Source organism: Coloeus monedula (assembly GCF_965178545.1).
Source record: "Coloeus monedula genome assembly, contig: HAP1_SCAFFOLD_108, whole genome shotgun sequence".
NCBI classification, from domain to species: domain Eukaryota; kingdom Metazoa; phylum Chordata; class Aves; order Passeriformes; family Corvidae; genus Coloeus; species Coloeus monedula.
Window position 1 is genome coordinate 543,291 of NW_028120796.1, and position 70,270 is coordinate 613,560.

Consider the following 70,270-nt stretch of genomic DNA (forward strand, 5'->3'; position numbering starts at 1 on the left):
TCCTCCTTGAGCCCTGGCCAGGCTTAGGAAGAACCCAAGGGGAGGATGAAAGCAGATGTTCCCACACTGGAGGTGCTGTCAGTTTGTTTCTCCAGCACTGTCAAAGCTGGGCCCTCTCCCAGCGGGGTTGGAGCCTCAGCTGTGGCTGGAGGCAGCTGCAGGAATTCCCAGTGTCAGGGAGTGGCTCTCCAGTTCTTGGCTGGAACAGCTTCCCCCAGCTGATGGGTGGCTCTGGGTGATGGTAAAGTCTGAGGGGAACTGGGGCTGGATCTTGGTTAATCACTGCAGGCAATCTTTGGCAGGGATGATTGGGGGCATTGCTGAGCTGCTCCTGCTGTGATACTTTGCTAATGATTATGTGCTTTGCTGAGCTTATGCTTTTATGACTTTTTGCAGATCTGCATTCTATAAATTACACAATCCCTTCAGTTGGTGTCTGTGTCTTTGGTGCTGACCCTGCCCCACCGGCAAAACAGGGCCCTGTCCTGCCTGAGTGTTACCTGGGAAGACAAAAACCCTCACTCCAAATGTCCCCCCTTCCTCCTTGTTCCCCCCACTTTATACACTGGCCATGATGTCCTGTGGTCTGGGATATCCCTGGGGTCAGTTGGGGTCAGCTGTCCTGGCTGTGACCCCTGCCAAGCTGCCCCGCACCCCCAGCCCCTCCCCAGCGTGGCCGGACGAGGGGCAGGAAAGGCCTTGGCTCTGTGCAAGCTCAGCAAGAACAAAACCATCTCAGTGTGAGCAACGCTGTGCTCAGCACAGAGCCAAACACAGCCCCAGAGAAAGGCCTGGCAAGGAAATTCCCTCTAGCCCAGCCCACAGCAGCACCCCATGGCCACCCACCATCACCACGGCTCCACGGGTTCCTTTCCATGCCCCCGGCCCTGGCCACGGGACCTTGGGCCGGTGGCCATGGCAGCCGCCTGTGGCCCAGGGCTCCATGCCCGTGTCCATGGCAGCAGTGCCCGGCCACGGGCCCTGAGTGCAGGTGACCGTGCCAATGCCCATGGCAGCGGGGCCAAGCGTTGGTGTCCGTGACACCAAAGTGAGGAACGGGTCCCTGTGGCCGCTGCCGTGGCACCTGAGGGCATCAGCGAGTGTCACTGCAATTGTAGCTGGCACCAGGCCGGCACTGCTCTGTCCTGAGGGCTGCCATGGCAGCCGAAGGCAGCCACAGCTCTGCGGGCAAGTGGCCACGGAGCCTGACTGCAGCAATGGGGCCTGGGGGGGTTTCCAAGGGAACTGGAACTGCTGAGGGTTGCCATGGCATCCAACCCCCTGTGATGTCACACAGCCATTCTGTGATGTCACAACCCATTCTGTGATATCTCCACCCATTCTATGATGTCACAACCCGTTCTGTGATGTCACAACCACTCAGTGATGCCATAGTCCACTCTGATGTCAGACTCTGCCCTGTGATATCACAGCCATATCTGCGATGTCACAGCTCACTCTGTGATGTCACATAGACACCCTGTGATGTCATAGCCATTCTGTGATGTCACAGCACCACTCTCTGATATCACAGCACCACTCTGTGATGCCATGGAGCTGTTCTGGGATGTCACCCGACCCCTCTGTGATGTCACACAAGCACGCTGTGATGTCAGAGCCCTATCTTTGATGTCACAACTCTGCACTGTGCTGTCACACCAGCACCCTGTGATGTCACAGCCTCCCGTGTGATGTCACAATTGCTCTGTGATGTCATAGTCTGCTAGATGATGTCTGACCTCAGACCTGTGATGTCAGAGCCCAAACTGATGTCACAGCACCACTCTCTGATGTCACAGCACCACTCTGTGATGTCACAAAGGTGCTCCATGATATCACAGTAGACTCTATGATGTCATACAGCCACCCTGTGATGTCACAACCCACTCTGTGATGTCACAGCCTGTTCTGGGATGGCCTAGCCCTCTCTGTGATGTCACACCAATACCCCGTGATGTCTCAACCCACTCTGTGATGTCACTGTGAGAAATGAGACAACTCTTAAAAAGATTAATTTATTGAAAACAGAAAAATTGAAAAATTACAGAAATTAGAAAAATATAAAAATTTGGGATCCTATGGCTCGGTAGATGGTATGCCCCAGGAGCGCAGGAATTTGAGATCTTCTGGCTGAGACAGCACTAGACCTCAGGTAGAGAAAAAGAACTTGCAGTGCTGAGCTGACTTTTAGCTGGTCCAAAAGTAAAAAATTACTAAAGGCCCCTTAAAAGGAGTAAGGCTTTTAATGCCCAGCACCAACGTCTACCACAGCTAGCCTGGAGAGAGAAAGAGAGACTGCCTTGCTGTCCCGTTGTTTTTATAGTGTCTTTGCTCCGCCCCAGTCTGCCCACAGCCCGCCCACAGCTCACCCACAGCCCGCCCCTTCGGTTTAAAGTGATTGGTGCTTTCCCTTTGATAGATCATCTCCATCCACCAATGGCTCATCGTTGTCAGAGGGGTAGTATTAACTGAGATAAGGGAGGTGAAATGCCTTCATTAAAATTCAGGTTGCCATGGAGCTTGCCTGCACAGTAATGGCTGTTGGGGCTAAAAATAGCTGCTGGCTGTTAGAACTGGGGGTTTTTGGCCTTGGAACCAAAGTGCAAGTAAAAACACCTAAAAAAAGTATTAAAATACATCCAACACATCTTAAAACACTTGTAAAAGTATACAGTAAACACAGGAAAGATAACTCTTATGGTGTATAGGTGGTTTGAAGTTTGAAAAGGGAGCAAGTTGGTGATTTTTAACTGGGGAAGTTTTAACTGGGAAGGGTGCAACTCTCTTAATAAACTACTTTGAACAATTGAAAACACTGATAATGGAACTTGATTTTTGTACCTGGGCTGATGAGTTAATTTTAAGATTCAATTAAAAAATATTTAACTCAAAATTAATTAATTAAAGCACTTATGCAAAGATCAAGCACAAATAGGGATTTCATGTATGACATCACACAGCCCCTTTCTGACATCACAGCTGCTCTGGGGTTCTGTGACACAGGCACAGAGGTGTTACCAAAACTTCAGTGAAACAAAACCTCCTCAGCACCAGCGCAGCACGAAGCAGCAGCATTCTTTATTGGGCCGGATGCACGAGGGGAGAGCCCCTCCCAAAGCCGTGTGTGCCGAGTTCAGGAATGTTCCTGTTTGCAGACTGTGCTTCACAGACACATTCCCAGATTGTCCCACCAGAAACACACACACACGATCATCATTGCCCCAAAATCATTGCAGATTTCCCCCACCCCTTTGCACATCCGTTCTTCTGCCCTGGGGGTCTCTCTGGGGGTCCCTGGTGGTCACTGACCCCAAAGCCAGCCCTGACTGCCCGGTGAACTGGTGAAAGTTGGCACACCTGGGCTGGTTGCTGCCTACAGAATCAGCCTTGTGCGGTTCCATGGCCAGTGGCTTTTGGAGAAGAAGCATTGTAGGAACTCACCAGGTGCAAACGGTTTTTCATCTGGCAAATTTCCCCCCCTTGGAGGGTTGGGAAGTTTCTCTTCCCTTCAAGCCTTCGTAAGCCTCACTCTGCTCCTTACATCCCACAAGTTCCTCAGCTGCTTTCACAACCATGTTCTTTACACAGCTCAAAGCAAGTGTCATAAGCACAAGTATTGCTGTGATCCCAGTTAGACTTTGCAAAAGTGAGGCCAACCATCGTTCAGGGAAAATCCAAGTCCTTTAAATATTTTATCCAAACAGTTACTGTCTAACCCTCCCCTTAATTCCCTGCTGGATGCAGCAGCCGATTTTATCCTCTCTACCCGATCATCCAACCCAGCATCACATTTGGAATGTGCACACAACAAGTGTTGCTGTTTCAGTTCAAGAATCCACACACTCCCTGTCCATGTAGCAGCAATAGGGCTAAAGCCAATCTGCTCTGGAAGGTCATTTTAGCTGGGGCTGGCAATTGTTCCTTTATTTCAGCAAACCCCAAAGGAGCTGCATTCCCTAAAGTTTCCATCTGCAGAGCCCAATGGTGTGTGGCTGCTCTGTTCCTAAAGGCAGATCTTTGCGGAGCAGAGATGGATTCTAAAATCCATCCCGCTGGAGTTCCCGCACTGGGATGTTTCCCAGTTCCATCCCCTTTAACCTTTCCCCACAGTCGGGTTCCCAGTGGTGACTCCTTGCACGAGGGAAGGAACGTTCATACCCCCAGTGTCCATGGTGCTCCTGATTCTCCCAGGGGCAAACGTGTGCTCCAAATTCCATCCCTTCCCACCCATCCTGGGGCTCCTAAGGATCTGACCGTGTCCTGCTGACACTCTGTGCCTCTCCAAGGCTCGCTGTTTCTTGGCTGAGCCCAGGTGTCCCTGAGAAAGGCAGAATCATTTCTACAAACACAGCCCAGCCTCAGAGCCTGGGCCACAGCCAGGAGCCACTGGACCTCAGCATTCCAAACAGCTCAAGTGTCTGTCCCAGGGCAATCCCACTTTTCCTTTGTCCTGGGATCCTTTGGCCTTGACCTTGTTAAATCAGGATATTTTATACCCACCTCTAAGGGGTCCTGTGGGAGGCCTGGGCTCCCTTCCCAGCCCAGAAACCCCTGAACTGGCTGGAAACATTCCCATTGTCCTGTCTGAGGGTGATTCCATACTGCTGGAATTTGACAGCCCCAGGGGGTATCAGTGCAATCTGTCAGCTGATCAATATTTCCTGAGGTAATTTCCAGATCCGGTTTGGAAATGTTACAATTCTCAGCAGTATTGTTCTGATGTGTCCATGGTAAGGAATATTCTCCTTCCATCCCTGTCCAGGTACCCTGGGTGCTATTTCCTTCCCACATGCGTTCCCAGATTTTTGTCAAATTGCTGACTGAAGCTCCCCACGGAACTGGATTTTCTGCAGAGGTTGGGGTTGGCAAACAAGCTGTTACAGGGGTTACATTCTGTCATCTGCCAACATCTTGCACTGACTTTGAAAACCACATTTCCCTTCCCAGAAGTCAGGAACATCGTTTCTATTTTTATTATAAATACACAATTATTGATCATCTTCATCCAGATCCAATAAATAGTATCCCCTTAGAAAATCATATTCAATACCCAAAACAATAGGATTTATGTAAAACTCCAAACTCCAAGGTGTCAGTCAGTCTTGCTTCTGCTGTGTTTAATGTGGGCTCGCTGGTTTCACCCACATGTGATGAACCCCGAGTTGGATTCCTTCTACCTTGAGTGCAGGGTAGGTTACCAGGAGGACTTGAGATGGTCCCTTCCACTTTGGCTGCATTGTTCCAAAATTCCAGGTTCTGATGCACACCGCATCTCCTGGTTGGAAAGGACGTACAGGCGAGTCCAGCCCCAATGATCTGTTGAGAACCATGCACATTTTAAGGCTTACAAGAGTTAGTCCCAGGGCTATTAAATATTCATTTCAGCAAAACTTCTGAGACTTCCCTTGTCTTGTTGGTGCCACATGGGAAAGCTTCTGGCCATCCAGAAAAAAGTATCCACCAATACCAAAATGTGCCAGTCCCCCTTCTGCCTGGGCAGTTCTGCAAAATCAGTTGGCCAAAATCCCCTGGTGATTCCCATTTAAGGAGCCCTGGAGGCAGCCTTCTTCCTTCAAAACCAATCCCATCTTTCTCAACAACTGATCTATCATTTTTTGCCATTTTTGTGCTTACTACATGCCTTTGTAAACTGGCCACCATATTCTCCACTTCCTCATGTGTTTCCTGATGTTTTAGTTCCGTTATACATTAATTGTGGAGCTACAATTACCTGCCCACACGGGGTTACCAACCACCTGCTGGGATTTTCCATAGCTGCTGCTGCTGCTGGGGCTGACTGCCTGTCCTGATCACTGGAATCTGGTTGTTGTTGCAGAACATTCCAGTTTTTGCTAGGTATTATTGCAAGGAGAGCTTTTTCAGCACCCTCTTGAGCTGTTTGGTCAGCCAATGGATTCCCTGGATTAACTGGGGAGTCTCCAAACCCATGGGCTTTACAAGGGCACCAGGGCCACTTCTTTTGGCTCTGGCACACTCTGCAGTAGGTGACTGATTTCTTTTTGTGCTCACTGGAGACCTCTGTGCCCTTTCCTTCCATGTGGCTCCCTGGGCGTGTATTATTCCAAACCCAGAGTTCAAATCAGTCCATATGTTCACCCTTTTTCCTTCAGTGATTTCTAGGCAAGGTCATTCATTCTGCTTTTTGTGCTGCTGTGTTCAAAGCTAAAGCCTGGCCTTCTATGACCTGGCTCGAGGTTCCCACTGCACACCCAGCTGCCTTCTTTCCCATCCGTACCACGCTGCTCCCACCAGGGTGCAGGGCCAGTGCTGGCTCCTGCATGGGATTGCTCTCGAGGTCCCAGAGTCTGCCAGAACACACTTGTTCCATGGATGCCAGGCAGTCATGGCACAAAGACTCCAAGCCTTCTCTTAGAAGGGACTCGAACACTTCCCTCTTCCAACCTTGGGGACCTTGAACCAAACCCTGCAAAGCTTTTGCTGCACCTTACAGGCAGGTCAACAGTTTACACCAGGAAAGGAAAAGGGAAAAGGGAAAAGGGAAAAGGGAAAAGGGAAAAGGGAAAAGGGAAAAGGGAAAAGGGAAAAGGGAAAAGGTGCCTTTATCTGACCAGGGCTCTTTCTCTGATTTCCTTTGGAGCAGGGATCAAAGGCTCTCCCCAGAATCCTTCCGTGCTGCCTGCAGGTGCTGCCATCCCTCAGATCTGTTGGAATTCCAGAGGATGAGGCAACGGGGTGTCCCAATGGTGCCTTGGTTCCATGGCCCCGCAGTGTAACCATGGTGTCCTTGGCTCTGCAGTGGCACAATGGACCCTTCATTCCATGAGGCCCCACAGTGTGTCAATGGTCCCTTGAGTCCAGGAGGCCCCACAAGGTCCCAATGGTCCCTTGGTTCCACGGCCCCGCACTCTCACAATGCTCTCCTTGGCTGCACAAGGTCCCGCAGTGGCACAAGGGTTTCATTTTCTCCTTGATTTCTTTTAGCTTTCTTTCTTTCTGCATTCTTTCATCTTTTTTCTTTCTTTTTCCTATTTTTTTGTTGCTTTCTTCTTTCTTTCTTCTTTTATTTTTTCTTGTGTCTTTCTTTTTTTCTTTTCTCTTTCTTTTTTGGTTCTTTCCTCTTTTTTTAAAAAGGTTTTTTGTTTCAAATTACTTAGTCTTTCTTCTCTTTTTCTTCACTTTTTAAATTTTCTTGATGATTTCTTTGTTTTCTTTCCTTCATTTTTTTACCTTTTTTCTTTTTCTTTTTTTTGTTGCTTTCTGTTTTTCATCTTTCTTTCTTTTTTTGCTTTCTTTGGTTTTCTTGTACTTTTTTTTTTTCTCGTGTCTTTCTCTCTGTCATTTTCTTTCTTCCTTGTTTTGTTCTTTCTTCTTTCTTTGACTTTTCTTAACATTTATTTTCTTGTTGGTTTCATGTTTTCAGTCTTCCTTTTTTCCTTCCTTTCCTTCTTTCATTTTTATTACCTTTTTTCTTTTTTTCTTAATTTTTGAATATTTTTCCTGGTTTTTTAATTGTTTCTTGCTGCTTTCCTCTTCATTTCTTTTTTTTTTCATTTTTCTTCTTGGTCTCACATTATTGAGTCTTTCCTTTATCTTTTATTTTCCTCTGCTTTTTAAATTTTTGTGTTGATTTCTTTTAGCTTGCTTTCTTCATTCTTCACTCTTATCTCTTTTTCTTTCTTTTAATTTTTTTTTTGCTGCTTTCTGTCTTCCTTCTTTCTCTTTTTGCTTTCTTTCTGTTCTTATTTGGCTTTTTCTTGTGTCTTTCTGTTCTTTTTTTCTTTCTGCCTTGCTTCTTTCTTTCTTATATTTTTTCTTTTTCTTTTATTTTCCTGTTGGTTTCATGTTATGCACTCTTGCTTGCTTTGTTTATTTCTTTGTTTCTTTCTTCTTTTCTTTTTTCTTCACTTTTTTTATTTTCGTGTTAATTTTTCTTTTCTTTCTTTCTTTCTCTCCTCTATTCTTTTTTTCCTTCATTTTTATTATCTTTTTGCTTGCTTGCTTCATTTTTTAATGATTTTTCTTTCTTTTTTAATATTTTTTTCTTGTTGGTTTCCTGTTATTTAGTCTTGCTTTCTGTGGGAGTGTGTTTTGCTTTGGTTCAGTCCGGGTCTCCCCTCGAGTTTTGTACCTTTGTATCTACCCAGTTTGTATCCTCCTAATTTTCTGCCAATTACCCCATTTCCCACCTTTGTCTCCTCCCTGGCCCTTGCCAATCGTGCTGGCACCCCTCCCAGGCTTCTAGAAAGTTCTGACAGGGGCGTCGTGTGGTTGGCTAAGGGAAAAGGATCCCTGCCTTCCTCTCCCATGGTTGGTTCCCTGAAACATCCTTCATTCTGTTCACCACACCCTTCCCTCCTTTGATTGGTCATCACTGTAATCCCTCCCGTGTTACCACCCACCCATAAAACCTCCCGCAGGTGCCTCTGGAGCTCGCTCCGAACTGGGCGTTCCTGGGAGGTGGGATCTCGCGTCTGAGGCTCAATAAACTTCCCAGATTTAACCCAGTTCTGAGTCTGCCTCCTCCCTCCACCACTTGCCTCATCCCGGCGGTCCTGTGGAAGGACTCACGAGCCAGACCTCTGGTCTCCCGGAGTCCGGGGGCTGGCCCCCACAGCCGACTGCGTCCTGAGCTGACCGGGCTGAGTGGGATCCACTCCAAGGGGACGCAGAGGCAGCTTGGGGCCCATCACGGGGCCCCCGCTCCATCGGACCCCACGGAACGGGCTGGTCGGCTCTCTGAGCCTGTCCTTGGGACGTCTAGCTACCCCAGTTGTAGCACGCTCCGTTTTAGGGAGCTGCGCTCGTGGGGGAGAGGACGGTAGCTCCGCCTGCGCCGGCAGAGTCATCCTTGGTGGAGGATTGGTCGTCTGGAGCCCGCCTGGACACTAAGGGGTAAGTATTTTCTCCCGGGGGGGGGAATCTACTTCAAAGCCGGTAAAGGCTTTTTGGGACTTACGGTCCCTGGCTCCTGAGGAGCCGCTAGGCTGCGCAGCCCCGGGGCGGGTGTGTCACTTGCCTCCGGTCGGGATTTAGTGTCCAGGGTTTTTTTTTTTTTTCCTCGGCTCCAGACGTTGTGCTGTGGATATGGGCGCTAAATTGTCCACAGCACAGAAGGGGGTATATATCCAAGTTGTGGGACTCCTAGAGGGTGGGGGGAAACGTTTTCCTAAGGGATGCTTAAAAAGGTTTGTTCGTTGGCTGTTCTTGCACTTCCCTCACTGCTCCCAAAATTCGGTTTTAAGCGTTCCCTTTTGGAACGCCGTGGGAGCAAAATTGGCAGAAAATTGGGATACAAACTGGGTAGATACAAAGGTACAAAACTCGAGGGGAGACGCGGACTGAACCAAAGCAAAACACACTCCCACAGCTTGCTTTCTTTTTCTTTTCTTTTTTCATCACTTTCATTTTCCTTTTTTATATCTGTCTTTTGATTTTCTTCCTTCTTTTCTTTAATTTTTATTATATTTTTATTGCTTCCTTTCATCATTTTTAATGTTTTTTTTCTTTTTTTCTTTTTTATTATTTCTTGTTGCTTGCTTTCTTTATTTTTTTTCTTTTTTCTATTTTACTTTCCTTCCTTCCTTTCCTTCCTTCCTTTCCTTCCTTCCCTCCCTCCCTCCCTCATAAGCCGCTTCTCACCCCATTAAAGAGGTGCAAAGCAGCAGGATCCCCTCCCAGTTGGGGTCCTCTCATCCTCCCAAAATGTGGGGACTTCACCTCAGGTGCCCAAATTGCAGGGGGGTTTACGGCACCTTCCCCAAATTTACTGCAACCTCCCAGAAGCCACTTAGAGGCCCCAAAACTGCGAAAAAGTAGCAGGAGCCTCCCCAAAAGCAGCTCCTGCTTTCCCTCCCTGAAATGCCCACTCCAAGTGCACAAACCACCCCATCCCTCCCAAACTTCATCCCACCCCCACGATGCAATCCCCATCCCATCCCACCCCATCCCATCCCATCCCACCCCATCCTGTCCCATCCCACCCCTCCTGGACACCAATTCCCCTTCTGTGCTTCCTGACTCCCCACAGCCGGGCCTTGGGGCTGCCATCGACCCATTGGGGCTGGGATTGGGTTCATTGGAGGCACCCGCTCAATCCGTCCATCCCAAATGGGAGCTTGGAACCTCTCCTGAGCCCTTGCTGTGCCCATGGGCTCACCTCAATTCCCAGAATGAGAGCCAGGGCCCCACAGCCCATTCAGAACCTCTCAACACTGCCAGAAACAGCAGCATCCTTCCCAAAATGGGCTCCCGGCTCCCTGACAATAGGTCCCCCTTCAAGAACCGGAGCCCTCCTCTCAGAACCCCTCCCGAAGCATTGGGGGGACCCCAAAACTGCCTCAGGAATGGGACATACCCTGAAATCCCTTCAGGAATGTGGGATACCCCAGAACCCACTGAGGAACGGGGTCTCCCCGGCCTCATCATGCGCAGCCTTCAGCTGTCTCAGGCAGAGCCCATCCCGCCCTCAGCAGCCCCAGCCCAGCCCAGCCCTCCTGGGCAGGAAGCCCCAAGGGCCGAGCCGGCCTGGGACACTTGCAGGGATGCGGGGGCAGCTGCAGCTTCTGGGGCCAGCCTGTGCCAGGCCCTGAGCGCCCTGCCAGGGAACCATTGCTGCCCCACATCCCATCTCAGCCTGCCCTCGGGCAGCGGGAAGCCGTTCCCTGGGGCCCGGCTCCGCAGGCCTTTGGCAAGAGTCTCTCTCAGCCAGCAATTGCTGCTCCTCCCTGCTGCGGGGCCCAAGCTGCAAGTTGATTTTCTGCCGCTGGCCCCGGCCCAGCCCCGAGCCAGGGCCAGGACCTTGCCCTGGAGCTCTGCAGGCACTGCGTTTGTGCGGCCGCAGCACAGCGGCCGCAGCTCGGAGCTGCCCTTTGTGTCCCCGCCGGCAGCTGCCAGAGCTGGCGGGGCCGGGCCAGGGCCGGGCCAGCCCCGGCCTTCCCGGCTCTGGGACACAGCGGCGGCAGCCCCAGCCTTCCAGCCCTGCACACGCTCCCACACAAGCCTCCAGAGCCGCGGCCACGCAACGCAACTGATCGGCCGCTGACCCCCCAGCCTGGCCTGATGGCCATTCCTCTGCCCACACCTCGGCCAAGCTCCCCTTGGCCACCTCCTGAGCCACAGTGCCACAGACAAGTGGCACATACAGGTACAGAGCTCTGCCCAGAGCTGGCAGGGAACGTTCATTCAACAGAAAAACCACCAAGAAAAAGAGAACTGCCCCCAGCAGAGCTGTTCCCTCCTGCAGTAGTTACATCTGCACACCCACAGCACCTGAGACTGCAAGCAATGAGCATTCCCTGGGCACATGTGCAGCCCAAGCAGCTCGAGGACAGCCTTGCAGCAGGACTGCTCTCAGCTGAGCCAAAAAGGCCCCTCTGGCAGCTGCAGGGCCATTGCAAAGGGCAAGGGCCAGAGCCTGGGCCCATGGGGGAGGAAAGGGCTCTGAATTCCCCTGCCCTGGCACCTAAACCCTGTTCCCAGGCTGCTTCCCACACAGGATTCCTCTGCAGGACTGCAGAAAGCTGAGAGGCAGCTCTGGCTTCTCCACTTCTCATGTGCTGAAGCTGCCTGGCAGAAGAAATGGAGGGACAGCTCTGGTAGCACAATCCCTCCCGGCCCAGGGCACAGCGCTGGGAAGGTCTTTCCGTGCCAAGGCTTTGCTGCGGCCAAGGAAAGCTCCTGGCTCAGGGTCACCTTTCCTGCTGGGCCAGAGCCCCCGAGTGGCCCAGCAGCAGCAGAGAATTCCAGCACAGCCCCGGCACGGGCAGGGCGGCCCTGGGCGGGCTGCGGGAGCCGGCAGCGCCTGAGCTCAGAGCAGCTGAGCCCGGGGGCTCTTGGCCAAGGCCGAGGCCCAGCGAGCATTTCTCAGCTCGCAGGGCAGCCTGGAAAGGTGCTGGGGGGGATCATTCACCCCCCAGGGCTGTCCCAGTGGCTCCCAGTATTTCCATGTCCGTGCTCCCAGCGCTGCTCCCAGCCCTGATCCGTGGGGATGGGAATGTCCCGCTCCCTTCCCGGGGCAGGCTCACACCTGAGCCAGGTGTGCAGGGCAGGACCTTGCCCTGAGCCCAAGCCCTGTCCCCCCTGCAGGATCTGCTTCCCATCGGCCTCTTCCTCCTGCGGCCTCAAGCCCAGCTCGGTGCTGAACGAAGGGTGCTGGGCCGGGGTCATCCCCCGGCGGGGGCTGCGCACCCCCTCTGCCCCCTCCCCAAATTCTCTCCCGGGGCAGCAGGGCCTGGCTCAGGAGCCCTGTGGGCAGGGAAAAGGGGGTGACACCGGGATGGGGGGGGGGGGTCACACACGGCCCCTGGGGACCCCCCCTCACCTTCTCCTCCAGTGCCAGGAGGATGAACCCCAACACGGAGTCCCCGATCCACGGCAGGATTTTGGGAGTGGGGTCTGGTGGTAGCTTTGGGGTCTTGGGGAGAGGTCAGAACTGCCCTAAAACCGCCTCCCAGCCCCACAGCCACTCCCAGACCCCTCAAACCACCCCACAGCTCCCCGCCAGGACTCCCCCAACCACTCCCTGCAATAGAAATGGCCCCAAGAGCCACCAAGCCCCCTCCCCATCTCCCCCAACACTCACCCAAATTCTCTCCAAGCCACACAGCCCTGCCAACACCCCAAAACTCCCTCACAGACTGCCCCAAAAGCCCCCCAAACCCCGTCCCAGCACTGTAAGTGGCTCCAAGGGACACAAAAGCCCCTCCCAGTCCCCCAAGGAGCTCACAGACCCCCTCCCACCCCCCATGGCACCAACCAGGACAAGCTGGGGGACAGGAACATCCACAGCCAGGAGCAGCTCCCAAAGGGGGAGACCCAGGCCAGGGACTGGGACAGACAACCAGAATTCCTGGAGAACAGATGGGCTCAGGTGGACGCGTTCTGCCAGCACAATTGTGAGATTATGGCCTCGGTCTGCCTGGCTTCGTGGCTCCACAACACTCAGATCCTCCCGAATATTCCCCTGAACCCCAAATTCACCCCCGAATTCCGGTAAAATGGTGCAGTTTTAGATGCCTTTGTATAATTTCTTTATTTTGACTCCACTTTTGGTTGTTTCAGTGGGATGAACACAGAAATTACTTGGACTGCAGAAGATCTCCAAGATCATCCAGGGTTGCTTGATACCACCAGAAGAAACAATTGGACAGAGCAGATGAAAATTTTAGGGTGTGAAGTTAAAAAATCAGCTCTTCCCAATGAATTTCCAATGTTGATCTGAGTCCCAATGGATGTTCCTGCCCCTGCATTCACCCAGGTGCCTACAGGGATCCAGGAGAACGTGGAGAGCACCAGCCTGGGGTCTTCCCAACATGGATCACAGGGAATGTGGGTCACCAGGGCTCTGCCAAACGTGGGTCCTCTGATGGGAGATGGAGTTGGAGCAGAGAACAAAGCTCTTGCCACAGTTGGGGCACTCGCAGGGCTTTCCTTAGCAGTGCCTCCGTTGGTGTCTGGTCAAGTTAGAGCTCTGTGAGAAGCTCTTCCCACACTCGGGACACTCGTAGGGCCTCTCCCTTGTGTGGATGCGCTGGTGGGTGACGAGGACAGAGTTGTACCTGAAGCCCCTCCTGCAGTCGGGGCAGCGGAATGGCCTCTCCTCCGTGTGAATCCGCTGGTGCCGGAGGAGATGGGAGCTGGTCTGAAACCTCTTCCCACACTGGGGACACTCGTAGGGCCTCTCCCCAGTGTGCGTGCGCTGGTGGGTGATGCGGTGGGAGTTGTACTTGAATCCTTTCCTGCAGTCGGGGCAGCGGAAGGGCCTCTCATCTGTGTGAATCTGCTGGTGCCGGAGGAGAGTGGAGCTGGTCTGAAACCTCTTCCCACACTTGGGACACTCGTAGGGCCTCTCTCCTGTGTGGATGCGCCGGTGGCGGATCAGGCTGGAGCGGTCTCCGAAGCTCTTCCCACATTCCCCACACTCGTAGGGCCTCTCCCCAGTGTGGATCCTCTGGTGGTCAATCAGGTGGGAGCTCCGGCTGAAGCTCTTCCCACATTCCCCACACTTGTGGGGCTTCTCCCCATTGTGAAGCTGCTCATGAACCACCAGCTCTGACCTCTGGCTGCATCTCCGGCCGCCTTCCCAGCACAGGGTGGGTCTTTCCTCCTCAGAGCACCCTGGGCTGCGTTTGCAGCCCCTCCTCCTGTGGGATCTCCGGGGCTTTTCCTCCCTGTTGGATTCCTGCACCGTGGAGCCGCTCAAAACGGCCTCTTCCACCAGGTTCTGCCACAAGGATTTGTCCTCCCTGGGCTCCGTGCTCAGCTCCTTGTCTGGGGGAGGAAGGACAAGGAGAGGATGGGATTTGCCTCCGTGCCACAGGGAAGGGCAAGGAGATCCCCCCAGTCCATCCCTGGCAGGACGGCGTCGGCAGCGGGGTTGTCCTGCAGCCGGGGGCGATGCTGGGCTGGGAGATGGAGTAGGAGAGAGGGGGAAAGGGGCAGTGACTTCCTCCTCACCTGCCTGGGTGTCCTGGGTCATCTTCCTCTTCCTCACAGCCTCCTCCTCCATCTGGCCAAGGTTTGGGAATGGGAAATCCTGGTTTGTGGAGAAACAAGGGATGAGCGTGTTGGGTTGGGGCTTTCTCCTGCCCAAGTCCACCTCTAGAAGTCACCAGTGTCCATAAAAACTAACAAAAATTGACAGTGATTAAAAAAAAAGCCTCCAGGTGTTCCCCCTTTCCAGTCTCCTCACATTGGGATTCTGGGGGTCTCCCTTGTCAGGGCTGCTGGGGGTCCCGTGGGTCCTGGGGATCCCCCTCTCTGGGGTCCTGCTTAGGGATGCTGGGGGGTTTTGGGTATCCCACAGGCCCCTTTTTTCCTGATTCTGCTTTGGCTCCCAGAGGTCCCAGGGTCCCCCTCTTCAGCCTCCCTCCACTCCAGGCACTCAGGGCTCCCCCCTCTCCTCATCACCCCCTTTCAGGGCTGAGGGGTCCCAGCCCCACCTCATCTCCAGGCCCCCCCACCCCTCCAGGCTCTTGGGGGTCCCCCAGCTCTGATATCGTCCCTCTCTGCTCTCCCCACTCCAGGGGTCCTGTGTTCCAGCCCCCAGCTCTCCTGGGGATCCTCAAAGCCAATGTCCAACCCCACCAGTACCGGGAGATCCTCACATGGACCCCCCAAGACACCCAAGGGGCAATTATGGCTCAGCTCTGGAGTCCTGCAACACCCACATATCCCCTCTGGCCCAAAAAATCCCTCCCAGGGACATGCAAGGACATCTGGGGCTCGATTCCAGAATCTGCAAGCTCCAAACACCCCTCTAAAAAAACTCCTCCTGGTGACCCCCCGATAGATTTGGGGTGAGCTCCCCCTCCCCTCTCACCTGCAGGATGGGGGGGAAGATGCTACCGGGGCTGGGGGAGCTGCGGACACAGTGGGCGGGCGGTGGAACCTCGTGGTTCTCCAGCTCCTCCTCCTCCTCTCTCCCTCCTCTTCCTCCCGCTCCTCCTCCACTCCCACCCTGCCCCCCCCCTTTCCCACCCCCTCTGCCCCACGGCTGCCGCAGCACCGGCTGCTGTGTGGGGGGAGCCCCCGATCAGCCCCGGGATGGAGAGGGGGGTTGGGGACCTTCCCCCCTTCCCCAGAGCCCCAGGGAATCGCTCCAGGGCTCAGGTGCTGGGGGACAGGGCTGGACCCCCATGGAACCGCTCTTCTTCTGTCCCAACCCCACCTTTCCCTCCCCTCTCCTCCCCTTTCTCAGCGTTCCCCCAATCCACAGCCCCATTCCAGCTCAATTTGGGTGTCCCATCCCCATCCCGCTTTGCTTGGGGCTCCCAGCCCCCTCTTCTCCCCCCCCTTCTGCACCTTCCCCATCCCCAATCCCCACCTCCCCTCCCCCGGCCTTGGTTTTGGGGGTTCCAGGCCCCTCCTGCTCACTTTGGGAGTTCCATTCCCCATTTCGCTCAATTTGGGGTCCCAGGCCCGCCCCCCTTCTCACCGCTCACCCCGCGGCCGGGGGGGCTCCCAGCACCACCAGTGCCACCAGTGCGGCCCCAGCTGCCCCCACACGCCCCATGCCCAGCGCCGGGCGGTGCCCACAGCCCCAAAGCAGCCGCGCTGTGCCCTGGGGGGTACCCAGAGCGGCCTCGCCCCGCACGGCACTGGGAGCACCAGTCCGGACCAGTCCGGAGCGCGGGCGGGCGGCATCAGCCGTGCCCGGGCAGGGCCGGGCCCCGCGGGGCTCCCGCCCGCACTCGGCCCCCGCCGGGACAGCGCGGGGGGGCCCGGCCTGGCCGCCCCCACCTCCCCCTCCCCAAATTCCGCTCCGGGGGGCGGGGGGGGCTCAGCTGGGGCCAGAGCTGCCGGAGCCACGTGTCCCCCGCTGCCAGCACCACCCCCCCAGGATTAGGGGTGCCCCAAAACTCCCTCTGAGCTGCCGGATACCCCGCACGCCCCTCAGGAGTGGGGTCCCCCCGGCCTCATCATCCCCAACCTTCGGCTGCCTCATGCCAGACCCCATCCCGCCCATCCCCCTCCGCCACACTTCATCCCACACCCCAATCCACATCCCACCCTTCCCGGGCCCCATCCCGCCCCATCCCATTTCTCCCGGCAGCCGCCACCGGGACCCCCAAAACCCCGCGTGCCGGGGGCTCCCCAATATCCCCCAAGGGGCATTTGCGACTCACATTTGGAGTCCTGCAAGATCCAAACATCCGCCTCCCCCCCCGCCCCACCAAACCCCGCTTCCCCCAGGAACCAACAAAGATATTTGGGGCTCGGTGCTGGAGTCCTCCAAGCTCCAAAAATCCCCTCTCCCAAAACAACCCCAGACACCGCCCAAGATATTTGGGGCGAGCTGCCCCTCCCTGGTCACCTGCGGGATGGGGGGAGCCGAGAGCTGCGGACACAGAGAGCGATGGATGCACGTGGAGGCTCCTCTTCCTGCCTCCTCTGTCCCGCCTCTTCCTCCCGCTCCTCCCCCTTTATCCCCTCCTCTTCCTCCCGCTCCTGCTCCTCCATTCGTCCTCCGTCCAGCAGCTCCGCTGCCGCCCCCAAAGCTCCGGCTGGACCGTGGGGCCTGGGACACAGCCCCGTGCTGCTAGATGTGGCCGTGAATTGCAAGCTAGCCAAGAAGTCAGTTCAAGTTTGCTTTACAAAACCTCTGACTGCAGTTCATTCTCCTCAAAGTGTGTGCGAGATCTGCCCACATTTTTGGATACTGAATGTGTAGGTAGGTTTCAGTAACTTCCACAAGCAATTAACTCTTCATCTTTCTTGCAGAGAAACTATGTCAAGTGTGTGGGGTAGATATGCACTTTGCATATTCTGGTGCCCTTCTGGGAGCTGAAAACAATAAAGGTCGTTTGCTTGTTTTTTTTCTTTTTAATGTGGAGCAATTAGCACCGTGGAGAAGGAGACAGCTCTGCAGCATTTGTAACGCAGCAAGTCATTGGGAAGCTCTTGCATGTTTATTTCAGCTTCTCCCTTTAGGAAGGAGGCTCCTACAGCACAAAGCACTTGGCTGGTGTTGGTTCCTTGTAGCCTGTTGTAACTTGGACTGGAACCTAATCACAGGAGAATGATTTTTTTTTTTAAGTTGAAATCTGGTGAAAATAGATTCTGGAATTGCAAGCAGATTCTTGATGTAGCATCTGACTTGTTGCACTATGTGAGGCATCATTCCTTGTTCCTGTCCTTTCTTGGGAAGAATATTAACAGTGAGAGAACAAAGACGAGTAATGAACTCCCAAGGGCAGTTGAAGTCAACTGTGGCCTCACAACAAACACAGCCTATAAGTCCCCCGGCTCCCTGTCCAGCCTGTTTTAGGGGCAGTTTTATGAATCCTACCTGGAGTTCAGCTGTAATATAAATGCACATGGGCAAGCTAGGCAAGAACTGCTTAATTTAAGTAATTTGTTTTGACACCCGTCTTCTAAATGTCTTCTGACTCCCTGCTGCTGCCTCCACAAGACTCTTTATGCTATCAGTGTGCAATTCCACTTCCTAATTTGTCAAATGACTACTCCAGCAGTGAAAAGGAACCCACAAAGGCTCTGTACAATGAAAATTATTTATTGCTATCAGTTGAAAATTAGCCCACCCATGGATATGTTGGGGGTGATAAAATTTAATTCTTTGCTCATTGTTGAAATGTCTGGTAGCACTAAACAGGGAGATGTCAAAAATCATTAGGAAAACAATATCTTATGAAAGGCACTGTAGTTCCAAAGTCACTGTCTGCTCCCCACCCTGCGTGGTGAATGCCATAGTTTACTAGCTGCCTGTTGGTGTTCCTGTTTCACTGATCTTTGCAATTGGCTATGGATTTGTGTGCAAAATTCAGTGATGTGATTAGCTCAGTGCATTTTTACACTACCTTTGCTTTGCAGCATCCAGTTACCTCAGCTGTGGAGGCAAAACTGTGGAACTCTTTTGTGATCTGCATGAAAGAACTGCTCCCATGTAAAAATACTCCTGTAACTGTTTTATTTTCCTTGTACTTTGATACAGTTCCAGCAATCTCACTGATACTTGTTCTGCTACTACAGCTGCAGGGGCAAAAACCCCCACAATGTCTGGAGGAGGAAGAGAGGATTTTGTAATGAGAAAGAGCTGGGTGTATGGCTGGGCTGGGAACACTTGAATGGGATACTAGTCCTCATCTGACCTGGAGACAGAGCTGTGCTCTGGCACTGATTAGTTACCACCTTGGACATGGCAGTGCAGAGCTGCTCTAGCAGCATGCTCAGGGCCTTTATCAGGTGCCTGCAGACTGCTTTGCTCTGTCCTACTTGCCGTCTTTAAATGCAAAACACCCAAGAGTCACTAAGGCAGAAAAGGCAAACCTGTGGTACCTCCACCACGTTTGGAAGCTGCTGCTCTAAGTGAACACTTTCTTCCACTTTCCTGTTTTTCTTCATCTGCTTAATCTGCATCTGTAGAAAGCTGGGCAAGACTTTTACAATCCAATCCAGGATCATTACATCTCAGTGAACAAATTCACATCTATGGTTGATATATCTATTACCTCTCAGTATTTTATTTCATAGCAGAAGAGGCTGTTAGTTGGAAGGATGCATTGCCAGATTTATGTACTAAAGACACATGCAAAAGTGTTTACTTGAGAAAATTATTGTTGCTTTCCCCCTCACTTTTTTTTGGTTTGTTGTTTTTTGGTTTTGTTTTAAGGGCTTTGACTTTTAACATTTTACCTAGAATTATCGTCTTCTAAAGCTGGTATTCCAGGGAATGAGGTATGATGAGCCACACTCTTGGGTGGAGTTTAATGCTGTGGCATGTGTTTGGACTGACTGAATATAAGTAATTGGAAATGCAGGATATTTGGACACTCTTCATTTCTAGGGTTTAGTAAAGCTTCTTAGCACACTGTGCTTTAAATAGAAAAGTAGTTGAAAGAGCTCCTCTCAGACTGCAGTTTCTCCAGCCCCTGTCTACTCTAAGGGTCTGGGCCAGGATCCTGGATTCCTGAAATCTCGTGTTGGAAGGGTGGCCATATCTGACTCTGTGTTCTGATGGGCTGTCAGTGCTGACACCGCCCGTGTTGCTGCACGAGTGAGCTACAGGCCACAAATGCACATTGGCTGTAGCCACCTGTATTTGCACTTAACATTCATTGTGCTGCTGCAGCACAGCTCTCCTCCTGATGTACGTCCTGGCCTTCCCCAAATGAGAGCAGTTCATGTCAGTGCTGAAAAGAAGCTATTTATCACCTGAAAATACACACATTTTGAACATTTCAATGCATGTGTAAGTGCTAAATATCGTTTTCTTATGAAATGGACAATATGTGCATTGGTCAGACAGCTTAGTCCACTTCTATTTATGAGGTCTCATAAAATACTGTTAGTTGTTTGAAATATTGTCCAATTATTTGGGAAAGTTTATGGATCCTTATGGTAAAAGACATATCTGAAAGTCAGAATTGAGAATTCAGGGTGAAGGTAATCTCTAGTTTGATTTTTAAATCAACAAACAGTCCTCCCCTGCATTGCTGTCCTTTTTGTAAGGCATATATTTTTTTTCTTCAAAGCAATACCTACAATTATTTGTCTGGATGCCTGTTAAGGGTCATAATATGAGTCAGTCATTAGGGATTGATTGATTTTTTTGTAGTTTAGAGACCAAAAAATGGTGACTAATTGGGATCATTTCTGGTTACTGAATTTACTGACAGTGGCAACCACTCAACGCTCTTTGCTTTGCAATGTCTGATGAATTGGATGGAATCTCCAACCACTGTCCTGGCTCCTGCAGGTTGCCATGTAGAAGTGGGGTATGTGAAGGTTCTTGTGCCTTTTCCCAGAGATATATCTACCAGCTGGACTTGGAATCTCTCAGTTCTAGATGGCTAGAACAACAAGCTTCAGGAATTGAAAACTTTGGGTCTACGTGGTAGGGCAAAATAAAGGTAAAAAAGGCTGAGAACAGATACCCTCTCTGCCCGCTTGTCCTTGCAGGAGCACTGTTCACTCCTTGCTCTCTGTCCACCAGTTTTTCATGGCTATCTGAATGATAATAAACTCTAATCAATCCCCTCTAAGATGTTAAAGAAAAAGCTTGAATTCCTCTCTTCCCCAGGGCCTGGATGTTTTTCCCTGCTCCTTGCAGAAGTGCCCCAGTCACCACCCATCTGCTGTAGGCTGCTGTCTCTTTCTTCTGAAGATGGTCCCCTGCCTCTGAAGGAGTTCCAGCCTGTCACAGGTAATCTTTTCCCCTGATGCATCTGTTAGCAAGCAGGAAAAGTAATGCCAAACAATAATGAAGTGGTGTGAGACCTCCCTGAAGAAACTCTCACCCCAGCAGAAAGATGTTTTATAATTTATGCCCAAAGCATTTATTCCTGTGTGCAGTGGAGAGTCGTGTGTGATCTATTCCTCTCCACGCTTTCTCTGTCCCTCCTAGCACTGTTTTTGGTGAGTGGGGCCTCTCTTACAGTTGCTGAATGCAATGCAAAAATACAAATCTGACAATTCCAGATCATCCTTTTGTGGCCGTTGTTTTGTGTCTCAGTCTTTCACCCTCTCAGCCCACTCAGTTTGAACCTGCTGAGGGAAACTCAGTGATAGCACCTGAACACAGAAAAGCTTCAGCTGCTGAGGTAATCTGCTAGAAAGCAAAATGTGTACAGATACTTTCGTTTTGAAAATGTTTGGTGTTGGGGAGGATTAAAGTTTGGTAAGAAAGTTTCACAGGTATGTAGGCTTGGCAGAAAGATCTGTGAATGTAGAAACTGGGGATGAGGTAGAAAAGGAAGCAAGTTTTGGTATAGAGTAAAAGATGTTTTGCTGAAACAGTGATCGATGAGTAACTGAGAAGGCAAAGGTTGGAGATGAGTTGGAAGGAGATTTTTAGGAATAGGACAAAGGTATGTGACTACAAACAAAGACATGTTTTTCACCAAGTAAATGAGTCTCAAGAAGAGCATAAGTCAATAGAAAACATGTCTTTACCAAAAAGAGAGATATGGCAGGCAAACAAGAAATGTTGATGTAGCAAGAAGAAGAAAGGTCTGAGAATTTTCCACTGTAAGCTTAAATTGTAACTTACTCTTGTGATTGGATAATAATGACTATAATATGGTGATGGTAGTAGCTATGATAGGCTATAGGCAAATGTAAAGGTATTGTGTATGGTGCTTACTGGTTGTTATATATTAAGATACTCTGCAAAGAAAAGTATCTGATGCTTTGTAACTTGAACAGCAAGCGGCTTCAGGTCTGCCTACAGCTGGAGCTGGCAGCTGTAGGGCTGGCTCTGGATACCCACTCCCTGAACTGCTGTAACTTCGCCTATGCAATAAACAGCTTTCAAGGGAACTGCCTGAAGTCCAGACATCCTTCGTGAAACTTTCTCCTATCGTTTGGAAACAAAGAAACTCTTGGAAGCTGAAGTCCTCATTTTGATGTAGCTTAGGGGGAAAAAAAGTGGAAAAATTAATGCTAAAGGAAATGGAAGGAAAGTTGGTTTACTGGGTGCAGGGCAGTGGTTTCAGAGAGTTCAGTTCTCAGAGGACCAGATCCAGGTACATCAGCACAGAACTCTGCTCAAACTAAATAATCCTCACTGACAAACTGTTGTAGTGGTTTGGTCTAAAATACTCATTACTGTTTATCTTCTGTGAGATAAGAATTAGGAGAAATGCAAAGCAGGCACCAAACTTGAAAGAATATAAAGAAGTTTATTAACAGGCCTAAAAGAAGAGAAAAAAAAAAATTATACCCCCTTCAGAACTCTCCTCCTCCCCCCACCTTCCTCCCTTCTCCCACTGACAATGTGAAAAGACAACCCTTAAGATGTTCAGTCTGTGACAGCCGCCCACTTCCAAATATTGTTCAGTCCATTTAGGAAGAGGAGTCTCTCTGCTCGCATGTGAGTCCCTTCCCCCGACTTGCAGCTTTTCCTGCAACTGCTTTCAAGGGTCCACTCTTGAAGTTTTTTGGGGTACAATTTTAAGGTTGAGCCGTTCAGAAACAAAAACAGAGGCTCTTCTCCTTCCCTGGGAGCAAAGGGTCTTCCTCATCTTCATCGTTAAGACTATCTCTGGGAGCATCTCTAGGAACTGAGGTTTTCTCCTTTCCCATTTGGAGCAAAAGTCCTCATCTGGTCCATCTCTCCCTGTCCAAACTTCTCATGAAATTACAGCTGTGTCAGCCTCTGCCTATCTCAGCGCAGGCGCTTTTGCTCACGAGCTGAACACTCCACCCCCCCATATCTTCATGGAATTACAACAGGATACTCTGATATATCATAGCTTCACAACAGAATTTCAGCTTTAAGCATCTCCTCTCTCTCTTCCCTCAGGTTTTCAGCTCTTCACAGCAGTAAAAGGGTTAATCTCACCTCGGCCTTGCAGCTTTGCAGCTGGAATGTTGAATGCTTCTTATGGCAGTGGAGAGGGGGGGGAGCCGAGCTGCTCTGGCTGCCCACGGCAAGGCAGTGGGGGGAGTTCCATGGCTGGAACAGGTCCATGGCTCCAGGATGGGGGCCTGGCCTGGCCCAAGCAGGGCCTGGGCTGGGCCCGCTGGCCCCCACATGGGGCCTGCATCCACCTGTCCCAGCGCCAGAAACGAGAGAGAGCTTGGAGGGGGAGTTTGTCTATTCTTAAATGTGGATCACAGAGGTGGTCACAACTTTAAGTGGCTTAAAGAATTGTCCATGGTCAAACTGGCCATCTGATGGGTTCTATCAGGTCCCAGAGGAAGCCGTAAGCACCCCTTAGCAAGGACGTCCCTTCCGGGACTATGCTTGCTAACCTATGACAACTGTGTAAAAATATGTCTGGTTTTTCTAGGGGAGCTACAGCTTAGTGTCTTAGTTCATTAGCTTATTTATTGGTAGCAAAGTCATCCCTGCATGGTCCTGAGTTGTGTTCTGAGTAACAACATGAGCATAAGGATGATGTATTTCATAGCATACAAAACAAATTTAAATTTGTGACTTTTTGTTTTGATTTTTTAAATTTATTGGACTTGTTAATTCACTGAGTTTATAACTACCTTGAACCAGCTGGATTGGAAGAACCAACTTGCTTATATGTTTTGCGAAATGAATGCCAACAATAACATATTTGTTTATTCATCTTGTTTATTTATTTTTTTAATGAGTGGATGATTTTGACATGTCTTAAAGAAGTCAAATAAGAAAGAGTTTTTGTTCATGTGATATATAGTGCTTACGAAAGCTGAGAGCTTTAGCACATTGCAGATTATGAATTTTAATTTATAATGCATGATATATACATTATAAAGTGGATATGTAATGAGCAGAAGCAATATTACAGTTTTATTCATACTTCATCAGTCTGTTTCCTCTACCTCTGTCTCAATTTGAAAGATCACCTCAAAATAAGTAAGAGAAGCCTTTTGGCCATGTCCACTGAAGCACTGCTTAAGGAGCATCCCTTCCTACTGGGAATTAGACTAATTTTATCCAGGTATCTGCCTGGATGTCAGACTATTCTTTACTTGGAGGGCACTTGAGCTGAGGATTTTACAGACTGTGTGAAAGCAACGGCCCCGTCCTTAGGAGCAAAGATCTTACTGGAGACAGAAGTCAGTGCATGAGAGGAGAAGCCTGTGTGCATGTGTGGGGCAGGAAAGAGCAGGGAGAGGAAGGGTCAGGGTTACAATAATAATGATGTTCAGGTTCGTTTGGGTGCACTTCCTGAGTTCATTACTGCTCTTTTTAAATATAACACCGCCCCATTTTTTCCTGACCAGCCTGTCCTTTAGCCCAGTGACTTATGTAATAAATGTGAAGCAAGGGAAGAGGAGATGTGATTAGTGAGGATTAGCATCTGTGAAGCTGGAGGAAGAAACAGCTTCTTTCTGGCAAGCTGCGATTTGAGACAGAGCTGGGAGGCAATGCAGGACTGAAATAGGTTGCCTTTATTGACTGAGAGGAGGAGTGATACCACGGGGCATTTGAAGCCATGACAAACAGACAGTGGTGATATTGGGGATGCAGGGTATTATTTTAAATGTGAGCTGTTACATATAAATATATACATACATACATATACACACACCCCCCTATATATGTATGTATGTTTGTGGCTTGGGGATTTTTCTGTGCAAAATTAAAAAAAGATGAGCAGGCCTGAGCTTCAGAATGGTGTTAAGTTTAGTCCCTTTGAAACACCTTTTCAGCCATCTACAATGCATTAGGTTTAACACTGAAAAAAGTCAAGAAACTGAGCCCATTATTTATATTACAGTAATTCAAGCTCATGTTTGTAAAAACCTGGGTAGGAGGCATAAAGGAGAAGGCTGGAGGAAAGCTCAAATGAGAGCTCAGCCAAGCTGCATTCTAGGACTGCACCTCCTCGTTGTGATAGATAACCTGACTACTGCATATATGGAATTTAAAGTTGCTTGGAACTTCCTTTTCTAATAAATTGATTTCAGATTGAAATTTTGTCAGCTCCTAGTAGCTCCTTCTAGTGCCACACATTCATTGCATACAACATGGAAGGGCTTTTCTCTTAGCCTTTGGGTGTTATGTTAATGATTGGGGGAAGAACAAAGGGAAAAAATGTGACTACTGCTTAAAAAAGCCACCACCACCCACCACTCCCAACTCAGCGAGTAACAGCTTATTGGTCTTGCCAGCAATTAAGATACTTTGTAGTTGGCTTCTGAAATGCCTGAAACTGCTATTGCTCTGTTTAAAAAAAAAAAAAAAAGTGAACTAGGCACATAATTATTTTAAGCAATTATACCTTTTGTATTCCATCTCCCCCCGCCTCCCCCCCCCCCCCCCCCCATTGTGCAAACCATAAATCTTCAAGTTCTGCAAATGTGTGTTCAGTTCTCCCCTGCCAACAGCATGAGGGAAACAACCTCTCATACAAAGGTATTGACCAAACGCTTAATGCGTTTTGCAAAATATTCCACTCTTTGCTGAAATTGTTGATCCTTGTTGGACTTTACCAATTATTTTATCTTTTCTCCTTTTTCTTTTAAAATTTCTCCTCCGCTGCCAATTTCAGCGACCCTCAGAGAAGGTTCCCCAACATTCAGACAATCATAATTATTTTCCTTAAGTCAGCAGCAACACAGCATGACTTCTTCAGAATCAAGAGTAAAATTATGCTGTATGAGAAAAGAAAGAGCACTGAGACTTCATAATGGAGATAGTTCTGGATCTGGTGATTACTTGGATTCTCCAGCCAGCCTCTTGGTGATAGGGTTATCTGATCTGATTTTCAAGTGTTGTCTCAGTTTCCAAGTAGACTGCAAGGAGAGTCTGTGCTCACTGAGTGTGCTGCTAACTAAGCTTGTGCTTTATTTCTTGTAGCTCACGTGCCTTATTTATTCCATACCATTCAGGTGTTGCTCTGAGAACAGCTTCAGCAGTTTCCTTGTGAGGTTTTCCAGCTCCCTCATTGGCATGGTGTTTCTATTCCTGTTCTATTCTCCTTGTGAGAAAATATGATGATGTGATCTCTTCTGGAGGAAGGAGATGTGATGGTTCTGGTGCTCAAAGTGTCTGGCTGAAGGAGCCTGAGGAGTTGCCTGCACACTGATTTCTCCCAGAACTTAGTGTTTTATAGCCCCTCAGCCCAGGTCCTCTTCATCCCTGTTGCAAATAATAACTAAGTGCTCCAGCAAATCAGACCTCACCATATGAACACTTTAAAATAATCCTATCTGGGAAAACCTTAATTTAAATGGTAGCCCAACATCACATGCCATTTTTATTTGTCAAATATATGTCAAAATTCCAAATATGTTTATTTTCTCTTTCTTTCTCTGTTTTTCTACCATTTAAAGTGTCACATAGTAGCAATCACTTAATGATCACTCATGCCATGAGTGATGCTCGCAAGAGAGATAAACAACACAGGAGGCATAAAAGCTTTTATATCTAAATATTTCAGTCTTCCAATCACTTCTGTCCTAAGACTCTCTTGCAGAAATTTATGCAGAGGTGCCCAGATGGTGTGTTAAGGCTGTTTTGTTTTGCAAATTTAACTGTAAGCTGCCCTTACCCTTTGACATTTCGGCCGTTTCCAAGAGCACACCTTTAGTCCTTGTATCTGATTTGTGTTTGCGGCTGCAGTTGCAGGCTCTGAGCAGAGCTCACCCTCGCAAGGCGTTGCACGACATCCCGTAGGATGTGTGTGTTTGGGCTGTCTGAATTAAGGCACGGCAGTTGTTCACACCTCTGGGCAGCACACAGTGGAAACAGCTCAGAATTCTGTGGGATGAACAGCTCTGTTCCCTCCTGGCCAGAAAGAAAGCATCCTGGGGACGGACCGTCCCCTTGCCGGTGGGTGGCTGGCCACGTGTCGGCTTCGTCCCACGCTTCCGAGGATGGGCGGTTTAACGAAGGCCGGGCTGGAGGGATCATTCATTCCGTGCCCTGAGGTTCACCACAAGCCTCTCAGAAACCGCAGCCCTCGCTGCTCCAGCAGATGTGCTGGAGCCCTGTGCTGTGACTGGAGGTTTTTCAGCGCTCTGTTCCCCCACCCTTCGCTTATTGTAAAGCACGCACCCGTCCTGCTGCCAAAACTTTTAATAAAAAATAGATTGGTGTCGGCAGTTTCCAGAGTCTTTCTCAACCTTCCAGCCAAAGTCAGAGTAACAAACCCAGAGAACACCTAAGCGTGTGCTCTGCAGATGACTGATTTCTGCTCTCGGATGTCTTAGAGCCAGTGGCTCCCACCATTATTTTTCCATGGTGTGCTGCAGGGGACTCCTGAAAGCCTCTTTCCTCCAAGTTGCACAAAACATTTGGGATCATTTTTTGCCTTTGAAGTGAGTAATTTCTCTGTAGAGAATTAGTTTGTTCTTTCTGCAGAAGGTACCTTGTCATTAAGTTTTGGATGAACTACTCTTTTTATTTCTGGATTTCAAAATTTATGTTAGATATTGGAAAGTACCATAAAAGAAAGACTTTCAGGAGGCTATCCTTGTGAAAAAATCTGCTCAAATATTTAAAAAAAACCCCAAACCTTTTTTTATTGCTCTTTCTTCCACACAAGACAAGATTACTATCACATGCAGCCATTATACTTAATATAGGTTATGCAAGGGAAAAAACCCCACCCCAAATCCTAAACCCACTGAGGTAACATATATTGAAGCTTAATGTTTAATTAGTTTAGCAAATGTAAACTTTTCTGTGAATACCATAAAGATGGGGAATGAAGATAATCTAACTTTAAAATGCTATCCAGCTGTTTGTTCTTGCTCCTCATCTGGGGCTTGCAGCCTTCTCACTTGAGACGTTGGAATTTTGTGTGTAAACGTTCCTCATTTGTTCAGTGCAGACTAAAATGTGTTAATTTATATGGTTAATCACCTGTCGTTTAAGATGCTCTGTCTCACTTTTCAGTGAAACTCAGAGGGTGCATTCCCATCCCAGGGAGGAGGCTGACAGTGTGTGCAGCTGAGGGTGCTAATGTGGAGCTGGAGGTAAAGAGTTTATAAAGCTCAGGCCTTCATCACACATTTGTTCACCATGTCCTTGGTGTGACTGAGCTAAAGCCTGGACCAAATTGAAGCAAAGCTGATGTAAGGGCAAAAGAAGCATTTGTGTTTTTATAGCTTTAGTTTAGAGCAATGTATTTTCTTTGTATGAATGAGGTGCTTCCAATCTCCAGGAGCCTTATTTTCAGGTACTGTTTAATGCATGGCTTTTGTTAACCCTCCTAAGAAAACACGTTCAGGTGGGAAAGGAATGAAGAGGTTCTCCAGTCTTTCTTTCTGCAGGACCCATCTGTATCCACGGGTTGCTGACATGCAGGGAGCATGTTTGTGGGAATCCTTCTTCACAGATTAGTAGGAGATCATTGACATTGAGGGCAACTCTGGGAGAATGAATGATCTTGACGTGGATTTGAAGGAATGATGGAATAAACTGCAAACTTTTTTCTAACAAATAATATTGTTTTGAGTGTTACTGAGCTCTTTCATGTTGTGAGTGATTTTTTCTTTAAAAAACCATTGATTTCTTTGTACCTTAATAGCACAGCTTTTGAACAGCTGGGTGCTTTTGTGTTCCTTCTCCCGTTTATGATGTCAGTGTGCTTTTTACTGCATATCCAAGAACAGCTTTTAATTTTTCTCATTTTTAGCTTCACTTCCTAGTTTTTACAGTTAAGTGCATTTTTTATGCTGTAGGTCACCTGTCACATTTCCCTCGGGCAGTATCTGTACACTGCAAGTGATTCAGCCTCTCTCTTTCTGTTTCATCTCATGCTAATGGCTGGGAGATGTTATCTGGGTTAGCCAGGCTAAGGAACATCCTGTTCTTGCTTGATTTTCTTGAGCTGAGAATCTTCTGGCTATCTCACTGCTCTTTGGAGTATTATGTTGCTCTGGGTTCTGCAGATAGTTATCTGAGGTGTGAACTGGCCAGATGAGTTGCTGCCCTTTGTAAATGGCTCTGTTTAAATTTCTGTGCTATCTTGGACACCGCTTAAGGTGTTGGGTCCTTCTTGCTTCAGGTGCTGTAAATGGGAAGATGAGAAATTCCTTCCCATCACTGATGAAAGTCCTGGCCAACCTCAGTATCAGGGGAGATCTGTAATGTGATGAATTTCCTTTGCTGCAGTATCTGTGCCATGCTTTTCTCCCTTGTGTTTGATCGTTTATAACATACACAGATATATGTTTTACTTAGGGAAAATCTGGGAGCATGGTGTGTTCATACCTTCTCAATAACATATTTTCAGTATATATAACACGTGAATGGAAAAAGGGAAGTGCAGCACAATGAGTGTGTTTTGGGTATCTCCTGCAGATGTTGAATCTGTCCATAAGAAGAGATTTCTAAAAAAGTTTTATTAATGAATGTTGCATCATTACTTTTTTTTATGCTTGCAGCTGCTCAGAGGGAAGGAAAGTCCCACGTCTGTCTTAACACTTGTTGAAACAGCATGATTTGTTGGTGTATATAAATTTAAGCTAGCTATTTCTCATTTGACTTCATTTTGCTTTGTGCCAAGGTCCTCTGGAGTAAAGTAAAAGTAAAATGCTATTCTGATGTAATGATTGAATGAAATGTAAAAGGATAGCAACAGAAATGTAAAAGGATAGCAACAGTCAAATTAAATCCCCTTGCTGCTCATTGCCAGGAAGAGCTGGTTCATTAAACCAAAGCAGGATGGAAGTGATGAGCAATGTGCTTGCTTAAAGGATTCCTCTCTTGAGAGGGTGATGGTGACACCTGGATCCTTGAGATCATCATCTGCTGCTTGCTGACTGCCTCTGAGGAACAAGCCTCAATGTCATCTTACCTGTCTGTGACCCATCGGCCTCGGGAAACAGCTGCTTTCTCTCATGCTGCACTGGTTTGGAAAGGAAGGAAGAGGCAGGAAATTTGTGACTTTCACCTGTGTGAGTCCTTTGCTGGGAACAAGATTGTGTCTTTTTATGTAAGAAAGTGTGTCTCTCTCTTAAAAAGCCTGGTGCTTATTTTCTTTGCAAAGCAATTGCAAAGAACCAATGAAATAGAGAGACAGTGTTGTGGTGGATATTAACTTTTAATGAGCTTACAGAATAGAGCCTTTCATAATTGGAATTCCCTAGCTCTACATCGATAATGAAAATAAGAATGTAGTGAAGTTGCTATATCCGCTAGCAGATGATTTCCAAACACTGAAACCCAAAGGATTTAAAATTTATTATGCTAAGAAATTGCTTGGGACATGCAACTCTTGGACAGGAACTACATTTCATGCTAAGTAGACATCATCTGGTTATGTTGAAATGTAAAGACTCAATTGGGGTCTTGCTGAAAGCAGTGGTAGAAGTACTGTTGGCTTTGCTAAATGCAGACCTGGGGCAGTGGGAACTATCCTGGTGCTGGCAGACAACAAGGTCTGCACGGAGGCGGGGGTGGGGGAAATCACGGGTAGGGCTTGGCCACAGTATTTTCAGAACTATAAAGGACTTGGAATGGCCTGGGAAATTCTGTTCCGGGTAGAGATGATGATAGGATGGGTCAGCATTTAGGAAATGGGCACATAGGGAATTGAAGACGTGATAAGGTGAGGAACAAGGCTAGGACACACAAAGGAATCCTGTGTAGGATGGGTGCTTGGAGTGGGAGTTACATTCTGGAGGAAAAATAAAGAGTGGCATTGCCTTGGCAAAGAACTTAAAAAGAGATGGGGATCGAGAAGCACAAAAAGAAGCTGGAGTTTGCATAAATGGATGGAAAATGTAGAATCAGGGTAGAGAAAAGAAGCTAATAGCCCAACTTCCGTCTTTGTTTCCTTACATATGTATATGTATGAATTGCTCATTCATTAAAGACAATTGCCATGCTGGAATAGCAATTTCCAGGAGGCAGAGTCCCTGTGAGCAACACTAAATCCAAAACTTCTCTAATATGCTGGGACTGAACTCTATGTTGTATTAATTGACCCCTTTCTGAAGAATGGTATTCTCAGTCCTTATCCCAAAGTACAGATTGACTTGCTTTTAGTTAAGTGGGGAATAGGATAAATGATTGTTTTACCAGAACTCCAGTTTAATATCTTGTAGATATGCTGAACAGCTTGAATGAAATGTCTTTTCACCTTCCACTGTTGGAAATGCATTAGAGCAGGTATTAAAAATGTACATTAATGTATTGCTTTATTCCCAAACAACTGCTTTTCTATGTAGGCTGGCTGCTTTGGAATGAGGAGAAGGTGGTGTCCACTGCTGAATCAGAAATGCTGAGTAGCTTAAATCAAAGGAGTTGGTCATAAAGGTCCACTCCTGTTTCTCAGGGAGAGCTTGATTGTTGAGTTAAATCCACGCTTCTCCACCTTTGGTGTGCTTCGAAAAGAAAAAAGATAGTAATGTCAATCAGCAGGCAGAAGGAAAAACCCACTTTGACAGATTGGGCTCAGAGACAGACTGGAGACAGGAAGCTTTTTTAGATTTCCTTGAGACTCTTTCCTGCAAATCTCCTATTTGAAGTACAGTCCCATCCATGCATATGCCATCAAGACCAAGATTTTTGTTGGGTAACCTTTCTCTTTAGTCCACACAGACTGGGAAGGCAGCCCTAGCCTTGTCCTTTACAAGGCATCAAGTATGGGGAGAAAAAAACCCTACTTATATTTATCTTAATCTTGACCTTTGCTCGAGTGTGAAAAGGAAAGAGGAAGGAGTGTGGCTTATTATTTTATTGTAAACTTTTCTCAGATTCTGTTTATTTTTCCTTGAATATCTTGGACACAGGCTAGTGTTTTGGCTCTGCGTTTACACTCTGGTTCCATGATGTGTGTTACACACTACATGACCTTTTTCTCAGAGGAATGAAAGATAAATGTAGCCTGACATGTAAGAGGAATCCCATAGCATGAGGAGCCTCATCAGCATGATCATCATCTGCTTGTGTGTTTAATGAGGAAACTTGTTCAGTTGCACATAGTCAATCTGAAAACAATAAAGGCAGAACTGTTACAAACTAAACTATATATAAAAATAAAATCCTCCTCATTTCATTTGCTGAAAAAGAAGGAGAAGGGGTAGACATATGGCCACCCACTTGGTTTGCAAATTGTAAGAAGCGAAAATAACTTGTGACAGAATTGCCTGGAGGTTTTGTTTAGCCTGTCACACACGGCCTCAATAGCCCTGTGAAACAGTTTCTTTTACCCCCTCCAACCTACTCAACCCCTTCTGCTGTGGAATCTGCAAGGCATTTTTCAAATTAAGTGTGCACTGTTTTCCTATTAAGTTTCAGGAGCAAGTGGCTGAGAGAGACATGCTGAGAGAGACATGCTGAGAGATCGGAAACAATCTGCATCAGCAACAAAGGGAGATGCCTGCTGCTTTGCAAGCAACACAGAAAATATGCCAGGCATCCAGCACTGATTCCTGGGCTGGCTGATGTTTATTTGTCCTGTGTGCTAGTCTTTCTCAGAATGCTGTGGGAAGGAGGGTGGATTTAAGAGCCCTTGGAAAACTGCTGGAGTATAGGTCATGTTTTATTAGCACGTTGTCTGGGATTTGGAGCTGGTGTTCGCCTTCTGAGCCTAGGTCATGAGCTTTTGGGAAGTGCCGAGCCTGAATTCCCTGTGCACGGGGAGGTGAATGGTGTTGGGTGCTGGAGGTCTAAGAGCTCAACACACCATTAGCGAAGCCGTCATTCCGTCATGCTGTAAGAAATTAAATAGGGCCGTTTGTAGGTTCTGATAAAGAACTGATAGCATCAGAAGTAATCCTGGCAGCCATTTTAATTGGTGGTAGAGGAGCAGCTTTTGCATCTCAAATAAGCAGGGATCACTCAACAAGTCAAGGAGTCAGCTGCTAAAACTATCTGACGGTGAATACAAGGACTCATAGAAGGTAGGTTTGTCATAACGGGATCATTCACAAAAGATAGGGCAGGAGTTCTGTGGAAGGGTATGAGCTTTGCTCTTCTTGTGGAGGCATATAAACTCTTTGAAAGAAGACAGTGAATAGCTCATCACATGTCTGTAATCTAGATAAGACAGGAAGGCAGAGGGGAAAGTCCAGTAGTTTCTTCTGTTTTGCTGCTGCATACATACACTTAAACTCTTTTCACGAGTGGGTTGGTATAAATGTACTTAGGCTTGGAAGACTTTGACTACAGCATGTGTGTAATGCAGGAGCCACTTGCTGCTCTGTGCACAGCTTCAGCAATCTTCTGCCTGCACCAGTATCTCTCTCTGAAGGGTTTACCTATACTAAATCATTCCAGACATCCGTGGGGGCCGGATGAGGTGTCGGTGAGGGAGGAGCCAGGCCTGTGCAGCAGCCCCCTGCCAAAGTGTGTTTTCTGGCTGTCCCACAGCACAGTGGGAAGCAGCACAGACTGTGGTGCTGGCTGCTGCAGTGCTGCGTTGTGATCAGCCCACAGGCTGGGGAATGAGGGGGCTTGTTCCTCCCAGCCCCCTCCTTGGTGTGTTGCTCACAACGTCCCCCAGGTTGAGGATTTTGGTTTTGGTGAGCAGTAGTGTTTCAGTTCTGTAGCACGTTAATGGCTTGAGAGTGAGCTATAAACTCTTTCTTCCAGCCTGGAAGAGATTAAGCATGTAAATGATGTAACCCAATTTGAAAAAAGGGCAATATTCCAGAAGCTATCCTAGCCTTGCTTTTCTTTTCTAGCCTTGCATTTCTTAATATCAATTAACAACCAAGCAGTGATAGAAGAGATGACATTTCTAAATGGCTGTCCAAAAAAGCAGTGTGATGATCTAGGTCTTTGCACCAATATTTAACTGTTATACTAAGGAATAGCTGGGGTTTATATGTCATAAATGAGACAGAACTCTTGACTTTTACCACTGGAATCAGAAAGTTTTGTGTCAATCACATTATATTCTTGAGGTTTCATCGGCCATTAGTATGCTTGGATTTTTAATTGCCTTTTTTTTAATAGTAAGAAGAGGTAAAATTTTACATCAGGATTGATACTAGAAAGGAAGAAAAGGAAGCCCAGGGTTGTAGTAATTTGAAGTTTTCATCTTTAAACTTGGTACCTATATGAGGAAACAGGGTGGCTACAATTAACTATAGATTTCAAAATAATGGAAAGTAAATATAACTAATATAAATATCTGAAATCTTCAAACATCTTCTGTCTTGTTACATGGCTTAGTCTGTCTGTTCAAAACCTTTCTTGACAGAATGTGTCAACTGGAAAGCATTTGCAGTCAATATGCTGATAGTAGGTACAAAATGCTTTTGCCTTACCTGGGCCCTGAAACTTGTTTCTTTGCATCTGACACAGAATTTCTTCTGGAAATAAGTGGCTCAGTTTTTCTGGTTTTATAGGGAAGTTTACACAATATTTGTTTGTATATTCCAGGAAGTCAAGATGGAAGGTCACAGGTTGTGGGAAATGAAGTTACAGAGAACTCACAGGTGCTGACAGGGTACAGAAACAGCATTGTGCTTGAACAGATAGAAATGGATACAAGTCTCAGTCTGAGACCTTGGAGAAGGCTGCCTGAGCTAGAACAATGAGCTTTTGCAGCAAGAATGTAGTTTTGTAGTTTTGAAAGAAATTTATCTTATAAAAGTAGAAATGTAATTTTAACAAGTAAGAACGTGTTTTATGCAAGAAATAATAGTGATAAGTAAAAGAGTAAAGAGTTTTGAGTTTAACAATAAATTTTATAATAAAGTTTCTTAGAAAGTTAAGATACAGTAATATAAGCCTGTGCAAAAGGCCATAATAGCAATATGATGACTGGATAAGAAAGTATGCACTGCGTCAGAATCACGTACAGTGATGATTGATACAAATGTGTTAGCAAGCTTTGTGGCATTTGCTTATTGGCTTCAAAAAGTATAAAAGGCCTTGTAGAAAAAAGCTGCTTTTAGCTACCTCAGCTTTTGGATCTGCTGCAGCTGCTGCTACCCCTGGCCTCTGTGCCTGCTGCAGCTGCCACTGCTGCTGCTTTTGCTATTGCTACTGTAACTGCTGCTTTTGATATTAGAGATGTTGTCCGCAACATCTCTCCTGTCTCATCCTTCAATAAACATGAGACTGATTCACCAATAAATCATCCTTGTGACATTTCTGAGTCATCCCAATCCCATAATCCTGACAACCAGGGCCCTTCCCAACGTGGGTCCTCTGATGGGGGATGAAGTTGGAGCAGAGGATGAAGCTCTTGTCACAGTCAGGGCACTCTCAGGGCTTCCCTTACCGGTGCCTCCGTTGGTGTTGGGTCAAGTTAGAGCTGCTGGAGAAGCTGTTCCCACACTGGGGACACTCGTAGGGCCTCTCCCCAGTGTGGACGCACCGGTGGGTGGTGAGGCTGGAGTTTTGCTTGAAACCCTTCCCACAGTCGGGGCAGCGGAAGGGCCTCTCCTCTGAGTGAATCCGCTCGTGCCGGAGGAGATCTGAGCCGGTCTGAAACCTCTTCTGACACTCAGGACACTCGTAGGGCCTCTCCCCGGTGTGGATGCGCTCATGGCGGATGAGGTGGGAGCTCTCTCTGAAGCTCTTCCCACATTCCAAGCACTCATAGGGCCGTTCCCTTGTGTGAATGCGATGGTGGCGGATCAGGTGGGCGTGTTGGCTGAAGCTCTTCCCACATTCGGGACACTTGTAGGGCCTCTCCCCACTATGAATCATCTGGTGGGAGGTCAGGTGGGATCTCTGGCTGAAGTTCTTCCCACATTCCCCACACTCGTAGGGCCTCTCCCCACTATGAATCATCTGGTGGGAGGTCAGTTGGAATCTCTGGCTGAAGTTCTTCCCACACTCCCCACACTCATAGGGCCTCTCCCCAGTGTGGATCATCTGGTGGCGGATCAGGCGGCATCTCCACCTGAAGCTCTTCCCACATTCCCCACACTTGTGGGGCTTCTCCCCATCGTGAAGCTGCTCATGAACCACTGGCTCTGACCTCTGGCTGCATCTCTGGCCACCTTCCCGGCACAGGGTGGGTCTTTCATCCTCAGAGCACCCTGGGCTGCGTTTGAAGCCCCTCCTCGTGCGGGATCTCCGGGGCTTTTCCTCCCTGTTGGATTACTGCACCGTGGAGCCACTCAAAACGGCCTCTTCCACCAGGTTCTGCCGCGGGGATTTGTCCTCCCTGGGCTCCGTGCTCAGCTCCTTATCTGGGGGAGGAAGGACAAGGAGAGGATGGGATTTGCCTCCGTGACACAGGGAAGGACAAGGAGATCCCCCCAGTCCGTCCCCGGCAGGACGGCGTCGGCAGCGGGGTTGTCCTGCAGCCGGGGGCGATGCTGGGCTGGGAGATGGAGCAGGAGAGAGGGGGAAAGGGGCAGTGACTTCCTCCTCACCTGCCTGGGTGTCCCAGGGCATCTTCCTCTTCCTCACAGCCTCCTCCTCCATCTGGCCAAGGTTTGGGAATGGGAAATCCTGGTTTGGGGGGAAAACAAGGGATGAGCACTTTGGCTTCAAAGTTCCCCCTGCCCAAGTCCATCTCTAGAACTCCCTGGGCATTGTGTGTCCATAAAAACCTCCCAAACACCAAGATTCTGCCCTGAAAAAGCCTCCCAGGAGTCTCTGGTCTCTCCCCTCTGGTGTTCGGGGGTTCCCCCCTGTCCCAGCTGCTGGGGGTCACGCTTGTATTGGGGGTCCCCCCTCTACTTGGTCCCTGCCCTCCCCAGACTGCTGGGAGTCCCAGGAATCTGAAAAGTTCCCCCTTTTCCCTCTCCCCACTTAGAGATGCTGGGGGTTTTGGGGGTCCAAAGGGTCCTTTTCCCCTTATTCTCTCCTTTGGGGTGCCGGGGGTCCAAGGAGTCCCCCCTCCCCATCTCCAGGCTGTTGAGGGTCCCGTGAATCCCAGTGCTCCCCCCTCTCTGGGCTCCCCACTTTGGGGTCCTGGGGGTCCCAGGGGTCTCCTCCTCCAGACTGCCGGGGCTCCCCTGGCCCTGGTACTGCCCCTCTCTGCTTGTCCCACTCTGGGGGTCCCGAGGTTCCCCCCTACAGCTCTCCTGGGGGGTCTCACAGCCCCCTGGCTCCAGGCTTGAGGTGGCCGTGCCTGACCCGGGCAGACCCAACAAAAAACACCTGCTGGGGACCCCCAATGTCCCCTCAAGGGGAATTTTCTGCTCAGCTTTAGGAGTTCTTCATTCTCCAAACACCCCCCCACCCCCCAAAAAACCCAACCCAGGGACAACACTGGGAGCAAATGGGAGTGACTGGGTCTGAACTGGGGGTAACTGGGTTCAACTGGAACCACACTGGAAGATAATGGGAGCAGCTGTGCCCATGCTGGGGTCATACTGGGATCCTACTGGAACTGACTGGAATCATACTGGGAATGACTGGAATAGTACTCGGAGTATCTGAGAATGACTGCGGTCATACTGGGAGGGACTGGAAAGGTGCTGGCTGGGATTGGAACCATGCTGGAGGTGACTGGGAGCAACAGAGACCACACTGGGAGCAAATGGGATCATATCTGGAGTGACTGGATTCATACTGGGAGTGACTGGGCCCACACTGGGAGTGACAGGGAGTCACTCTGGGCATGACTGGAATAATACTGGGAGGACCTGGGAGTGCCTGGGATCATACTGGGGGCGACTGTAACCATACTGGGGGTGACTGGGTGCAACTGGGATCATACTGGGAATGGCAGGAAGTGACTGGGATCATACTGGCATTGAGAGGGAGCAGCTGGGATCACATTTGGGGCAAGTGGGACCATACTGGAAGTGACTGGACCATACTGGAAGTGACTGGACCATACTGGCAGTGACTACAGGTCCTACTGGGATCATCCTGGGAGCCACTGGGATTACACTGCGCGTGAATGCAACCTGACTGGGGGTTACTGGGAGCTGCTGGGCCCATGTTGGGAGGAAAATGTGGACACATTGGGAGCAACTGGGATCATACTGGAATCACAGTGGCTCCATGCTGGGTGAGACTGGGATCATACTGAGGGTGACTGGAATCATACTGGGATTGTCTGGAAGTGGCTGTGAGCAACTGGAATCATGCTGAAAGCAACTGGGAAGAAGTGGGAAGGACTGGGAGCATGCTGGGGGTAACTGGGATATACTGGGAGAGACAGGGAATCACGGGGCTCATACTGGAGGCTCCTGGGCTCATGCTGGCATTGACAGAGAGCAACTGGGATCACACTGGGGGCCACTGGCATGATACTGGGAGTGACAGGGCATGACCATGAGAATGTTCAGGGAAACTGGGATTTACTGGGTGTGACTGGGAATGTGCTGGGGGGAACTGGGACCACACTGGGGGCTACTGGGGGCAAACATGAGTGACTGGGGCCCTGCTGGGAGAGACTGGCGTCATACTGGGAGTGACTGGGACTATGCTGGGGCAACTGGGAGAACTGGGAACACACTGGACAAAAGTGGGACAACTGGGAGAAACTGGGACCATGCTGGGGGCAAATTGCATCATAATGGGGAACAGCTGGGAGTGACTGGGTTCATACTGGGAGCAACAGGGAGTGAGGGGAAGTGACCAGAATCATACTGGGACTGATGAGGAAACTGGAACCAGTGAGGGAGGGAACTGGGCTCATACTGGGAGCAGCCATTTCCCGGCCCCGGGACCCCCGAGCCTTTTTCCCGGCCCCGGGACCCCCGCGCCCCTTTCCCGGCCCCAGGACCCCCGAGCCCCTTTCCCGGCCCCGGGACCCCCGAGCCCCTTTCCCGGCCCAGGGACCCCCGAGCCCCTTTCCCGGCCGTGCCGCCCCTGCAGCCCCCAGACCCCCCCGCCGGGGTCCCGCCCATCCCAGGGGTCCCCCCTCTCGGGCTCCCCGCTTTGGCCTTCTGGGGCTCTCCTCTCTCCGGGGTCCCGCTTAGGGAAGCCGCGGCTCTCCCGGGGCTCCCCAAAACCGGTGTCCCCCCGCCCCCGCCGGCCCCGCGCCGTCCCCACGGGGCCCCGGCAGAGCTCGGAGGGCCCGGCCCGGGAAGCCCAACCCCCACCGCGGGGGGGCCCGCATCCCCCCGCCCCCGCCGGGGCTCTGCCGCCACCGCCACCCCCAAAAACACCTCCCGGGACCCCCCGATATCCGCCCCAGGGGCATCTGCGGCTCGGCTTTGGAGCCCCGCAAGCTCCAAACATCGCGCCGCCCGCCCCGACAGACAGCATGAAACAGCGAGCCCCAAATCGATTCCCTGCGAGCTCCAAATATCCCTCCCCCCTCCAAAAACACCGCCCGGCATGTTTGGGCCGAGCTCCCCCTCCCCGGGCACCTGCGGGATGCAGGGCGGGCGATGCTCCCGGCCCGAGCGGCTGCGGATCCAGAGAGCGCTGCCCGCACCTGGAGCCTCCTCCGCCTGCTCCGGCTCCTCCTTCTTCCCCCCGTGCCTCCTCTTCCTCCTCCTCTGGCCCGCCTCCTCCTCCTCCTGCCCTTCCTCCGTGCCTGCGGCCGCGGCCCGGGAGCTCTCGGGGCAGCGGGGCCGGGCCGGGCCACGATGGGAAAGGGCTGGGTCACCCCAGAGCGAGCTGGGGCAGCGGAGCTTTGGGGCAACAGCGGCAAAGGGGTGCGAGAGGGGGGATCCGGGCAGGTGGGACAGCGGGAAAGGGCTTCCAGTGGGGTCCTGTCGGGTGGAGTCGCGGGAGACAAGCACTCAAGGCATGATGTTCAGCAAGTCTCGATTTATTTTTCAAAACTACACTTACTTATAGTACCTTTAATTAGCTCATACATATTGCAAAAGTTGAGCTCCTCATTGGTGGGAGCTATTCCGTGGGATCTGCAAACACGGTGGTCTTATCTTCCTCTTCCATATGGTTTCTGTCCGCTTACTTATCTGAATGCACATTCTGTTATCTATGCAACCTCTTGCTCAAGGACTCAGTGTCTGCATCTTTAGTAAGCCTGCTGTGTTATCATGACCTTTGCTTTTTAGCCATTCTTCAGAAAGTCTCTCAACAGGGTCCCCCAGTTAAGCCCAGCACCCCCAAACCCCGTCCCAGCCCTCCCCGTTCCCTCCCCACCCCCGGCTGAGTGCGGGGCTCAGCCCAGGACCCGTCGCCGTTCGGGGCTCCCCCGAGTGCAGCAAACGGGAGAGTGTCCCCCGGGTGAAATTTTGGGGTTCGCTCTACCATCGCCGCTTTAAGATGCCCCGGTAAAGTCGGTTCCCACTGTAACTCCCGTTAAAAGGGCAACACCACTCCCGTTGATTCCGGCAGCGGAGCCCCGGGAGGGTTTGGGGGTCCCGGGAGTGTTTGGGGGTCCCTGGAGGGTTTGGGGGTACCTGGGTGGTGCCGATGATGGCGATGGGGACCCCGTGCTGGGTCTGAACATTCGCGAGGGGTTCCTGGGGGGGTTTTGTGAGTCCCGGGGGTTTTTGGGGTCCCGGTGTTTTTTTGGGGGTTCCCGAGGGGGGTTTTCAGGGGTCCCAAAGTGGGGGTTTGGGTGATCCCAGGGGGAATATTTGGAGGTCCCAAGGCTGTTTAGGGGTCCCTGCCGGTGATGGAGATGGGGACCCCGTGCCAGGTATAAACCTTCTCAAGGGGGTCCGGGGGGTGTTGGGAGGTCCCGTGGGAATTTTGGTGTCCTGAGAGGGTTTTGGGGGGTCTGTATGGGGCTTTGCAGTCCTGGGGAGTTTTTGGAGAGTCCCGGGGATATTTTTGGGGTTCCAGGAGAGGTTGGGGTTCCCCGGGGGGGTGTTGGGGATTCCCGGGAGGTTTTGGGGTACCTGGGCGATGCCGGTGACAGAGCTGGGGACCCCATGCCGGGTATGAACCTTCTCGCTGCGCACGGGCAGCGTCAGCGTGTTCAGGGAGATCCTGGGGGGCCCGGGGGGTTCACCCCAAATCCCAGGGGACCCCAAATGCTGAGGGACCCCCGAACTCCCCTCACCGCTGGATCTGCTGCAGGCAGGGGGGCACCAGCACTCGGCCCCCACCCCCCACTCTCACAGGGGGGCTGCAGAAGAAATCTGGGGGGCACAGACGAGTGAATGGGAACACCTGGGACCATGGTGGGATCATAGTGGGATCATACTGGGAGTGAATGGGATCATACTGGGATCATACTGAGTGTAACTGAAAGTGACTGGGATGATACTGGGGGTGACTGGGAGCCCCAGGGCCCATGCTGGGAGTGACCTGGGCCTCCCTGGGTGGAACTGGGGGAACTGGCCCAGCCGGGGCTCAGGGTTGTTCTCCCCCAGGGCTGCCCCAGGTCCTGCTGCCGCCCCTGGCTCCGTCACGGGACAGCTGAGGGACACGGGATGGACAAGGGACACGGGGCAGCTGAGGGACACGGGGCAGCTGAGGGACACGGGATAGACAAGGGACATGGGACAGCTGAGGGACACGGGGCAGCTGAGGGACACGGGACAGCTGAGGGACACGGGGCAGCCAGGGAACACGGCCTGGCGCAGGGACACTGTGCTCCAGCACTCTGGGCTGTTGTGCCCGGGGCCTTGCCCTTGGGCTCCCAGGACAGGCAGAGGGGGCAGAATCCCCTCCAGGAGCTGTTGTTGGCTCGAAGCTTTGGTGTTGGACGTTCCGGCGGAGCCACCTGCAGTGGCCGGAGCCCGGGCGGTGCCCGGTGCCACCAAAGCCGCTCTATCAGTGCCCTCCTGCCCCGGGCAGGGCAGAGAACACCGAAGGAAAGGCCCGAGCTCGGCTCGGGGCAGGGAGAGGGCACTCCCCTGGCGCTGCCACGGGCACCACAGACCCGGCCTGGGGAAAGGATTGGGATTTATGTCCCAGCAAATCGCAGCAGGGATCGCTTCTCATTTCACCGCTGTCATTTGATTGGCCATAAATTCCAATCATTTCCCCATGGAATTCCCATGGCAGTGGGCTGGGGGGGGGAGATCCATCCATGGAATTCTCACCTGACTGGGATGAGAGTGAGATCCGGCCATGGAAATTCCATGGGAATTCCTGCATTCCCAAGTGCCCCATTCCTGAATGCCACATTCCCATAGGAATTCCCCTCCCCCACCCACCTTTGTGCTCCAGAGCCTCCCAACCACATCCGATGTATTTTGGGAGCTCTTCCACACAGGTGTGTCCCAGGTAATGCTTCATCTGCTCTGCCAGGATCCCTTTGGATTCCCAGCACCTCTGGGGGATCCGGGTGGCACCGTCGGACACCGCAAAGCTCCCGGATCCCAGCTGGAAGGAGATGAAATCCCACCCATCGTAGCCGTGCCGGTGGGATCCATGGACGCTCCGTTGGACAGGAGGTCGCAGCTGGAAACCACCTGCACCGTGGGGAGACCTGGGAACGAGGAGAGAACAGACCCATGGAGTCGTGTCCCAGCCCCACGGAGCCCCTTGCAGCTCCCTGCATTCCTATGCCAGGCACGCAGATCCCATCCCACTCCCACAGATCCCATTCCCACAGATCCCAGCCCAGCCCCCGGCTCCCCTTCCTCTCCCCGCTCTGGTTGTACCGGCCCCGTCTCCAGGTCACTGTCGGCCGCGTGCCGGTTCCTCTCCTTGAGCCAGGTCTGGCCATCCCAATATCCTGGGTCTGGCCCTCCCAGTATCCCGGGTCTGCCTGTCCCAATATCCTGGGTCTGGCTATCCCAATATCCTGGGTCTGGCCATCCCAGTAACCCAGGTCTGGCCATCCCAATGTCCCTGGTCAAGGAAAAGGGTGGGTCTGGGGGCTGGGAGAGGAGGGTGGCCGGGAAAAGGCTGCGTTGGTGCAAGATAAGGGGGTGCAGGGGGGGTCTCAGTGCCGGGCAAAGGGGTAAAAGGGCATCTCGGTTCTCGGGAATGGGGGTCCAGGGGGGTCTCAGGGCCGAGGAAATGGGGGGCAGGGACTTGGAGAGGCAGAAGGGAGTTCCAGGGGCTCCCTGTGCCCAGGAAAGGGGGGTAACAGGGTGGGGGCACCCGGGAAGGGGGAGTTCAGGGGGTCTCCGGTTTTGCAGAAAGGTGGGGCTGGGGGCTGGGAAAGGCAGGAATGGGGGTCCGAGGCTTTCCAGGGCGTCCTAGGGTCAAGCACACGGGAGGTCTGGAGGCTGGGAGACATGGGATGGCCGGGAAAAGGGGAGCAGGGGGGTCCTGATGTCCGGCAGTAGGGGATTCAGGGGGGTCCCTGTGCAGGATGAGGTGTTCAGGGGGGTCCCGGGGGTGCTGGGGTCCCAGTCCCCCCTCGCCGCCCCAGGAGCCCCCAGCCCCAGCGCTGGAGCCATCGCGCTGCTCCGGGCAGATCCCGGCGGCGCAGGCTGGGAGATGCGGCAGTGCCCGAGGGAGGGCGGGGGAACGGGGGGATCACTTCCAGCTGTCCCCAGGGAAGGCTCTGTAAATCCCAGTCCATCCCAGTTGCTCCCAGTATGTTCCCAGTCACTCCCAGTATGGTTACAGACACTCCCAGTACATCCCAGTTCCCGTCAGCATGCACCCTGTCACCCCCAGCATGTTCCCAGTCACTCCCACCTCCTCCCAGTTGCTTTCAGCACGATTCCAGTTGCTCACAGCCACTCCCAGTCAATCCCAGTATGATTCCAGTCACCCTCAGTATGATCCCAGTCTCACCCAGCATGGTCCTGGTTGTTCCCAGTCTGGTTCCAGTCCCCCCCCCAGTATGGTTACAAACACTCCCAGTATATCCCAGTTACCCTCAGCATGTCCGTAGTCATCCCCAGACACTCCCAGCGGCCCCAGTGAGGTGTTAGCTATCCCCGTATGATCCCAGTCATGCCCAGAATATCCCAGTTGCCTCCAGCATGCATCCAGTCATTCCCAGTTCTCCCAGTTGCTTGCAGCATCATCCCAGTTTCTCTCAGTTGCTTCCAGTAGCCCAAGGTGTGAGCCCAGTTGCTCCCTTTCAACACAAATATGATCCCAGTTACCTCCAGTACGATCCTGGTCACATGCCAGCACTCCCAGTATGGTCCCATTATCATCCCAATTGCTTCCAATCACTCCCAGTATGGTCCCAGTTACCTCCAGCATGGTTCCAGTTGCTTCCTAGATCAACCCAGTCAGTCCCAGTATGATGCCATTTGCTCCCAGCGTGCTCCCAGTTGCTCCCAGTCACCCCCCAGTATGGGGGATGATATGCATGGTGTGTTCCCAGTCACTCTCAGATACTCCCAGTATTAGTCCAGTCACTCCCAGTATGATCCAAATGTGACCCCAGTGTGCTCGCAGTCACTGCCAGTATGAACCAGTTGCACCCCACATGGTTCCAGTTGCTCTCTTTTCACCCTCACTTTTGTTCCAGTCCCTCCCAGTCTCTCCCAGTGTACCCCAGTTCCCTCCAGCATATTCCCAGTCACTCCCAGTTCCTTCCAGCATGATCCCATTTGCTCTCAACCACTCCCAGTCAGTCTCAGCATAGTCACACTCACTGCCAGTATGATCCCAGCCACCTCCAGCATGATCCCAGTTATCCCAGTTCATCGCAGTATAAGCCCAGTTGCTTCCAGTCACCCCCAGCATGCACCCAGTCACTCCCAGTTCCTCCCAGTTGCTCCTAGCATGATCCCAGTTGCTCACAGCTGCTCCTGGTCACCCTCAGCATGATCCCAGTCACTCCCAGTGTATCCCATTTGCCTCCAACATGGCCTCAATTGCCCCTTGCAGGCTCCTGCTCACTCCCAGTATGATCCCAGTATGATCCCAGTACAAACCAGTCACTGGCAGTGGTGCCACTGCTGGGATGCCCCAGCCCTCTCTGCGTTCCCCCCTCCCGGCTCTCCAGGCTCCCCAGAGGAGCCCCAAGGGCTGCAAGTCCCCCCCCCGGGTCCCCAGCAAGGCCCAGTTTGGATCTGCAGCCCCCAATGTTCCCAGATTCCCTCTCCTTTCCCCGGGCCGGGCTCCCCCGCCCCCAGCGGGTGGGAGCAGCCGAGAGCCCCGCGCTGCCCATCCCGACCTGTCCCGGCTCCATCCCCGCTGCTCCCGCGGGCTGCCAGCGGCTCGGGAACGGGGCAGGGGGAAGGGGAGGAGGGGGGATTGAGGAGGGGGGGAGGAGAAGGAGGAGGAGAAGTGAGGAAGAGGCGGAGCGGCAGCGGGAAGCTGGAAGAAAGGAGGAGAGGGGGAACCGCACGGCTCCAGCACTCCCTGAACTCGCAGCCCCCCGGGAGCATCGCCCCGCATCCCGCAGGTGCCCGGGGAGGGGGAGCTCACCCCAAATGTCCCGGGGGGTCCCTGGGTTTGGGGTTTTTTGGGTCGGATGTTTGGAGCTTGCGGGGCTCCAAAGCCGAGCCGCAGATGCCCCTGGGGCGGATATCGGGGGGTCCCGGGAGGTGTTTTTGGGGGTGGCGGTGGCGGCAGAGCCCCGGCGGGGGCGGGGGGATGCGGGTCCCCCTGCGGTGGGGGTTGGGCTTCCCGGGCCGGGCCCTCCGAGCTCTGCCGGGGCCCCGTGGGGACGGCGCGGGGCCGGCGGGGGCGGGGGGACACCGGTTTTGGGGAGCCCCGGGAGAGCCGCGGCTTCCCTAAGCGGGACCCCGGAGAGAGGAGAGCCCCAGAAGGCCAAAGCGGGGAGCCCGAGAGGGGGGACCCCTGGGATGGGCGGGACCCCGGCGGGGGGGTCTGGGGGCTGCAGGGGCGGCACGGCCGGGAAAGGGGCTCGGGGGTCCCGGGGCTGGAAAGGGGCTCGGGGGCCCGGGGCCGGGAAATGGTTGCTCCCAGTATGAGCCCAGTCAGTCCCAGTATGATCCTGGTCACTTTCCCTCACTCCCTGCAGAATCCCTGTTACTCCCAGTATGAACCCAGTCACCGCCAGTCATTCCCCATTATGATGCAATTTGCTCCCAACATGGTCCCAGTTTCTCCCAGTTCTTCCCACTTTTTTCCAGTGTGTTCCCAGTTCTCCCAGTTGCCCCAGCATAGTCCCAGTCACTCCCAGTATGATGCCAGTCTCTCCCAGCAGGGCCCCAGTCACTCATGTTTGCCCCCAGTTTCCCCCAGTGTGGTCCCAGTTCCCCCCAGCACATTCCCAGTCACACCCAGTGTGGTCCCAGTCACCACCTGCATGGTCTCAGACACTCCCAGTATATCCCAGTTGCCCTGAACATTCTCATGCTCATTCCCAGGCACTCCCAGTTACCTCAGCATGTATCAGTTGCCCTCAGTTTTATCCCAGTCACTGCCAGTACATCCCAGTTGTCACCAGCATGCATCCTATCATTCCCAATTCCTCCCAGTTCCTCCCAGTGCATCCCCAGGAGGCTCTCAGCATGGGCCTGGTAGCTCCCAGTAACCCCCAGTCAGAGTCCACTGACACCCACTATAATCCCAGCAAGGCCCCAGTCACTCCCTGTATGATGCCAGTGGCCTCCAGTTGCTCCCTGTCAATGCCAGCATGACCCCCGTAGCCTCCAGTATGATCCCTGTGGCTCCCAGTCTCTCCCAGTCACCCCCAGCATGCTCCCAGTCACTCCTACTTCTTCCCAGTTGCTTTCAGCATGATTCCAGTTGCGCACAGCTGCTCCCAGTCAATCCCAGTATGATTCCAGTCACCCTCAGTGTGATCCCAGTGTCACCCAGTTGCCCCTAGAATAGTTCCAGTCACCTCTCAGCATGGTCCCAGTCATGCCCAGTTGCCCCCGGGGTAGATTCACTTGGCCCAAGCGTGGTCCCAGTTGTCCCCAGCATGATCCCAGCTGTTCCCAGTGTGGTTCCAATCACTCTCTGTATGGCTACAGACACTCCCAGTTGCCCCAATAAGGTTCCAGTTAACCTTAGGATGATCCTAGTCTTTTCCAGTTACTCCCAGTTATCTTCAGCATGATCCCATTTTCTGTCAGTTGCTCAAAGCTTAGTCCCAGTTGCTCCCAGTATGATGCCGGTTGCTCCCATTATGATGCCAGTTGCCCCAGTTGTGGTCTCAGTCCCCTCAGCAGGGTTCCAGTACTTTCCAGTTGATCCCAGTTGCTCCCAGTGTGTCCCCATTTTCCTCCCAACATGGGCCCAGCAGCTCCCAGTAACCCCCAGTCAGGTTGCATTCACGCGCAGTGTAATCCCAGTGGCTCCCAGGATGATCCCAGTTGCACCCAGTCACCTCCAGCATGGTTACAGTCACCCCCAGTATGACCCCAGTCACTCCCAGATATTCCCAGTAATTTTCCAGTCATGCCCAGACTGACTCCCTGTCACTCCCAGTGTGGGCCCAGTTGCTCCCAGTCACTTCCAGTATGATTCCAGTCACAGCCAGCACCTTTCCAGTCACTCCCAGTCTGGTTCCACTAGGATCCCAGTCACTCTCAGATATGCCCAGTACTATTCCAGTCACTCCCAATATGATCCCAGCTATTTCCAGTGGGATCCCAGTATGACCCCAGCATGGGCACAGCTGCTCCCATCATCATCCAGTGTGGTTCCAGTTGCACCCATTTACCTCCACTGTGCTTTCAGTCTCTCCCAGTGCATCCCGGTTGCTGCCAGCATGTTCCCAGTCAGTCCCAGTAACCCTGAGTTGCTTCCAGTCTGATCCCAGTTGCTCACCGCCACTCCCAGTCACCTTCAGTGCAGTCCCAGTTGCTCCAAGTGTGATCCAGTAGGATCACAGTGTCCCCCAGCATGGTTCCAGTTGCTCTCTGTTCCTCCCCGTGTGATCCCAGTTGCACCCAGTTTCCCCTAGTATAGTCCCAGTCACTCCCCATATGATCCCAGTCCCTCCCAGCATGGTCCCAGTCGTGCCCAGTTGCCTCCAGTCACTCCCACTTGCCCCAGTATGGTCCTGATTGTTCCCAGTGTGAACAGACACTCCCAGTATATCCCAGTGTCCCTCAGCATGCTTGTAGTCATTCCCAGTCACTCCCAGTTGCCCCAGTAAGGTTCCAGTTACCCCAGTACAAACCAGTCACTGGCAGTGGTGCCACTGCTGGGATGCCCCAGCCCTCTCTGCGTTCCCCCCTCCCGGCTCTCCAGGCTCCCCAGAGGAGCCCCAAGGGCTGCAAGTCCCCCCCCCGGGTCCCCAGCAAGGCCCAGTTTGGATCTGCAGCCCCCAATGTTCCCAGATTCCCTCTCCTTTCCCCGGGCCGGGCTCCCCCGCCCCCAGCGGGTGGGAGCAGCCGAGAGCCCCGCGCTGCCCATCCCGACCTGTCCCGGCTCCATCCCCGCTGCTCCCGCGGGCTGCCAGCGGCTCGGGAACGGGGGACCCAGGGTGTGGCTGGTGCTGGGGGGAGGAGGAGGAGGGAAAGGAGGGATGAAGAAGGTGAGCGAGAAGGGATGGAAGCAGGAGAAGGAGGTGGGATTAGGGAGGAGGAGGAGGAAGGATGGAAGAGGAGGAGTAGGAGGAAGGATGGAAGAGGAGGAGTGGGAGGAAGAGGAAGAGGAGAGACAAAGGAGGATCAAGAAAAGGAGAAGGATCCACGAGGTGGAGCACTCCCTGAATTCACAGCCCCCTCCACCTGTGGGATCATCACCCCCTCATCCCACAGGTGTCTGGGGATGGGGAGCTTGGCCCAAATATCCTGGGGGGGTCCCTGGGTTGGGTTTTTTGGGGGGGATGTTTGGAGAATGAAGAACTTCAAAGCTGAGCAGAAAATGCCCCTGGGGGGACATTGGGGGGTTCCAGTGGTGGCTGCTGGCAGAGGCAGTCTGGAGGAGGAGACCCCTGTGACCCCCAGGACCCCAAAGTGGGGAGCCCAGAGAGGGGGGAGCGCCGCGATTCACGGGACCCTCAACAGCCTGGAGAGGGAGGGGGGGGGACTCCTTGGACTCCCTGCACCCCAAATCAGAGAATAAGGGGAAAAGGATGCATGGACCCATAACCCCCAGCATCTCTAAGTGGGGAGAGGGAAGAGGGGGAACTTTTCAGATTCTTGGGACTCCCAGCAGCCTGGGGAGGGTGGGAACCAAGTAGACGGGGGACCCCCAATACAAGCGTGGCCCCCAGCAGCTGGGACAGGGGGAAACCCCCGAACACAAAATGGCAGAGACCAGAGACAGGGAACTCCTGGAGGCTTTTTCAGGGCTGAATCTCGGTGTTTGGGAGGTTTTTATGGACCCCAGATGCCCAGGGACTTCCAGAGATGGACGTGGGCAGAGGGACCTATAAACTAAACGTGCTCACACCCTGTTTTCCCTCCAAACCAGGAATTCCCATTCCCAAACCTTGGCCAGATGGAGGAGGAGGCTGTGAGGAAGAGGAAGATGCCCCGGGACACCCAGGCAGGTGAGGAGGAAGTCAGTGCCCCTTTCCCCCTCTCTCCTACTCCATCTCCCAGCCCAGCATCGCCCCCGGCTGCAGGACAACCCCGCTGCCGACGCCATCCTGCCGGGGATGGACTGGGGGGATCTCCTTGCCTTTCCCTGTGTCACGGAGGCAAATCCCATCCTCTCCTTGTCCTTCCTCCCCCAGATAAGGAGCTGAGGATGGAGCCCAGGAAGGACAAATCCTTGTGGCAGAACCTGGTGGAAGAGGCCGTTTTGAGCGGCTCCATGGTGCAGGAATGCAACGGGGAGGAAAAGCCCCGGAGATCCCGCACGAGGAGGGGCTGCAAATGCAGCCCAGGGTGCTCTGAGGAGGAAAGACCCACCCTGTGCTGGGAAGGCGGCCGGAGATGCAGCCAGAGGTCAGAGCCAGTGGTTCATGAGCAGCTTCACGATGGGGAGAAGCCCCACAAGTGTGGGGAATGTGGGAAGAGCTTCAGCCGGAGCTCCCACCTGATTGACCACCAGAGGATCCACACTGGGGAGAGGCCCTACGAGTGTGGGGAATGTGGGAAGAGCTTCAGGCGGAGCTCCAGCCTGATCCGCCACCAGATTATCCACACTGGGGAGAGGCCCTACCAGTGTGGGGAATGTGAGAAGAGCTTCACAGACAGCTCCTACCTGATCGTTCACCAGCGCATCCACACAGGAGAGAGGCCCTATGAGTGTTCCGAGTGTGGGAAGAGGTTTCAGACCAGCTCCAGTCTCCTCCTGCACCAGCAGATTCACACGGAGGAGAGGCCCTTCCGCTGCCCCGACTGCAGGAAAGGATTCAAGCAAAAGTCCCACCTCCTTACCCACCGGCGCATCCACACCAGGGAGAGGCCCTATGAGTGTCCTGAGTGTGGGAAGAGCTTCTCCAGGAGCTCTCACTTGACCCAACACCAACAGAGGCACCGGTAAGGGAAGCCCTGAGAGTGCCCTGATTGCGGGAAAAGCTTTGTCCGCTGCTCCAACTTCATCCCCCATCAGAGGACCCACATTGGGAAGAGCCCTGGTGTAGTGGTTTGGTCCAAAATACTCATTACTGTTTATCTTCTGTGAGATAAGAATTAGGAGAAATGCAAAGCAGGAACCAAACTTGAAAGAATATAAAGAAGTTTATTAACAGACCTAAAAGAAGGGGAAAAAAAAAAAATTATACCCCCTTCAGAACTCTCCTCCTCCCCCCACCTTCTTCCCTTCTCCCACTGACAATGTGAAAAGACAACTCTTGAGATGTTCAGTCTGTTTATCACTTCCATAATAACCTTGTTCAGTCCATTTAGAAACAGAAGTCTCTTCTTGCTCGTGCTATGAAAACATTATCACAACGAGACAGCCGCCCACTTCCAAATATTGTTCAGTCCATTTAGGAAGAGGAGTCTCTCTGCTTGCATGTGAGTCCCTTCCCCCGACTTGCAGCTTTTCCCGCATCTGCTCTTGAGGGTCCACTCTTGAAGTTTTTTGGGGTACAATTTTAAGGTTGAGCCGTTCAGAAACAAAAACAGAGGCCCTTCTCCTTCCCTGGGAGCAAAGGGTCTTCATCATCTTCATCGTTAAGACTATCTCTGGGAGCATCTCTAGGAACTGAGGTTTTCTCCTTTCCCATTTGGAGCAAAAGTCCTCATCTGGTTCATCTCTCCCTGTCCAAACTTCTCATAAAATTACAGCTGTGTCAGCCTCTGCCTATCTCGGCGCAGGTGCTTTTGCTTACGAGTTGAACACTCCACCCCCCATATCTTCATGGAATTACAACAGGATACTCTGATATATCATAGCTTCACAACAGAATTTCAGCTTTAAGCATTTCCTCTCTCTCTTCCCTCAGGTTTTCAGCTCTTCACAGCAGTAAAAGGGTTAATCTCACCTCGGCCTTGCAGCTTTGCAGCTGGAATGTTGAATGCTTCTTATGGCAGTGGAGAGGGGGGGGAGCCGAGCTGCTCCGGCTGCCCACGGCAAGGCAGTGGGGGGAGTTCCATGGCTGGAACAGGTCCATGGCTCCAGGATGGCCGTGGCCCGGCCCGGCCTGGCCCAAGCAGGGCCTGGGCTGGGCCCACTGGGCCCCACTCGGGTCCCGCAGCCACCTGTCCCAGCACCGGAAATGAGAGAGAGCTTGGAGGGGGAGTTTGTCTGTTCTTAAGTGTGGATCACAGAGGCGGTCACAGCTTTAAGTGGCTTAGAGAATTGTCCATATTCAAACTGGCCATCTGATAGGTTCTATCAGTCCCAGAGGAAACTGGGGTAAGCACCCCTTAGCAAGGACATCCCTTCCGGGACTATGCTTGCTAACCTATGACACCTGGTGACCCACATTCCCTGTGATCCGTGTTTGGAAGACCCCAGGCTGGTGCTCTCCATGTTCTCCTGGATCCCCGTGGGCACCTGGGTGAATGCAGGGGCAGGAACATCCATTGGGACTCAGATCAACATTGGAAATTCAGTGGGAAAAGCTGATTCATTGACTTTACAGCCCAAAAATTCTCATCCGCTCTGTCCAATTGTTTCTTTTGGTGCCATCTAGCAATCCTGGATGATCTTGGAGGTCTTTTTCGACCTAAATAGTTTCCTCCTTCATCCTGTCAAAACAACCAAAATTGGGGTAGAAATAAAGAAATTAAACAAAGATATCTAAAGCTGCACCATTTTAGCGGGATTTGGGGGTGAGTTTGGGGTTGGTTCAGGGGAATATTTGGGAGGATTTGCGTGTTGTGATGCCATGGGTTGAGCAGACAGGGCCACAATCTCGTACTTGTGCTGGCAGAACGTGTCCACCTGAGCCCATCTGTTCTCCAGGAATTCCAGTTGTCTGTCCCAGTCCCTGCCCTGGGACTCCTCCTTTAGGGTGTGCCCCCCAAAGTGCCCAAATCGCTGCTGAAGTGCCTGAGCTGCTCCCAGCTGAGGATGTTCTTGTCCCCCAGCCTGTCCTGGTCGGTGCCATGGGGGCTGGGACGGGGTCTGGGGGCTCCCTGGGGGACTGGGAGGGGCTTTTGTGTCTCTTGAGGGCATTTGTGGTGCTTGGAGGGGGCCTTTTGGGGTGGTCTCTGAGAGAGTTTTGGTGATCTTGGCTGGGCTGTGTCTTGGAGAGAATTTGGGTAGTTCTTGGGGTCATTTATGATGCAGGGAGTGGTTGGGGGGGCTTCCTGGTCAGGAGCTGTGGGGTGGTTTGAGGGGTCTGGGAGTGGCTGTGGGGCTGGGAAGGGGGTTTTGGGATGCTGGTGACCCCCCAGACCCCCCAAAGCCACCAGCCCCTGTCCCCTGCTGCCGGGGGTCAGGGGCTACATGTTGGGGTTCATCCACCTGGCACTGGAGGAGAAGGTGAGGGGGGTCCCCAGGGGCCGTGTGTGTCCCCCCAGAGCGTGTGTGACCCCTCCATCCCGGTGTCACCCCCTTTTCCCTGCCCCAGGAGCCCCAGGACTCCTGAGCCAGGCCCTGCTGCCCCGGGAGGGAATTTGGGGAGGGGGCAGAGGGGGTGCGCAGCCCCCGCCGGGGGATGACCCCGGCCCAGCGCCCTTCGTTCAGCACCGAGCTGGGCTTGGGGCCGCAGGAGGAAGAGGCCGATGGGAAGCAGATCCTGCAGGGGGGACAGGGCTTGGGCTCAGGGCAAGGTCCTGCCCTGCACACCTGGCTCAGGTGTGAGCCTGCCCCGGGAAGGGAGCGGGACATTCCCATCCCCACGGATCAGGGCTGGGAGCAGCGCTGGGAGCACGGACATGGAAATACTGGGAGCCACTGGGACAGCCCTGGGGGGTGAATGATCCCCCCCAGCACCTTTCCAGGCTGCCCTGCGAGCTGAGAAATGCTCGCTGGGCCTCGGCCTTGGCCAAGAGCCCCCGGGCTCAGCTGCTCTGAGCTCAGGCGCTGCCGGCTCCCGCAGCCCGCCCAGGGCCGCCCTGCCCGTGCCGGGGCTGTGCTGGAATTCTCTGCTGCTGCTGGGCCACTTGGGGGCTCTGGCCCAGCAGGAAAGGTGACCCTGAGCCAGGAGCTTTCCTTGGCCGCAGCAAAGCCTTGGCACGGAAAGACCTTCCCAGCGCTGTGCCCTGGGCCGGGAGGGATTGTGCCACCAGAGCTGTCCCTCCATTTCTTCTGCCAGGCAGCTTCAGCACATGAGAAGTGGAGAAGCCAGAGCTGCCTCTCAGCTTTCTGCAGTCCTGCAGAGGAATCCTGTGTGGGAAGCAGCCTGGGAACAGGGTTTAGGTGCCAAGGCAGGGGAATTCAGAGCCCTTTCCTCCGCCGTGGGCCAAGGCTCTGGCCCTTGCCCTTTGCAATGGCCCTGCAGCTGCCAGAGGGGCCTTTTTGGCTCAGCTGAGAGCAGTCCTGCTGCAAGGCTGTCCTCGAGCTGCTTGGGCTGCACATGTGCCCAGGGAATGCTCACTGCTTGCAGTCTCAGGCGCTGTGGCTGTGCAGGTGTAACTCCTGCAGGAGGGAACAGCTCTGCTGGGGGCAGTTCTCTTTTTCTTGGTGGTTTTTCTGTTGAATGAACGTTCCCTGCCAGCTCTGGGCAGAGCTCTGTACCTGTATGTGCCACTTGTCTGTGGCACTGTGGCTCAGGAGGTGGCCAAGGGGAGCTTGGCCGAGGTGTGGGCAGAGGAATGACCATCAGGCCAGGCTGGGGGGTCAGCGGCCAATCAGTTGCGTTGCGTGGCCGCGGCTCTGGAGGCTTGTGTGGGAGCGTGTGCAGGGCTGGAAGGCTGGGGCTGCCGTCGCTGTGTCCCAGAGCCGGGAAGGCCGGGGCTGGCCCGGCCCTGGCCCGTCCCCGCCAGCTCTGGCAGCTGCCGGCGGGGACACAAAGGGCAGCTCCGAGCTGCGGCCGCTGCGCTGCGGCCGCACAAAGGCAGCGCCCGCAGAGCTCCAGGGCAAGGTCCTGGCCCTGGCTCGGGGCTGGGCCGGGGCCAGTGGCAGAAAATCAACTTGCAGCTTGGGCCCCGCAGCAGGGAGGAGCAGCAATTGCTGGCTGAGAGAGACTCTTGCCAAAGGCCTGCGGAGCCGGGCCCCAGGGAACGGCTTCCCGCTGCCCGAGGGCAGGCTGAGATGGGATGTGGGGCAGCAATGGTTCCCTGGCAGGGCGCTCAGGGCCTGGCCCAGGCTGGCCCCAGAAGCTGCGGCTGCCCCCGCATCCCTGCAAGTGTCCCAGGCCGGCTCGGCCCTTGGGGCTTCCTGCCCAGGAGGGCTGGGCTGGGCTGGGGCTGCTGAGGGCGGGATGGGCTCTGCCTGAGACAGCTGAAGGCTGCGCACGATGAGGCCGGGGGGACCCCGTTCCTCAGTGGGTTCTGGGGTATCCCACATTCCTGAAGGGATGTCAGGGTATGTCCCATTCCTGAGGCAGTTTTGGGGTCCCCCCAATGCTTCGGGAGGGGTTCTGAGAGGGGGGCTCCGGTTCTTGGAAGGGGGACCTATTGTCAGGAAGTCAGGGAGCCCATTTTGGGAAGGCTGCTGCTGTTTCTGGCAATGTTGAGAGGTTCTGAATGGGTTGTGGGGCCTGGCTCTCATGTTGGGACTTGAGGTGAGCCCATGGGCACAGCAAGGGCTCAGGAGAGGTTCCAAGCTCCCATTTGGGATGGAGGGATTGAGCGGGTGCCTCCAATAAACTCAATGCCAGCCCCAATGTGTTGATGGAAGCCCCAAATGGCTCGGTCCGTAAGCCCCAAGGCCCGGCTGTGGGGAGTCAGGAAGCACAGAAGGGGAATTGGTGTCCAGGAGGGGTGGGATGGGATGGGATGGGATGGGGTGGGATGGGATGGGATGGGATGGGATGGGATGGGATGGGATGGGATGGGGTGGGGTGTGATGGGATGGGGGTGGCATTGTGGCGGTGGGATGAAGTTTGGGAGGGATGGGGTGGTTTGGCCCCTTGGAGTGGGGCACTCCAGGGAGGAAGACCAGGATCTGCTTTTGGGGAGGTTCCTGCTGCTTTTTGACAATTCTGGGACCTCTGAGTGGCTTCTGGGAGGTTGCAGTGAATTTGGGGAAGGTGCCATAAACCCCCCACAACTTGGGGGCCTGAGGTGAAGTCCTCACATTTTGGGAGGATGAGAGGACCCCAGCTGGGAGAAGGAAGGAATTCGGAAGGAAGGAATTCGGAAGGAAAGAATTCGGAAGGAAGGAATTCGGAAGGAAGGAAGGAATTCGGAAGGAAGGAATTTGGAAGGAAGGAAGGAATTCAGAAGGAAGGAAGGAAGGAATTTGGAAGGTAGGAATTCGGAAGGAATTCGGAAGGAATTCGGAAGGAAGGAATTCGGAAGGAAGGAATTCGGAAGGAAGGAAGGAAGGAATTCGGAAGGAAGGAATTCGGAAGGAATTCGGAAGGAATTCGGAAGGAATTCGGAAGGAAGGAAGGAAGGAAGGAAGGAAGGAAGGAAGGAAGGAAGGAAGGATGGAAGGAAGGAAGGAAGGAATTCAGAAGGAAGGAATTCGGAAGGAAGGAATTCGGAAGGAAGGAAGGAAGGAAGGAAGGAAGGAAGGAAGGAAGGAATTCGGAAGGAATTCGGAAGGAAGGAATTCGGAAGGAATTCGGAAGGAAGGAAGGAATTCGGAAGGAAGGAAGGAAGGAAGGAAGGAATTCGGGAGGAAGGAATTCGGAAGGAATTCGAAAGGAAGGAAGGAAGGAATTCGGAAGGAAGGAAGGAATTCGGAAGGAATTCGGAAGGAAGGAAGGAAGGAAGGAAGGAAGGAAGGAAGGAAGGAATTCGGAAGGAAGGAATTCGGAAGGAAGGAAGGAAGGAAGGAATTCGGAAGGAAGGAATTCGGAAGGAAGGAAGGAAGGAAGGAAGGAAGGAATTCGGAAGGAAGGAAGGAATTCGGAAGGAAGGAATTCGGAAGGAAGGAAGGAAGGAAGGAATTCGGAAGGAAGGAAGGAAGGAAGGAAGGAAGGAAGGAAGGAAGGAAGGAAGGAAGGAAGGAAGGAAGGAATTCGGAAGGAAGGAAGGAAGGAAGGAAGGAAGGAAGGAAGGAAGGAAGGAAGGAAGGAAGGAAGGAAGGAATTTGGAAGGAAGAAAGGAAGGAATTCGGAAGGAATTCGGAAGGAAGGAAGGAAGGAAGGAAGGAAGGAAGGAAGGAAGGAAGGAAGGAAGGAAGGAAGGAAGGAAGGAATTCGGAAGGAAGGAAGGAATTCGGAAGGAAGGAATTCAGAAGGAAGGAAGGAAGGAATTTGGAAGGAAGGAATTCGGAAGGAAGGAATTCGGAAGGAAGGAAGGAAGGAAGGAAGGAAGGAAGGAAGGAATTCGGAAGGAAGGAAGGAAGGAAGGAATTCGGAAGGAAGGAAGGAATTCGGAAGGAAGGAATTCGGAAGGAAGGAAGGAATTCGGAAGGAATTCGGAAGGAAGGAAGGAAGGAAGGAATTCAGAAGGAAGGAAGGAAGGAATTCGGAAGGAAGGAAGGAAAGAAGGAATTCGGAAGGAAGGAAGGAATTCGGAAGGAAGGAATTATGGAAGGAAGGAATTCGGAAGGAATTCGGAAGGAATTCGGAAGGAAGGAAGGAATTTGGAAGGAATTCGGAATTCGGAATTCGGAAGGAAGGAATTCGGAATTCGGAAGGAAGGAATTCGGAAGGAAGGAATTCGGAAGGAATTCGGAAGGAATTCGGAAGGAATTCGGGAGGAAGGAATTCGGAAGGAATTCGAAAAGGAAGGAAGGAAGGAAGGAAGGAAGGAAGGAAGGAAGGAAGGAAGGAAGGAAGGAAGGAAGGAATTCGGAAGGAATTCGGAAGGAAGGAAGGAAGGAATTCGGAAGGAATTCGGAAGGAAGGAATTCGGAATTCGGAAGGAAGGAATTCGGAAGGAAGGAATTCGGAAGGAATTCGGAAGGAATTCGGAAGGAATTCAGGAGGAAGGAATTCGGAAGGAATTCGAAAAGGAAGGAAGGAAGGAAGGAAGGAAGGAAGGAAGGAAGGAAGGAAGGAAGGAAGGAAGGAAGGAAGGAAGGAAGGAAGGAAGGAAGGAAGGAAGGAAGGAAGGAAGGAAGGAATTCGGAAGGAATTCGGAAGGAATTCGGAAGGAAGGAAGGAAGGAAGGAAGGAAGGAAGGAAGGAAGGAAGGAAGGAAGGAAGGAAGGAAGGAAGGAATTCGGAAGGACGGAAGGAAGGAATTCGGAAGGAAGGAAGGAAGGAAGGAAGGAAGGAAGGAAGGAAGGAAGGAAGGAAGGAAGGAATTCGGAAGGACGGAAGGAAGGAATTCGGAAGGAATTCGGAAGGAAGGAAGGAATTACGGAAGGAAGGAATTACGGAAGGAAGGAAGGAAGGAAGGAAGGAAGGAAGGAAGGAAGGAAGGAAGGAAGGAAGGAAGGAAGGAAGGAATTCGGAAGGAAGGAATTCGGAAGGAAGAAATTCGGAAGGAAGTAAGGAAGGAATTCGGAAGGAATTCGGAAGGAAGGAATTCGGAAGGAAGGAATTCGGAAGGAAGGAAGGAATTCGGAAGGAAGGAATTCGGAAGGAATTCGGAAAGAAGGAATTCGGAATTCGGAAGGAAGGAATTCGGAAGGAAGGAAGGAAGGAATTTGGAAGGAAGGAAGGAATTCGGAAGGAAGGAAGGAAGGAATTCGGAAGAAAGGAATTCGGAAGGAATTCGGAAGGAATTCGGAAGGAAGGAAGGAATTCGGAAGGAATTCGGAAGGAATTTGGAAGGAATTCGGAAGGAAGGAAGGAAGGAATTCGGGAGGAAGGAAGGAATTCAGAAGGAAGGAATTCGGAAGGAATTCGGAAGGAAGGAAGGAATTCGGAAGGAAGGAAGGAAGGAAGGAATTCGGAATTCGGAAGGAAGGAATTCGGAAGGAAGGAAGGAAGGAAGGAAGGAAGGAAGGAAGGAAGGAAGGAAGGAAGGAAGGAAGGAAGGAAGGAAGGAAGGAAGGAAGGAAGGAAGGAAGGAAGGAAGGAAGGAAGGAAGGAATTCGGAAGGAATTCAGAAGGAAGGAGACGGTTTCTTTCTCCTCTGTGTCAGTCTGCACAGACATGGACACTGTTGCTTTGCTTTTCGTTCTTTCTCCTCTGTGACAGTTTGGATAGACATGGTGTTTGTTGTTCTGCTCTTTTACTCCCTCTCATCCAGAGGATGCTGTGCCATAGCTCTGATTCTAAGCATGGTGTACACGGTGCAGGCTGTAGAGAGAAGACAAAGCAGATCTAACAGCAAGATTATGCCTTCTTTGACATCCAGAGGGAATTCAATATTTTCAAAATCTGCTGTGTCAGGCCTGAAAGGCTGGAAAACATTCTTTAATCCTGGATTAAATTGCCTGCGTGCGATTCTTGAGGCCCCAGATGTAGCAGCCTAGAGTAGACAAAGTTGAGTATACATTCCAAACTATGTTCATTGCCTCGGAGGTTATCGTGCAGTAGGCATAATAGACTAATAAAGCAAATTTTCTACCATACCCATGTCTACACCAGAGCATTACAACCAGCAGGTAGTTCCCCATGTGAGAAAAAAAATAGAGAGCTAGGCACAAGACCCACGTAAGCACGTTGAGCATCACAGTGAGTAGGTGGCTTCTACAATACAAAATTGTAATTCGGACTTTCTATCAGAGCAAGCCTCACCTTGGGCGCCAAAATATGTACTAGTTTGAAAACAAAGCAGTGGGAGGCACCAAGTCAGAATAACAATTTAACGGGGAAATTTTAAAAAAGGCAGAAAACACTGGTTCAAACTGACAGAGTCAGGATACAACCTGACACCCTGTTAGTCAGGGTAGCAGCAGCAGTCCGATAAGATGGGGGCTGCAGTCCTCCTGAAGTGCTGGATGTGGTTCTGTCAAAGCGGTGATCCTGTAGAAAGGGGCTGCTCTTCCTCGGAAGGTCTAGTGGTGGCTATGTAACTCCTGTCCTCTGGGAGTCCAGTGGAAGGGTTATGTCTGGTGTTCAGAATCTCAGATTATATCCACGATGGGATGCTTGGTTCCTCCCTCTGGGTGGAGCATCTCACAATGGGGTAATGAGTCATGAGGCCAAGTGTTGATTAGGCTCATTAACAGAAGATAACTCCCTCCGGACTATCTCTGAGTCATGCGGCAGGACAATGATGGGCCATTAACAGCAAGATAGTCTGGGGGGAGGAGGCAAGGAAACACTGCCCCACCTGATTTCAACAGCTCACGAGGATGGCAACCCAGGACACCTTTCAACAGCCCTATATGGCCAGTGCGTAAGTCCAGTGGAGAATGGAGACTGACGGTGGATTACCATGGCCTGCATGAGGTCACGCCACTACTGAGCGCTGCTGTACCAGACATGCTGGAGCTTCAGTACGAGCTGGAGTCCAAGGCAGTGAACTGGTATGCCACCATCGATATTGCCAATGCATTTTTCTCCATCCCTCTGGCAGCAGAGTGCAGGCCTCAGTTTGCCTTCACCTGGAGGGGCGTGCAGTACACCTGGAACCAACTGCCCCAGGGGTGGAAGCACAGTCCCACCATCTGCCATGGACTGATCCAGCCTGCACTGGAAAAGGGTGAGGCTCCAGAACATCTGCAGTACATTGATGACATCATTGTGTGGGGGAACACTGCAATAGAAGTATTTGAGAAAGGAGAAAAAATCATCCAGATTCTCCTGGAAGCCAGGTTTTCCATCAAAAGGAGCAAAGTCAAGGGACCTGCTCAAGAGATCCAGTTCCTGGGAGTGAAATGGCAAGATGGACGGTGTCAGATTCCCACTGAGGTCATCAATAAGATCACTGCGATGTCTCCACCCACCAACAAGAAGGAAACACAAGCTTTCCTAGGTGCCATAGGTTTTTGGAGAATGCACATTCCTGAGTACAGCCAGATTGTGAGTCCTCTCTACCTGGTCACCCGCAAGAAGAACGATTTCCACTGGGGCCCTGAACAGCAGCAAGCCTTCGCCCAGATCAAACAGGAAATTGCTCATGCCGTAGCCCTTGGCCCAGTCAGGACGGGACCAGAGATGAAGAATGTGCTCTACTCTGCAGCCGGGAACAATGGTCTGTCCTGGAGCCTCTGGCAGAAGGTGCCTGGTGAGACTCAGGGCTGACCACTGGGATTCTGGAGACGATGCTCCAGAGGGTCTGAAGCCAACTATACTTCCACAGAGAAGGAAATCTTGGCAGCCTATGAAGGAGTCCAAGCTGCCTCAGAAGTAATCAGCACAGAGGCACAACTCCTGGCACCCCGACTACCGGTGCTGGGGTGGATGTTCAAGGGAAAGGTTCCTTCCACGCATCACACCACCGACACCACATGGAGCAAATGGATGGCCCTCATCACACAGCGCGCCCGAATTGGAAACCCGAGTCGCCCTGGGATTCTGGAAATTGTAAAAAACTGGCCAGAAGGTGAGACTTTTGGATTATCTTCTGAAGAGAAGAGGAAGAGGAAGTGACACGTGCCGAGGAAGCCCCACCATATAATGAGCTACAGGAGACTGAAAGACAATACTCCCTCTTCACTGATGGTTCCTGCCAAATTGTAGGCGGCAGCCGGAAATGGAAAGCTGCAGTATGGAGCCCCACACGACGAGTTGCACAAGTTACAGAGGGACAAGGTGGATCAAGTCAGTTTGCAGAGCTTAAAGCCGTCCAGCTGGCTTTGGATATTGCTGAACGAGAGAAGCGGCCGAGGCTCTATCTCTACATCGACTCATGGATGGCATCTTATGCTCTGTGGGGATGGCTGGATTGCTGGAGAAAGGCCAGTGGGCAGCACAGAGGGAAACCCATCTGGGCCAGAGAACACGGTATCAAATGGATATATCATATCCCTTATCATGCACCAGCTGCTGGGAAAATGGAACGCAGCAATGGACTACTTAAAACCACCTTGAAGGCACTTGGGGGGCAAACTTAAAAAATTGGGAAGTGAACTTAGCAAAGGCCACCTGGATGGTCAATACCCGAGGGTCCATCAATCGAGCTGGTCCTGCCCAGTCTGGACCCTTACACACAGTGGATGGAGATAGAGTCCCTGTGGTACACGTGAGAGGATTTTAGGAAAGACTGTTTGGATTAATCTCATCTCAGGCAAAGGCAAACCCATCCATGGGATTGTCTTTGCTCAAGGACCTGGTTGCACTTGGTGGGTAATGCAGAAAGATGGGGAAACCCATTGTGTACCACAAGGAGACCTAAAGTGAGAACTGTGTGTAGGGTTTCACTGTATATATATATATATATGTGTGTGTGTGTGTGTGTGTGTGCGTGTGTGTTTGTAGAGTTTAAGGAAGGCATTGATTTGGGATGAGGCAGATGGTAATAGAATAAGGGGTGGATAATGCCCTGGCTTGCAGTGTATTCTATTACCATCTTCATGAGCTGTTGGAACCAGGTGGGGCAGTGTTTCCTTGCCTCCTCCCTCCAGACTTTCTTCCGTTAATGAGCCCATCAACACTTGGCCTCATGACTCATCATCCATTGTGAGATGCTCCACCCAGAAGGAGGAACCAAGCATCCCACTGTGGGAATAATCTGAGATTACGAACACAACAGACACCCTTTCCACTGGATTCCCAGAGGACAAGAATACATAGTTTATTTATAGACAGAATTACATAGCCACCACTGGACCTTCCGAGGAAGAGCAGCCCCTTTCTACAGGATCACCGCTTTGACAGAACCACATCCAGCACTTCAGGAGGACTGCAGCCCCCATCTTATCGGACTGCTGCTGCTACCCTGACTAACAGGGTGTCAGGTTGCATCCTGACTCTGTCAGTTTGAACCAGTGTTTTCTGCCTTTTTAAAAATTTCCCCATTAAATTGTTATTCTGACTTGGTGCCTCCCACTGCTTTGTTTTCAAACTAGTTCACTTTACTTGCTACTTGCTTGCTTTTTCTTTCTTTCTTTCTTTCTTTCTTTCTTTCTTTCTTTCTTTCTTTCTTTCTTTCTTTCTTTCTTTCTTTCTTTCTTTCTCTTTCTTTCTTTCTTTCTTTCTTTCTTTCTTTCTTTCTTTCTTTCTTTCTTTCTTTCTTCCTTTCTTTTTTTCTTTCTTTCTTTCTTTCTTTCTTTCTTTCTTTCTTTCTTTCTTTCTTTCTTTCTTTCTTTCTTCCTTTCTTTTTTTCTTTCTTTCTTTCTTTCTTTCTTTCTTTCTTTCTTTCTTTCTTTCTTTCTTTCTTTCTTTCTTTCTTTCTTTCTTTCTTTCTTTCTTTCTTTCTTTCTTTCTTTCTTTCTTTCTTTCTTTCTTTCTTTCTTTCTTTCTTTCTTTCTTTCTTTCTTTCTTTCTTTCTTTCTTTCTTTCTTTCTTTTTCTTTCTTTCCTTGCTTCTTAGTTTCTTGCTTTCATTTGTTATTTCTTTTTATATTTCTTTTGCTCTTTAATTTTTTAATCCGTTTGCTTTCTTTCTTTTTTGTTTTTCTGTTTCTTGTGGCTTTCTTTCTTTCTTTCTTCAATTTTACATTTCTGCATCAAATCTTTGTGTTTTTTCATTTCTTGTTATTTTTTGTCTTCATTTCTTCTTTCCTCCTTTATTTCCTTCATCTTTATTCTCTATTTCTTCGTTGGTTACACATTATTTAGGATTCCTTCCTTCCTGGAATCCTTCATTCCTTACTGAATTTATTCCTGGAATCCTTCCTAGAATCCTTCCTTCCTTCCTGGAATCTTTCCCGGTCTCCTTCTTTAGTTCCTGTCTGGAATCCTTCCTGGAATGCCTCCTGGAATGCTTCCTTGATTCCTGCAATTCTTCTTGGAATACTTCCTTCCTGTAATCCTTCCTGGAATATTTCCAGGAATCCTTCCTGGTCTCCTTCCTTAGTTCCTGCCTGGAATCCTTCCTGGAATCCTTCCTGGAATCCTTCCTGGAATGCTTCCTTGATTCCTGGAATTCTTCTTGGAATCCTTCCTTCCCAAAATCCTTCCTTCCTTCCTTCCTTCCTTCCTTCCTTCCTTCCTTCCTTCCTTCCTTCCTTCCTTCCTTCCTTCCTTCCTTCCTTCCTTCCTTCCTTCCTTCCTTCCTTCCTTCCTTCCTTCCTTCCTTCCTTCCTTCCTTCCTTCCTTCCTTCCTTCCTTCCTTCCTTCCTTCCGAATTCCTTCCTTCCTTCCGAATTCCTTCCTTCCTTCCGAATTCCTTCCTTCCGAATTCCTTCCTTCCGAATTCCTTCCTTCCGAATTCCTTCCTTCCTTCCTTCCTTCCTTCCGAATTCCTTCCTTCCGAATTCCTTCCTTCCTTCCTTCCTTCCTTCCTTCCTTCCTTCCTTCCTTCCTTCCTTCCTTCCTTCCTTCCTTCCTTCCTTCCTTCCTTCCTTCCTTCCTTCCTTCCTTCCTTCCTTCCTTCCGAATTCCTTCCTTCCTTCCGAATTCCTTCCTTCCTTCCTTCCGAATTCCTTCCTTCCGAATTCCTTCCTTCCGAATTCCTTCCTTCCTTCCTTCCTTCCGAATTCCTTCCTTCCTTCCTTCCTTCCTTCCTTCCTTCCTTCCTTCCTTCCTTCCTTCCTTCCTTCCGAATTCCTTCCGAATTCCTTCCGAATTCCTTCCGAATTCCTTCCGAATTCCTTCCTTCCTTCCTTCCGAATTCCTTCCGAATTCCTTCCTTCCGAATTCCTTCCTTCCGAATTCCTTCCTTCCTTCCGAATTCCTTCCTTCCTTCCTTCCGAATTCCTTCCTTCCTTCCTTCCGAATTCCTTCCTTCCTTCCTTCCTTCCGAATTCCTTCCTTCCTTCCGAATTCCTTCCTTCCTTCCTTCCTTTTTTCCTTCCTTCCTTCCTTCCGAATTCCTTCCTTCCTTCCTTCCGAATTCCTTCCTTCCTTCCTTCCTTCCTTCCTTCCTTCCTTCCTTCCTTCCTTCCTTCCTTCCTTCCTTCCTTCCTTCCTTCCTTCCTTCCTTCCTTCCTTCCTTCCTTCCTTCCTTCCTTCCGAATTCCTTCCGAATTCCTTCCATATTTCCTTCCTTCCTTCCCTCCCTCCCAAGCTGCTTCTCACCCCATTGAAGGGTTGCAAAGAAGCCAGATGCCCTCCTAATTGGGGTTCTCTCACCCTCCCAAAATGTGGGGACTTCACCTCAGGCCCCCAAATTGTGGGGGGTTTATGGCACCTTCCCCAAATTCACTGCAACCTCCCAGAAGCCACTCAGAGGTCCCAGAATTGTCAAAAAGCAGCAGGAACCTCCCCAAAAGCAGATCCTGGTCTTCCTCCCTGGAGTGCCCCACTCCAAGGGGCCAAACCACCCCATCCCTCCCAAACTTCATCCCACCGCCACAATGCCACCCCCATCCCATCACACCCCACCCCATCCCATCCCATCCCATCCCATCCCATCCCATCCCATCCCATCCCACCCCATCCCATCCCATCCCATCCCACCCCTCCTGGACACCAATTCCCCTTCTGTGCTTCCTGACTCCCCACAGCCGGGCCTTGGGGCTGACGGATCGAGCCATTTGGGGCTGCCATCGACACATTGGGGCTGGCATTGAGTTTATTGGAGGCACCCGCTCAATCCCTCCATCCCAAATGGGAGCTTGGAACCTCTCCTGAGCCCTTGCTGTGCCCATGGGCTCACCTCAAGTCCCAACATGAGAGCCAGGCCCCACAACCCATTCAGAACCTCTCAACATTGCCAGAAACAGCAGCAGCCTTCCCAAAATGGGCTCCCGGCTCCCTGACAATAGGTCCCCCTTCCAAGAACCGGAGCCCCCCTCTCAGAACCCCTCCTGAAGCATTGGGGGCACTCCAAAACTGCCTCAGGAATGGGACATACCCTGACATCCCTTCAGGAATGTGGGATACCCCAGAACCCACTAAGGAACGGGGTCCCCCCGGCCTCATCGTGCGCAGCCTTCAGCTGTCTCAGGCAGAGCCCATCCCGCCCTCAGCAGCCCCAGCCCAGCCCAGCCCTCCTGGGCAGGAAGCCCCAAGGGCCGAGCCGGCCTGGGACACTTGCAGGGATGCGGGGGCAGCCGCAGCTTCTGGGGCCAGCCTGGGCCAGGCCCTGAGCGCCCTGCCAGGGAACCATTGCTGCCCCACATCCCATCTCAGCCTGCCCTCGGGCAGCGGGAAGCCGTTCCCTGGGGCCCGGCTCCGCAGGCCTTTGGCAAGAGTCTCTCTCAGCCAGCAATTGCTGCTCCTCCCTGCTGCGGGGCCCAAGCTGCAAGTTGATTTTCTGCCGCTGGCCCCGGCCCAGCCCCGAGCCAGGGCCAGGACCTTGCCCTGGAGCTCTGCGGGCGCTGCCTTTGTGCGGCCGCAGCGCAGCGGCCGCAGCTCGGAGCTGCCCTTTGTGTCCCCGCCGGCAGCTGCCAGAGCTGGCGGGGCCGGGCCAGGGCCGGGCCAGCCCCGGCCTTCCCGGCTCTGGGACACAGCGGCGGCAGCCCCAGCCTTCCAGCCCTGCACACGCTCCCACACAAGCCTCCAGAGCCGCGGCCACGCAACGCAACTGACCGGCCGCTGACCCCCCAGCCTGGCCTGATGGCCATTCCTCTGCCCACACCTCGGCCAAGCTCCCCTTGGCCACCTCCTGAGCCACAGTGCCACAGACAAGTGGCACATACAGGTACAGAGCTCTGCCCAGAGCTGGCAGGGAACATTCATTCAACAGAAAAACCACCAAGAAAAAGAGAACTGCCCCCAGCAGAGCTGTTCCCTCCTGCAGTAGTTACACCTGCACACCCACAGCGCCTGAGACTGCAAGCAATGAGCATTCCCTGGGCACATGTGCAGCCCAAGCAGCTCGAGGACAGCCTTGCAGCAGGACTGCTCTCAGCTGAGCCAAAAAGGCCCCTCTGGCAGCTCTATGATTCGCCCCACACCGGGCCAAGAGACACTTCCCAGACAAAGTCCAAGAAGCGGGTGTTTGCTTTATTCAGCGCTCTGGGTGTGCGGGGATCGCTCCTCCAAACACCCACCCCAGGCACACGGCAGATTACAAGTTGTGGTTCCATTTCAGGCATATTCACTGTTTTCCCTAGAAAAGGTGTGGTTGTGCAAACCATTTCTCAGCACTCGTTATTATCAGTAGCACACGCGGAGCGCAGGCCCAGGGCTCCCTGGTGGTCACGCTCAGGAAGGCTCGGTGGGCATTTGATGAAGGCTGAACGTCTTCAGCATGTGCAGTCTCTTGGCAGCTGTTTCAGCAGTTTCTTCACTGGTTCAGCAGCTTTGTTCCTCATTTCTGCCAGCTTTGTTCCCTATCTCTTGCCAGGTTGTTCAGCTGGCTTCTACATTGGTTACCATGTATTTTATTCTTGCCCAAGTACGCCCAAGTACAATGATTTTAACCCTGTCACTGGGGCTTTGCACACACTGGAAGGAGGGTGTCTGTTTTCAATGAGGAAACTCAGGAGTTTCAGATTGCTTCAAAAAAACCCCAAGAACCCCCCCTTTGCCTGAGTGCAGCCAGTTCTCTGAGCAAAGCAGGTCCCAGGTGAGTGAGGAGAGACAGGATGGGGCTGGGAATGTGGAGCAGGGTTGTCCACACTGGGTCAGACCTCAAGGCACAGCTTCTGTGACCAGGCCAGACCTCCTTAGGAGAGACCCTGCATCAGTATCAGTCACAGAATGCTGCAATCACCTCTTCTCTAAAGAGAACAGCAATAAAACACACCCCTTAAAATAGGAATGAGTATTTCTTAGAAGCTCTTTGAAATATTTCTCTGTAACTGGAGAAGGAAACCTTCCGAATGAACTGCACCAGGCCAGAGGGAAATCAAGGCAGAGCCAGGGTTTGTCAGCACTTGCTTGATCCTAATGAGCCCCGTGGGGCATTTGGGGCTGAGCCCTTGAAGCTCAGGGCCTGAGAGGAGATTGCACAAACCTTTCCAGGAGTCAAAGGCAGAGGAAACACCCAAAGTGTCTCGAGGCATTCATGGGTCCCACTGAGGTCCATCCCCAACCCAGGTTCCTTATGGACTCCTTGGAGGAGAGAATTGGAGGCCAGGATTGCCCCAAAAACCTCTCAGAGCCTCAGCGTGGGAAGGAAAATCCAAAGTACCTTAAAACCCTTGAGTACCTCAGAGCATTAATGAGCCCCACTGAGTGCCACTGCAAAGCTCTCAAGGGACTCGTTAAAGTAATTGGAGATAATTGGAGGCCAGGATTGCACAAACCTCTCAGAGAGTCAGTGTCAAAAAGAAGTACTTGAATTAACCCTGAGTACCCTGAAGCATTAATGAGCCCCACTGAGTGTTGTTACTGACAAAGAATCTCCAGGGACTCATTAGAGCAGATAATTGGGGGCCAGGATTGCACAAAGCTCTCAGAGACTCCCAGGCAAAAGCCAAAGTCCTTTGAAAACCCTGCAGTTCCTGGGAGCATTAAGGAGCCCCCCAGGGCCATTCCTGACCAAGACTCCCCAGGGACTCCTTCCAGCAGATCCCTGAGGCCACTGGGATGTGGGGGGATGCTGAGGGCAGGACAAGGGGCTGACAGTGCCCAGCCTTGCTGGGGCTGTGCCCAGAAGGCCCCAGTGCCTCAGGACAAGGTGTCTCCTGACAGCCCTTGGTGGCACAGACGCTGCTGTGCCCCAGGGCACCAAGACTTGGCTTCCCTTTGTCGTCCCCCTGTCATCCCTGCCTCCAGTTCTCTGCTCTGACTTGGAGCCTGGGGACACTTTCTCAGTCGTGTCCCTCACTGGGACCCATGAAAACTTCCATAAACGTTGAAGTTCAATTCTGACTGGAATTCTTGAGAGGATTCTGCCAGTGCCTGTCAGGGACTGATGTTCAGGGCCTCAGCACCAAGGCCCGAGAGGGTCATTCCAGTCCTTGTGCTGTGTGTGTACTGCTGAGCTGGGCCGGGCTCCTGGCACAGAGGCAGCTCCTGGCAAGCGGCAGCGCTGCAGAGAGACAGCTCTGGCCAGGAGCAGCTCCTGGGCACAGCCCAGCAGGGCTGGGGCACTGCCTGCAGCCAGCCCGGGCACAGCACAGAGGGACACAGGGCTTAAACTCAGCCGGGGCTGGGAAGGGGCTGGGAAGTGACTGCGGGAGAATCACTCCCAGCCCCTGGCACAGGAAGCCTCTGGCTGCAGGACACGGCAGCTGCAGCTCCTGGAGGGATCTCCTGAAGCTGCAACATCCCAGCGCCTACAGATTCAGTGAGTACAACTCGGAGCATCTCGAGTGCAGGGGAGGTGAAATGCTCATGAGGCTCTGACGGGCTGAGAGTTTCTGATCACTCCCAGAATATTTCCAATACCAGGATTTTGATAGAAATGAGGAAATTTCCTGAGACTTTGTTTTCAGTTTCCTGCCATTGGAGAATGGTGGGGAGGGAGGATAAATATTAAAGGTGATATGAATTTTGTCAGGTCCCTGGGACATCCAAACCGTTCCTTTTAGTGATCAGCAGGTGCACAGGAGATCCCTCCTGTGCTTTCAGCCACTCCTGTGCCCATGGACAGCACCAGCATCACCTTGGCTGGACCCATCAGGCTCAGTCTGAGCTGTCCTTTCTCCCAGCTGCAAACAGAACCTGCCCCAGCCAGTGCCCTGCACACAGGCAGGTTTCTGTAGGGCCAAGGAGAGTGCACAGAGATTTGGGGTCTGTGAGTGCTGGCAGGGAGAGATCAGGCACAGGGAAACAGCTCCAGGAGGAAAATCCCCAGGAAGCAGAGAGGAGATCAGGGAAGGAGAGAAAACAAAGCCAGCAATGTGTCAGGGAGAGTTTAGAGATCCCCACAGGATCCCCTCCAGTGCAGCCCCTCCCTCTGAAGAAGCCCCCTCCCTCCTGTGCCCCCCAGCCAAGCCTCTGCCCTCAGGGCCGGGGGTCCAAGGCATGAAGCCCCTCCTGGGCAGGCAGAGCTGCAGCAGAGCCGTGGGGCAGCTCTGCAGCCCCGGGCCCAGTTCCCTCTGCAGAGCACAGGGCTGGGAGCAGCTGCCCAGCCCTGGGGGCTCTGGGAGGGGGCACAGCTGGCTCAGGGTGACGCTGGCCCCAGTGCCCGGCTGTGGGCAGGGCTGTCAGTGCAGCCAGGGCAGCAGCTCAATCTCCCTTGTTCCAGTGCCAGCTCTGGGACCCTTGGCTCTCTCCCCGAGGTTTCCTTCCAAGCTGGGAGTTTCCTCCAGGATGCAAACGTGTCCTGGAGCATCTTTGTGTTATCTGAAAGGCCCAGAGAGAGGAGAAAAGCAGAGATGTTACAAGTGTGCAAATGCTGTCGGGTTGGTGAAATGAGCCGGGTGTGTCCTCGGCTACGAATGTGGTGCTGAGACCTTGAGAGAGGGACGGACATCTAGGGGTCTGTGGTGGATCCATCTGCTCCCAGCAGCACCTGGTGATCTTTAAGGGAAACATGGGAGGGTGAACATTCTGCATTTGAGAAAAGTGAAACAGAGAAACTCTGAGCAGGTCAGAATGACAGAGCCTCTCCCCTGAGTCTCCACCCATCATCTTGCCTTGCAAAAGTTGCTCTGTTCTCCCTGAGGGCAGCAGAAATGCTGAGGGCTTCTGATATCCAAGAATACCAGGAGAGATATAGGGGGAGCTTAAAAACAAAAAAACCTCAGAACTCTTAAACACAAAAGGGTGTCTGTGTGTGTTCCAGGGGAGGGTGTACAGGAAATAGCTTTGATTGTGGTTACAGATCTCCTCTAACTCTTCACTGTCTTTTTCTCCATGGCAGAACCCAATGCCCGGACACAGCCAATGTCCAACAGCAGCTCCATCAGCCCCTTCCACCTGCTGGCATTGGCAGACACGCGGCAGCTGCAGCTCCTGCACTTCTGCCTCTTCCTGGGCATCTCCCTGGCTGCCCTCCTGGGCAGCGGCCTCATCATCAGCGCCGGAGCCTGCGGCCAGCACCTGCACAGCCCCATGTTCTTCTTCCTGCTCAGCCTGGCCCTCACCGACCTGGGCTCCATCTGCACCACTGTCCCCAAGGCCATGCACAATTCCCTCTGGGGCACCAGGCACATCTCCTACTCAGCATGTGCTGCTCAGGTGTTTCTGTTTGTCTTCTTCATGGGAGTAGAGGTTTCCCTCCTCACCATCATGTGCTACGAGCGCTACGTGTCCATCTGCAAAGCCCTGCACTACGGGACCCTCCTGGGCAGCAGAGCTTGTGCCCACATGGCAGCAGCTGCCTGTGCCAGTGCCTTTCTCTACGCTCTCATGCACACGGCCAATACTTTTTCCCTGCCCCTGGGCCAGGGCAATGCCCTGGGCCAGTTCTTCTGTGAAATCCCACACATCCTCAAGCTCTCCTGCTCCAAATCCCACCTCAGGGAACTTGGGCTCATCGCTGTCAGTGTCTGTTTGGTATTTGGCTGTTTTGTGTTCATGGTTTTCTCCTATGTGCAGATCTTCAGGGCTGTGCTGAGGATCCCCTCTGAGCAGGGCCGGCACAAAGCCTTTTCCACGTGCCTCCCTCACCTGGCCGTGCTCTCTCTGTTCCTCAGCTCTGTTATGTTTGCCCACCTGAAGCCCCCCCTCCATCTCCTCCCCATCCCTGGATGTGGCCCT

The 70,270-nt window shown here is 52.2% G+C and overlaps 1 protein-coding gene and 1 pseudogene across 2 annotated transcripts in view; one reads left to right on the plus strand and one right to left on the minus strand.

Moving 5' to 3' along the window:
* Positions 1 to 35,869: 35,869 nt before the first annotated feature.
* Positions 35,870 to 43,431, minus strand: LOC309585677 (uncharacterized protein; the record flags this gene model as incomplete). Its single annotated transcript, XM_082303589.1, has 4 exons — positions 35,870 to 35,994; positions 36,181 to 36,259; positions 39,082 to 39,348; positions 43,423 to 43,431. 4 exons carry the CDS (start codon positions 43,429 to 43,431, stop codon positions 35,903 to 35,905), a joined length of 447 nt encoding a protein of 148 aa, XP_082159715.1. The 3' UTR covers positions 35,870 to 35,902.
* Positions 43,432 to 69,454: 26,023 nt separating this feature from the next.
* LOC309585678 (olfactory receptor 14J1-like) overlaps positions 69,455 to 70,270 on the plus strand; it is a 934-nt pseudogene continuing 118 nt past the window's right edge. The window contains exon 1 of the transcript in view: positions 69,455 to 70,270. This exon is cut by the window's right edge and continues 118 nt beyond it. The product of the transcript in view is annotated as an olfactory receptor 14J1-like (transcript).